Below are 72,089 nucleotides of genomic sequence, written 5' to 3' on the forward strand. Positions count from 1 at the left end.
GCGTGGAATCCTCTATAATTATGGGGTCCATCAAAATAGGTCAACTTTCAAGAGGCATAAATTTGCATCCAAACATTGGTTGATATCTTGTTTTAGACAATTGAAAATGTATTTCTATGTAGAATAGTTTTAGTTGAACATGCAACAATAAGTAGAAAATATTTTTTGTAAAAAAATCATTTAAGGCCTTAAAATGGCTTGAGAAGGTTTTAGATCCTTATTCTCCAAATTGGATCACATCATTAAAACTACTCATGTAAGATAATTTTCATATTTTTTCCACCCTAAAAGAACCAATATGGATAAAAATCTATATAATGATCCAATTTAGATCACATGGAAAAAATGGTGTTATCTCAAATGGGAAGATAGTCTAGGCCTCAAATATTCATATCATTTGAGGAAAGTCTTGGGAGATAAAACTTGGTGGGATTGGTTTTAAAACCCAAATGAGTTATAGGGGAAATTGTGCAAAAGAAATTATGCTCTCACTATAGACAAGAATAATATCATCAAAATGGATGATGAAATTGTGGGCTCACACATTTGGAATGCAACTTGATAAAACCACCATTTAATCTAAAACCACTACTTATGGAAAGTCAGGAATGGTAACATAGCTCCCTTGTGGGAAGAAACTTGATAGCAGCTTCAAATACTAAAAAACATACTCGTATTCTATATATTTAAGAATTAATGACCTCATACAGATAAGTATTGGTCTCTGATTACTAGATACCATCCTCTATCAACCCTTGATGCCAATCTTGGAAACTTAAGGACTTTTGGCATCCTCAACTAAAGCATCATGTCTGTGATGATACTTGGACTAACCTAAACAATACAAAAAACAAAAATAAAAGCAAAGAATATAAATATATATGGGGACATAAACTTGTTGGAGCCTTCAAATTAAATCAAGTTCATAGTATAATGGTGTGCTTTGAAGACCTCCCATCCTTTGAATATAGAGTAAAATCTAGAGGAAGAATTTATGGCCTAAATTTTTCAATTTGTTATGGCTTCTTGGTCACAATAAGACACTTACATGGGACAAACTACAAAATTATGGCTTTAACAAGTCCTCATTTGCTACCAATTTTCTCAAAACTTCTAAATTGTTGGGAATTTTCTAAATACTTTCACCTTTTCATCTAGTTCAATGGAACAAAGGGGTTGTTATCATAAACCAATACAACAAAAATAGGGATGGTATAATAGGAACTATGATAAATTGGAGAGAAATTTCCATTAGTTATCCTATAATTAATCATGAATGGAAACTATTTCTTGGATTCCTTTTATGGGAATCTTGGAATGAGAGAAACAAGTGCATATTCAAATGCTTCACAACCATGGAAGGTTTAGTATGTGAAAAAATAAAGAAATCCATGAAGGAAATTATTCTTCTCTATTTATGGAATTCTTAGGACTTGCAAAGTAATGACCTGGAATCAATGGCTCTCAAAGCCCTAGACTTAGTCTCCAACCTTTCCCCTCCCCCAATGGAATTCAGACAATCACTTCCTTGTATCCAAAATTCTTAGAGACCTCACCCAATTATCTTTGTTAAATTATTTTTTGATGGCGACTGCAAGAGAAATCCAAGCCTACCAAGTATTAGAAGTGTATTTTGAAATAATGCAGGTCATATCCTGCACATATATACATGCTCATTGGGACTGGAAAGAAATAACATAACTAGGTTGTATTCTTTGGTGTATGGAATCCAAGTGGCTATTGATGAAAGATATAACAATATTATTTTGGAAAGGGACTCACAACTCATAAATCAAATGGTAAAAAAACTTCAAAATAGTCCTCCATCCTCAAAGAAATTTGGTACTTAAAGGTTAGAAGTTGGTCTTGATTACACCTATACCTTTCTTTCTCAACTTCTAGTAGTCACCCCCTTACACTTTCGACATTTTGTGAACAACGTAGCAGAGAAATTAGTTAATGAAGGTATTAATCATGATCCCATTCACTTGGATCTAAGATGGAATTTAAATGTCTCAACTCCTCTGAGGGAGTATTTCATTCAAATTTCTCTCATAGAAAATTCTTCGACCTTGTGGCATGTGCACAACATGGCCACCCCACATGAAAAATTATTTCTTCATGCAAGTGCCACCTTTGATGACTATAAGGTTACGACAACTAGGTTGTTTGGATGATGAGCTTGTTTGCTAGATGATGAAGGTGGTTATCGCTAGTCACTTCAAACTTTACTTACAATTTTCGATTATCACTCTTATACATTACCATTATTGCAATGTCATTGCTGCACTTCATGACTAAGATGACAAAAACCTCAAAATCATGCCTTGAAGGTTTTAAAAGTTTGATGTTTTGGGAAGGACATCCTACTCTGCTCTTTACTTGGGTAGGTTACCTTGATTTTTCCTAGATTTTTTGTAGTTTTCTCAAGTCTAGTAGGGGTCCCTTGTGGAACTTAGTCTTAATGCACGTCCCTTCCTCTTCCATCCTGAATTTGGCCACTTCTTGTTTGACTCCTTGTCCTCTAGAATTTGGCCTCTTGATTTCTTATAAGCCTCAGCTTCACTCTGTCTATATACAATGTGTTACTAATAGGAGGTTTCTAGTAAACCATTTTACTTTGGATCTTTCTCTACCTACTCATATCCTTCAGATCCTTCTTGTCCCTAGCCCAAATTTCTTCATCCTTTACCATAACTCCTCTTGCACTCATCATGAAAGCCAAGGGAGGAGGGTGTTTCCATGCATAAGAACTCAAGATAATGTAAATGCCTTCCTTTCCCGATAATAGAAACATGCTTCTCCTGTGGCTAAAGAGGAGAACCTTGATATGGCTAAGTAGGAAGCAAGAGTTGAATGGAGGTTCCTTTATGTTAGAAGGGTTGAAGAGAATGTGAGCCAACGGATTCTAGATACGAGGAACACTCACTCCAAGAGACTCAATACATGGAGACAAATGAAATTTATCGGTAGATCATAACCATTATGGGTAAAGTTTTGTTGAATGCAATAAGACAATTGCAACTCACCAAACTAGAGAACAAAGTCTTTGTGCTTCCATAATAGTGATGAGGAGGAACATGACCCTACAACCATTGAGGTGGACTGCATAGATGTGGTACTAGTTCTAAGTTTTTTGCACTTAAATAGTCAATATTGTGGCCTAGCTACTAGTTTAAGTTATGTTTTAATTTATAGGTTTCCAGACTTGGTTACTTGTACAAACATATTCTGATAGTTTTGACAAAAAAACAATTCTTATGCTATTCATCTTGTTTCCCAAGTTATAGACCAATGTACAAAGTTGTTATAACTTACTAAAGCTAATATAAATTTGTGCCTATTTATATATATATATATAGATATAATTATATAATTTTTCATTATTCATATTACAATTTTCAATATATAATTTGATGTAATATTTTGAAATGTCAAAATATAACCTTCATACAATCTTAACGCATAATATCTATAAATTCATGAATTATATTAAATTTTTAATGAAATAGATGTAAAAATTATAAAGAAAATAAAAAAAATTTAAACTACTCATTCAAAAAAACAAAACATGGCAATTTATTTGGTAAACTGAAGTAACACAGCGACACAGCCACTATCAAGGAACTTTTTAATGAAGCGTTCAATCCAAACAAGAAGAAAAGTTACTCTTTTAGAAGAGGCAAAAAAAAAAAAAGTCAAAATCGAAATAGGGTGTTGGAAAATGTCAAAAAAGGTGTGGGAGGAAAAGTTATATATTTTTTGCTAGCTCTTGGGATAATCTATTTAACAAGGGGTTTATTAAGAAGCTATGAGTATTGATTGTGAGGCTTTACAAGAAAAAAAACTGAATAAATCAACCAAAATAAAAAAAAACAATAAACCTTAAAATAATTTTATTTCTTTCTTTCATCATCTTTAGTAAATCCAAACAATAATAATAAATTAGAATCTTTAAATAATCCATGAGACAATATATGTGCCCTCATTTTGTTGGGCCTTCAACAGGGCAGTGGCTAGCCATTGTTCTCGGGAAAATAAACCCTATTTATTAAACTGTCAGTGCCACAAAATCATCCCCACTTTAAGAAAACCAAACCGACTAGCCACGTGGCAAGATGTTGATCTAGTGTTAGCTGTAAAATTTGACCAAAGCAAAGTTTGGCAGGAGTAATGGACCTTAGAGCCTATCATCTGCAACCACATTGCGGCTTGTTTTCAAGTTCTCAGTAATATAATCAGGATTCATGTGCGCAATTCCGACGGCACAGTCAATCCGTACTTTATATCGTTGTCAATGCTATATTGGGCTTCTAAATCTAAATTGTATGTACTATGAAGGGCAAGAGCTATTTCCATCTCTATAGCTCCATTAACGCACCTTCTAAGTACATCGGTACATGGGAACTCTAACATCTATTTACCAGTCAATCTATATACTTAATTTCTGGCGAACACTTTTTGGTTAATAGTTATGGAGATGTTCATGATATGATCATCCATCCATCTGGTTGTCTGGCTGTTTGTATTGATGGTCATGAAACGCGGAAGCATGCGTTATGGAGATGTTCATGATATGATCATCCATCCATCTGGTTGTCTGGCTGTTTGTATTGATGGTCATGAAACGCGGAAGCATGCGTAAGATAGGCCCATCCATTCCTCTGATATTGATAGCCATGAAATGGCCTCATACGAAACACAAGACCCGCCCCGCCCAAATTCGAAATTTGAAATGGCCTCATACGAAACACAAGACCCGCCCCGCCCAAATTCGAAATTTGAACTTGTACCGATGTATTAATGGGGTCGGAAATATTGGTTGCCCTCTACTAGTGTTCTTCTGAAACTGAAACCTGTGTTTGTAGCCATAAATCAATCATGGGTGAATGCTTAATTATAGCCGGACCTCTCTCTGTTCTGCCAGCTGAATCTGGTTCCGAGAGTGACGATGATAGATCGATGTCACGGCAATCGCCACCGAGAATGGATCAGCGAGGAAGAATGGACTATCACTATTCAACAGAATTGCGATGTTGATTGCCTGCGATCGACAGTCCCGGCGTTTTAATTATGTAACCATTACCATATGAACCTTCATAATCCCAAAGGTACGCAAAAAGTTATTACACTCGAATGATACGTATAATCACTGGTTTATTATCTTGCCATGAACCTTATGAATTGGTGAAAATTTAATAATAGTAGTTAAAGTGGTGTTTTAAAGTATAATTTTTTTTACTGAGCGTAGATAGGTGTCGAGAGATGTGACAGAAAGCCTTGAACTCCTTTTAGTGCACTCAATTTTACACATCAATTGATACCCTCTCTAAAGAAGCTCCAAAACTTCAAGTGAACACTATGTCCATTATTTAAATTTAATTAGGGATAAAGTAAAACTCCATAGAATTATTTCAATATCACATAATTTTTTTATATAATAATTATATTTATAATATTAATATTTTAAAATAAATTAATCAATAAATATTCCAATCAACAAATTTGATCTATAACATTGGTCATTTAGTACAATGAAAAAAAGGATAAATCCCACTTGTGAGAAAAGGAAAACTGAAAATTAAAAATGAATTAGGCAAAGTAGCTCTAAAATCCGCGTTCACATTTAAAAGAACTATAAAAGTATTTGCATATATATGTTTTAAAATGTAATAGTAAGTTATTATTATAAATAATTAAAAAAATATTATAATAAATGAATAAATAAGAGAAAAATATCTGGTTTAAAGTGTTAAATTAAAATTAAATGTATAATTTTATTAAAGATAATTACAACTCTAAATAATATTTTTTTATATCTAAATTGAAAAGAAACGATTTTCTGAATTGATTATTTCAGATAAAAATAAAAATGATACAAGTTTTGTTAAATAATAATTATTTGAATAGTAATCATTTTTATTATATATAGTTATAATTAAAAAAATTAAAAGTAAACAAATATATAATCATGGTAAAATAAAGTCCCACAAAAAATTACATATTTCAAAGAAGTATGGAAAGAAAGTTTGCATTTTCCTAAAAAGTAAGAAAAAAAGTTTACTATGAAAGTAAAATAATTTGCATGTTGTCACATACCCCGATAACCTCGCAGGTAAAAGTAGGGAGTTAGAAGTTTTTATGCAATTACCACAAGTAATTAATCAATTCACAACTCCACAAATCATCATTAACTGTAGATATACTATTCATTATTACATCAAGTAAATTGCCATCAAAGACAGTGAGTTCCATAACCGTTGCATAACCTTTACCATCACTGTAATATCATAAACTGTCTTATGAATCCATGCATCCATTTCTTGAAATCCTTAACCATGTTAGATAATCATGCACTAAGACATTATGCTTGCCACAAAAAAATAAAGAACCATCATCATCAAGGACCCATCATTATCAACGGACACATAAGACAATCACATCAATCACACCATTGAACACGGATATACCCTGGAAACCCCGTAGGGTGAAAACCAGCAAACGTTTAATCTTCTTATTAAACGCTCGTGAGGGATTTCACCCCTCACTCAATGGCTTATAAGGGATTCCATCCCTTAACCATTGTTATAAAATCATTACAATAAGTTATCATTTAGTTATCACATAACTAGCTACAAGCTAATACAATTTACATGTAATATTTTATTTACATACCGCCACATGCAATAATCCTTGTGGCATAAATACTGCAATTTGGACTCAGCTGCATGGACAAATAATCCTTATCCTGCCAATGGTAAACGTCACTTTCCTCTGGCACCAACCGCCATCGTTTCCTGTCAATGTTGTTGACAACAAGCTTGGCAACAATATTAGATACATTATCAAAAATTCATTAAACAACCTTTAAAAAGGATCTTTTTCATCTACTCATCTGTATGAGCACGCATAACATACTAACTCACTAGTACGTCTATTCAAGTAAATTCTTGTTCTACTTTACACAAAGCTTATTCTTTGAGCCATTAGCTTATCCTAATATTCCTTCTTTAGTATATACAGTACACATAATCTTTTAATGATACAAGTATGGGTTCTCACTATAGTAAAAGCACTATTTATTTATTCTTCTAAAAGAAAGAATCTCTAATTTGTTTCCAAGAAAACCCCTCTTGGAATCCTTCATCTTCATACTTGACGTATGCGTTCTTTTCTAGAAAGAAACCATATTTACCATATTTATTATAAAATACACTTTCTTCAAGAAAGTTAGTAAGATTACTTATGCATCTAGAAGCACATCATTAGAAATTTTCTACCATGCATGCAATGCATATCTATCTCAAGAACTTCAACGTCAGCTAACAACACAAAGAATTTAAGCTTATTAGCAATTCTTCTATTATGCATGCATGCATATCTATATTTTCCAGAACTTTAAAATCAGCTAACACACTAGCTTTTAAGCTTATATCTGTTTTTACGAAAAACAACAAGTTACTGGCATTGAGCGCATGGTAATCTTTCAACCATACCCAATAAAACATGCTTATATTTTCCTTTCAAGGAAGCGAGTACGATACTTATCTTATTCATGGCAGGTTCATCCAGCCTTGACGTTGAAGGTTCCAGAAAAGACTAGCCGTCACCGCCGCTACAGCTAGGCAATGCTCCTGGAGCTCGAACCCCGTTGGCTGGGTACATATTCAACACCATTCCAAACTTCAACTAAGGTTTCAATTCAACCCTTTGTGGGGAGAGGCGCCAATTTACATGAAGTCTCGCATTTACTGCAATCGATCATGCATCCTTTAACCTTCTTGGCTTTTATGGGTTTGCGGACGGGGCATTGAGCAGGGCATGAGAGGACAATCCCATAGCGTCGACTGTATGCGCCTTCGCATATCGCTCTTTCCCGTCCCGTCACTCTCGAAGTCGGTAGCATTCTGTAATTCTGCACCTGATCACTGCTATACTGGTATTGCCCCTGACACAGCACCGCCATACTTGCCAAGCAAATAACCATTGCCGCAGAGTAATATATCATTGCCATTTGGAAGAAAGCCATCTTAAGCTAAAATTGCCACTAAAATCCCCGCTTGGCTGTATTTGCTGTGGAAGGAAGCCATGCAGCGTGAAGCCACCGGCGCAGCCTCGTGTTATTCCCGCATGGCATCGCTCCCCCCCTTACTTCATTCCCAATGCGGTTAAAACCAAATCCTCAAGAATCAGTTCCGGAGTTTCGTAATGGAGCCTTCCATATTCGATCTCATCCAGAAAACTGTTCCGCAGTTTAAGGATCAGTTCCGTAACTGACTAACCATTCAAAACTGTTAGTTATGACAAGTTACACGAGGGATATGACATACTCCCCCCCTTAACAAGAACACCGTCCTCGGTGTTCATCTTTTATTGGAACTTTAGACTTTACTCATGGTATTACCATCTAAACCACACAAAATGTGATCCTTTCTCTTTGAAATCAACGATTTCATTCCAAGAAAAGACGACAAACAAAATAGTAATGATATAGTCATAAGAAATATCATTAGTTATAAGCATCAATAGTCATAAGCATTCGGAATTGCAAAAATATGCAACTTCTAATCGCCACCACTTGGCCCTTATTCATTCATGATAACAATTCTCTGTGTCAACTTACCATTACTTACCATCTGTTCTTGAAAATCATGAATACCTTCATGTAAACATTTAATAGTGGTTGGACAACTCTTCAACCTTCCATGGTAAGTAACTCCTGTAATATATGACTAATAATTCAATCACATTAGTCACTATATTTTGAGTCAAATGAAATACTTTTGACTAGCAATCAATTGCAATGTTAGATGCTTTCTAAATCACAGTACTTTTATAAGTACTTAAAGAGCACTAATACTAATCATCAAATGATAAATCACCGTTCCACGTGCATACTGAACGAATTCTTACCAAAGACATCCGCAAAGTACCTCGAGAAGTACCAAAAGAGCACATAATTCTCTAATCATCAAAACAGTCAATCATTGCATCAAGCAAAAACTGTCTTAGCTCCCACTAAGATGTTCATAAAATTAATAATACAATAAAGGAATTAAAATTTCCAATTACTCCTTATTGAACATTAAACTCATTTCCTGTTAAAAGTGCATAACATATTTTACACAACCATATGTAAAATTCATTTTTAACGTAACATATAGCTGATTAGTTAATTCCTTTAGCCATGAAACCACAATGGACTAAAGAATTCCCAACACATGGGAACTGGTTTCCATAACCAAACTGAGTCATCTTCACATCCAGACAGTTTCTTCGATAGAGACCTTACCAGGTCTAACATAGAATCCCACTGGCCAACCAGCTCAAGAATTCTAGGGAGAGGAGATCTGGGCAGACAAGTACCATCAACCCTTCCAGGCAGGTAGCTGCCATCAACCCAACTCTGGGCAGACAAGTACCATCAACCCCTTCGGGCAGGTAATTGCCATCAACCCAACTCCGGGCAGACAAGTACCATCAACCCCTCCGGGCAGGTACTGCCATCAACCCAAGCACTTGCAGGTCCTACTCGACCGCAATCACACTGGTCTCGCCAGTAACGCTATCTGATCCTAACCAGACGTAGCGTGCACAGGAAATTCCTTCCTCTTATGCCATCTGATCCTAACCAGACATAGCATGAATATTTTTCCTTTTCTCTTTCTGCCATCTGATCCTCAAAGTAATTTACACAATGAACCATATGAACATTATCATTAGCACAACAAACATGCATGTATACCATGCATTTACACTTAACCCTCATCATGGGTCCACAACATCAAGATTGATGGGAAACATATCCATCATACACGTTGTATGCATGCAAATTTTCCAAATAACATAATTCATGCATATCATATAACATCATTCTTTCTCATTTATAATTGCATTTCATATTGCAGCAATTTATGTGATGAGTTTTCTTGTTTCCGTTAAGCTACCACTACTTAATCCCATCAGCAACGTTAGTTATAAATATGCATCAGTTAACACCTATTCCATTTCCAAGAATGTTCATGCATACAATATTTTCATGTATAAAAGCATATGCAAATACTCATTAATGTATAAATGTCAACAATAGTTGGGTTAATACTCTCAGCATTCCCAATTTTGCCATAGTTTGTTGTTCCAATTCAAATCATCATTAATGGAGTATTATCTTACGTTTACTATGGCTAACTTTAGTCATGCATTGTTAGTGTAATTAAACATAATTTCTCTAACATACAAGAACATAACTCTTACGTCACAATGACTAATATTTGTGCATACTATTGCTTATCCTATAAGCCCTTTTTTAATGTATGCAACACTTATTCCCTTCACTAGAAGACCACCATCATTTCATACGACAAACCACATGCCTCTTTCTTAAAGGAAGTCATTTTAATCCTCATTTCTCTATCTTCCGATGTGAGGATTTCTCAAGATTCCCTTTCAAGAAATTATTAAAGATATCTATCTTTAGGCATAAAAAAAAAATTCAAGATACAAAAACAAGGTTTACTTATCCTTTATGTATCAAAATCAAGCAATCAACACAGCTCATTCAACAAGACAATCTCTCCAAGAGATTATTATTTTCAAGGAAGCTAGCATGACCACTTCCTCTAAGTACACACAGACTCATAATTCCAAAATCAAAATAGCTACCAATATGCAAAATGTGTTCTCCTAACACAATTACTTTACTTTAATGCACATAGTTCTTTTCATGCAACAAGTAAGGATTTTGGTTCTTGTATGAACACTATTCTAATGTGTCTTTAAGGAAAGAACCTCTATTTTTATTTTCGAGAAAATTCTCATAAAATCATGCATCTTCATACATGAAGTATGCATACTCTTAGGAGGAGACGATATTTATGTATATATGTAATATATTCTTTCCTCAAGAATTTAGGGATGAATATCTATGTGCCTAGAAGCACATTCTTAGTTATCTTTTATCATGCATGTAATGCATAGTCATATCACTAGAGCTTAGAAACTAACTAGAATCATAATGCAATTAGCATATACATATATAAATATATATATTTTCCAAGAAGCTTTTATCAATTAAAGATACATACTTTAATTCAAGAAAACTTGGCCACCTTCCATGCTATGTCCTCAGGACATTTATATGCCTCATCCTCTTTCTCAAGAAGATTCTTTGGCTATATTTAGCAAGGATTTTATTCCAAGAAAGACAACAAGAGACAAACATTTCTCTCACAAGACTCACATGTAGTCCTACTAGGAGGAACTACCTATTCTCTTTACTAAGAAGCAATAACCAATTCTTTTACTGCAAGTATTATCATATTTTCTCTACCAAGAAAACATATAAACAATCAATCTTTAACTGCATGCCTTAACCCTTTTTCTTTACCACGAAAATCTATAAAAGAACCATTCTTTTATTGCATGCATTCAAATACTTTCTCTACTAAGAAATCATATAAAACATTCATACATGTTCTTCAAGTAAGTGAACAAGACACTTATCTTATCCTTGGGTCAACATGCATAACTAACAAGTTAAACCACCCTTACCGGAAGCAATTGCTCTACTTATGCAATTAGAAGCATAATCTCCTAAGTGTCACACACGCACCAAAGTTACCACTTGATGCTAGATGCAACAATTATCATAACAATACTATGTGTCCATTTCCGAATAATGACTTCAAGGAGACATTACGAAAATCATTAACAGAAACACACTATAGATATCATTTTCCAACTCCTTAAGCATGGTCAAGGGAATACTCACATGCACATCGAGCGCTATCTAGTCATTAGAGTTTTCTGCAAGATTCTGATACCCAAAGCTTGCGCTATCTGGTCACCACCAGACTTAGCAATTTCTTTTTCCCATCTCCGTCTGTCCCTACAGCACAGTCTTCTTCCTTCTCCTTGCTTCCATTTCCTTTGGAAGCATCTATAGCTGGGGAAGGTAGTTAGAGTTTACTGACAACTGTATTAACACAGGTAGTCTATTTATGAATAATTATCACATGTAGTTATACCATGAATGGGTCCTATAAATGTTACCCACTGAACATGCCTCTACAATTAACTTTACCCTGGAATGCAACATGCATAAGAAATCCATCATTCCCATAGTAGAGATAAATTCAACCATTATTAAATCGAGGCTCCAATGGTTTTTAACATAAGCTCATACCATGCTAATGGATTTCACTTAATTAGAGGGTAATCATCATTAAATCTATTAAGACATAAGCATATACTATTCATCATGCATTCTCATGGTGAATAAAATTAAGAACTCTTCTCATGCACAACTGGTCTATAGCACCGAGAGAGTAAAAATCTTCATACACACATTCCATGCATGCGACATCAATCAACCTTCACTTGGTTACGAACTGTAACAATCTTAGTCCAATCGAATTAATGCATATAAGTTCTATGGGTTAGTCATACAACACTAACCAATCTCAACTACCAATCGTCTTCATGCATCCATGACAAGACTGAATCAAAAGTTAGTTATGACAATCAAGTTTCGCTGCTTGACTCATTGCATGTTTTCAATATCTAAAGGGGTTCTTCTAATGTCCTTTTTAAAACAATTTTTCATCCTATTCAAGGATGTTCCCCCTGATTTATATTCATGCATTGGCTTATTAAGTTTCGTTCATTGTAATTTCAATCTAGTTCAATTTATGCATGGTTGTTATGGCCATATGTGCAAATCAAAAGTTGGTAGTTGGTGGTCACTTCCTCAATGAGTGTTCACTATTGTGCTTAAGTGTAATGAGTGTTCAATTTTGTTTGTAAGTGCGACAAAAGTTTCATTGTCTTTTATCCTCATCAGGAATCCAACGTTATGAACGTAGTTATGTAACAACTTATTACTTACTTCTCAAAGAAGTTATAAACATGAATCACACCTGTCATGCCAAAAGTAGTGTATGACATAAATGAATATGCGAATGATTAAACTCATACCTGAGTTAATGCCTACTGATGGCGTACCTCAATATCCTTTCCGCCTACCAATTCCCAAAGGCGCCAGTACTGCAACCTTTAGCTCTGATACCACTTGTCACATACCCCGATAACCTCGCAGGTAAAAGTAGGGAGTTAGAAGTTTTTATGCAATTACCACAAGTAATTAATCAATTCACAACTCCACAAATCATCATTAACTGTAGATATACTATTCATTATTACATCAAGTAAATTGCCATCAAAGACAGTGAGTTCCATAACCATTGCATAACCTTTACCATCACTGTAATATCATAAACTGTCTTATGAATCCATGCATCCATTTCTTGAAATCCTTAACCATGTTAGATAATCATGCACTAAGACATTATGCTTGCCACAAAAAAATAAAGAACCATCATCATCAAGGACCCATCATTATCAACGGACACATAAGACAATCACATCAATCACACCATTGAACACGGATATACCCTGGAAACCCCGTAGGGTGAAAACCAGCAAACGTTTAATCTTCTTATTAAATGCTCGTGAGGGATTTCACCCCTCACTCAATGGCTTATAAGGGATTCCATCCCTTAACCATTGTTATAAAATCATTACAATAAGTTATCATTTAGTTATCACATAACTAGCTACAAGCTAATACAATTTACATGTAATATTTTATTTACATACCGCCACATGCAATAATCCTTGTGGCATAAATACTGCAATTTGGACTCAGCTGCATGGACAAATAATCCTTATCCTGCCAATGGTAAACGTCACTTTCCTCTGGCACCAACCGCCATCGTTTCCTGTCAATGTTGTTGACAACAAGCTTGGCAACAATATTAGATACATTATCAAAAATTCATTAAACAACCTTTAAAAAGGATCTTTTTCATCTACTCATCTGCATGAGCACGCATAACATACTAACTCACTAGTACGTCTATTCAAGTAAATTCTTGTTCTACTTTACACAAAGCTTATTCTTTGAGCCATTAGCTTATCCTAATATTCCTTCTTTAGTATATACAGTACACATAATCTTTTAATGATACAAGTATGGGTTCTCACTATAGTAAAAGCACTATTTATTTATTCTTCTAAAAGAAAGAATCTCTAATTTGTTTCCAAGAAAACCCCTCTTGGAATCCTTCATCTTCATACTTGACGTATGCGTTCTTTTCTAGAAAGAAACCATATTTACCATATTTATTATAAAATACACTTTCTTCAAGAAAGTTAGTAAGATTACTTATGCATCTGGAAGCACATCATTAGAAATTTTCTACCATGCATGCAATGCATATCTATCTCAAGAACTTCAACGTCAGCTAACAACACAAAGAATTTAAGCTTATTAGCAATTCTTCTATTATGCATGCATGCATATCTATATTTTCCAGAACTTTAAAATCAGCTAACAAACTAGCTTTTAAGCTTATATCTGTTTTTACGAAAAACAACAAGTTACTGGCATTGAGCGCATGGTAATCTTTCAACCATACCCAATAAAACATGCTTATATTTTCCTTTCAAGGAAGCGAGTACGATACTTATCTTATTCATGGCAGGTTCATCCAGCCTTGACGTTGAAGGTTCCAGAAAAGACTAGCCGTCACCGCCGCTACAGCTAGGCAATGCTCCTGGAGCTCGAACCCCGTTGGCTGGGTACATATTCAACACCATTCCAAACTTCAACTAAGGTTTCAATTCAACCCTTTGTGGGGAGAGGCGCCAATTTACATGAAGTCTCGCATTTACTGCAATCGATCATGCATCCTTTAACCTTCTTGGCTTTTATGGGTTTGCGGACGGGGCATTGAGCAGGGCATGAGAGGACAATCCCATAGCGTCGACTGTATGCGCCTTCGCATATCACTCTTTCCCGTCCCGTCACTCTCGAAGTCGGTAGCATTCTGTAATTCTGCACCTGATCACTGTTATACTGGTATTGCCCCTGACACAGCACCGCCATACTTGCCAAGCAAATAACCATTGCCGCAGAGTAATATATCATTGCCATTTGGAAGAAAGCCATCTTAAGCTAAAATTGCCACTAAAATCCCCGCTTGGTTGTATTTGCTGTGGAAGGAAGCCATGCAGCGTGAAGCCACCGGCGCAGCCTCGTGTTATTCCCGCATGGCATCGCTCCCCCCCTTACTTCATTCCCAATGCGGTTAAAACCAAATCCTCAAGAATCAGTTCCGGAGTTTCGTAATAGAGCCTTCCATATTCCATCTCATCCAGAAAACTGTTCCGCAGTTTAAGGATCAGTTTCGTAACTGACTAACCATTCAAAACTGTTAGTTATGACAAGTTACACGATGGATATGACACATGTGTAGAAAAGTCAAAAGTAAAATAATTTTCTTATCTTAAAAAGTGAAAGAAAGTAATACAGTGGAAGCAAAATAGAATTCTATGTTTGAAAATTTTCAAATGGCAAAGAAATATATGTTCAAAGTAAAAGAAAATGTTATAGGATATTTGCATATTCCAAACGATTTAAAAAAATAGATATGGTCAAACTAAAATAGATTCTGATATGATGGAAAAGCATCAAATAAAACATTATATGGAAAAAAATTGCATAGTGGAGAGCAGAATATGGTCGAGGACAGCAAGGCTGTTTGGAACAAAGATAAGGAACATACAAGATGGAAAAAACCAGCTTCTATCACAACACATTTGACAAGTTTATCACAACTTAAAAAATTACAACCACAAAATAATGGGGAATTATTAGGGACGGTACACTGAGAAAGATGACACCAATGAACTCCTCCACATTGTCACTCAAAAGATGGAAATTCTACCCAACAACATAAAAAACATGTGAAAATCCAAAAGACTAGTATTATTAGAATGCTTTCTCTTAGTTAAAATGAATTATAACTCTTATGACTCAAATATTTGGGCTATTTTAAATTCGTTGGTTGTTATTTTCTTGGAAGAATTTCTATATCTACCTAAACTCAAGAGTTTGAAGTAATTAAAGATTATTTACTATTCTAAAGTAAGTTTCTAATAAAATTTAGTTACAAAAGAGTATTTTCTTTCTTGGAAACAATTTCTCTTGTTTAGCTACCTACCTCAAATGAGTTTCTTATGATCTAAGAAGGTGTTATGGCTTCACTTAGAATATTTACTATAATGGCATGTACAATATTAAATAATTACCAAAGAGTTATGGGTGTGAAGACACTTCAAAAATTAAGTGTTTATGGTTGTCCAATAACAAATATAGAAAGTAGAGAAAACATTGTTGTTAAAATGGTGGCAATGTTTATTGTAGGAAGAAATTACAAAGATATATTCTCAATTGTGGGATAAAAAGGAAAATTGGCTTTATTGTGAATTTTTGAGTAACTAGCTCTTTCTTTTCTTAAGAAAATTTAATACCATTATATAATTTATGTTTGGCAATTACCATTATTTATTATCAAATTTTTGAAAAAAAAAAAATTGACATCGGTGAGATAATGTTAATAACTATTTCACAATTTTTTAGATTTTTATAACAACTTCAATTTCTTTATCTCTAATCTTAAAAAAAATTATGAAAAAAACGGTTCAGTTATATATTTTGGATCGTCCCAAATTACTTTCATGAAATATGTGAATAATAAATTGTTATAATGATCTGAGTTGTATATTAACTTACCATGAAATATATTAAGTGTTCTAAAACAAATAAATATATATACAACCTTAATATATATGGATCGCGTAATGATATTATATAAATTTTGGTGAAACACGTTTTCTTTTTCAAGAAAATTTACTAAGTTAACATATAATTTAATGTTTTTGGTGGTTATATATTATATTTATAAAAGTAATTTAAGTGTTCTAAAACAAGTAAATATATATACAACTTTAAGATATATGGATCAAGTAATGATATTATATAAATTTTGGTGAAACACGTTTTCTTTTTCAAGAAAATTTACTAAGTTTACATATAATTTAATGTTTTTGATGGTTATATATTATAAGATTTATAAAAGTAATTTAAATATTACTAATATTTAATAAAAGTTAATAAGAATCTTTTAATTAATTTATAGTTTAGTAAATATTTTTAAATTATTTTTTTTCTTATAATTTTGTTTTCATTAATAAATTATAAATAATATTTTAGATAAAAGAAATTATACTATACATAGTACATTAAAATATATAGCATATAACTAGTAATCAAATATTTACATTCATTTTACCATATGACTTAAAATACATATTCCATAACATAATTTTAATTAATAAGCACATAAAAAATTAATATTTACAATATAACAAAATTCTTAACCTTGAATATTCATCCTCATTTTACTTTATTTTACCATGGACATTATTAACTTCTAAATAAACTTTCTTACAATATAACTAGTAATCATACATTTACATCCATTTTACCATATGACTTAAAATACAGATTCCATAACATAATTTTAATTAATAAGCACATAAAAAAATAATATTTACAATATAACAAAATTCTTAACCTTGAATATTCACCCTCATTTGACCTTATTTTACCATGGACATTATTAACTTCTAAATAGGCTTTCTTACAATAGCATGGGCCAATACCATGGCTTATCATTACCACATACCCAAAAACCATAACTCATTTAAAAGCAACTATAATATTTTATTTTTATTTTATTTTAAATTAAATCTTAGTACTTTTAATAAACATACAATATGACAAGATTCTTAACCATGCATATTCACTGCATTTTACTATGAATATTATTAACTTGTAAATAGGATTTGTTACAATACTATGGGTCAATACCATGATTTATCAATACCACTTTCCCAAAAACCATAACCCACTTCAAATCAAAATATTAAAAAAAAAATATTTTATGACATTTTTTAAATTATTGTAGTGGTGTAAATGTTTTTAAACATTTACATGTGGGCTCAATTAAAAAATAATAAGAGGTTCAAATTTAATTGACTAGAAAGTCACCCTCCAACCAAGTATGTAGTGATGTTGTAATGTCTTGTAATCATTTTGATTTGGTCAAAATAAAATAAAAATTAAATTAAATTAAAAAATAAAATAAGCCTAGATCTGTTTTAACACCGAATATGCTAAGCGCCAATATGTTGAGATGAAAACCTCTTTTTAAAGTGAAAAGAGATTTGATGGATCAAATATGTTGAAACCTCTTTTTAAAGTGAAAAGAAATTTGATCCAAAATTAAAATAAATCTAGACGGTTTATATGATTTCCATAATCTAACAAAATTTTGTAAAATACAAAAATTATACTTCTTTTTTTTTGTAAACTGAGGCGGTATTCTATTACTGAAAATACAAGATACTACATACATAGGCAGGTCTCAACCCGCCCTTAAGGGAAACCGGGTGACCATCGAAGGTTTTTAACAGCCATCCACAAAAAGTATATAACCAGTCTATCTAACCATGCAAAAAACCCAGCTATTGTTTCTACAATCAAACTGTTTTTTCTTTGAAACATTACCATCCAAGATTACAAAAAACAAAAAGAAACAGATAAAAACCTCCTTGCAGCAATTCCATATCCTACTGATTCATTGTATCTGGCTTGGGTCCGCTCTCTGCCTTGATCTCCATTCCACTTGCTTTAAACATCTGCAGAATCTTGTCCATCTTTCTGTCTTGCATAAGAAGAGTCACCTGGATATTCTTCAGCTCCCTTTTGAGGGTGGGGAATCCTTGAGCCAATTCCACCATCTCCATGGCCACCTGTTCCATAGCTTTGGCCAATAATCTCTTCATTCCCCAATAAACATGTAATGACTGCTTATACAAAGACATTCTTCCTCTTGTGTGCCCCGGGTCAGGGATAAACCGCTCCCAATCCTCCATTTCAGGGTCTGAAATTTCCTGCATGGCCTCTTCCTCCAAATGGTCAATAATTCTTCTGATGTTTGGGTTTGTTTCTTGAAGATATGCTTCCTCTGCCTCTTTCAATTTTTTCCTCATATCTCTCTTTCCTCTTTTTCTGCCTCTGACCTCACTAGCTGATCCTTCCTCAAATTCAGCTCTTTGGGCCCTGCTCCCTCTACCTCTGCATCCTCCATTCCTACCTCTACCCCTCTGTTTCCCACGTCCTCGCATTCCTCTGCTTCTTCCGCGTCTTCCACCCGCTCCCTCTTCATCATCTTCCTGACCCTCATTCTTATCTTCCCTTTCTTCCGTTTCATTGCTACTCTGCTTCCACTTACCTACTTTCCCACCTGTTGCCCGACGCGGCTCCTCATCTGCAAAGTAGTCTCGTATATCAAACTCCTCCTCCGACTCGTCCGGGATGTCAAGATAAATCCTCTGTAAGGATTCCTCTGCAAGACTCTTTCCTTTCTTGTCTAAATTCGCCCCCTTGCTTCGCGTCCACCGGCCTTCTCCCTGATCTTGGTTCACGGCCATTCTGCCTGTCTTCATCTGCTGCAAACTCGTCACTATCCTCCTCTCTTTGCTGCAATTCACTTCTGGCTTATTCCTTTTCTCCGCTCGATCGCATGCAAACAGTAATGACTCCCTGCTCGGCCACCTTTTCTTCTTGAAACTTCGTTTCCGCCTGTCCTCTTCATTAATACGCGTCTCATTTACTGGGTCATGATGTGAGACGTACGCTGGCTCTCTGACGCAGCCACCTCTCGTCCTCGAAACCTTACCCACTTTCCTCCTTGGGATGATCATTCCTCCCATGTTTTGATTAAACTCGCCGCCCCTAAGTTTAATTCCATACACTCGCTTCTTCATACGCTCTTGCCCAACATTAATTATCCTGTCTTTTCCCCTCCTATCCATAATCAGGAGGCGACTAATCATTCCTTTCTGATGCAGTCGCTTCATAATGATCCTGTCGTAGTATAGTTTGTAATGCGTTCCACCTTGGATCATTCTGAAATGATAGCCAACAACCATCAATTACCCTGTTCGGCGCTTCACTTCCCCAGTTGGCTAATAAATCGGCTGCTCGATTACCATTCCTCAAAACATGATTTATCATTGTATACTCAATCGTTCTCAGCAACCCTTCTATGTCTTGTATAATCGCTGCTGTCCGCCAACTCGTTGCCACATGATCCCATCTTTTGCCATTTCGTAATTTCCTTAACATATCTATCGTGATCTGGGAATCTCCTTCAATTTCAAGATTCCTATATCCATTTCGAACTGCAATTCGAAGACCATTATATACTGCCCATAATTCCGCTTCATTGTTTGTCATTTCCCCTCCCCATTCAGCATACACCCACCGTGTAATACCTCTATTATCTCTAAAAATGCCCCCCCAACCTGCTTGTCCAGGGTTACCCTTCGATGCCCCATCGAAATTCAATTTGATCCGCCTATCCCCTGGAATTCTAAAATGATTTGGACTTTGCATACGATATCTATTTCTCCTGTCTACATTGGGGTAGATCATCGTAAAGTCAATATTCAATTTTGAAACTATTCGTTGTTCCTCCGGATTTAGCTTCCAATCATCTTCATCCCAGGCTTCAGACAAAACCGTTTCTTTTATCAACCTACATATTTCATCCCAAATTCTTGATTCTTGGCAGCTTTTGTCTCTAAAGAGTCTTCGATTTCGCTCTTTCCAAACCTCCCAGATTACAAAACCAACCGCCAAATTCCATAGCCTCCTTACAAGTTTACTTTGAAAATTCCCCTTTCCCCATTGAAGTAGGGTATTCCTAAGGCTAGCTGGATCCCTATTTGATTTACCAAAGAGTACCCTAAGTTCTTCCCATAGACTCTGAGTATATATACATCGATTCAATAGGTGCTCCTGATTCTCTATCTCTTTACTACACAAGTAACATCTTGATGGTCCATTCATTCCTCGTTTCTGAATATTTTCCCAAGTCAGGATCCGTCCTCTGCATACCAACCATGCAAAATATGTTACTTTTGGCCACCATTTTCCTTCCCAAATCTTTTTCCAGTCCATTGGTTCATCTTCCCTTTCCTCTTTCGTTTCCCAGTAATATGCTTCTTTGACTGTAAACATCCCCTTCATCGTTTTACCCCATCTAAGGATATCTTTACCTTCTCTGATCTTAATTTTCCTCGATTCTATTTCCCTGATATACACTTGCCCTGTCTCCGGACTGATACTATCTTCCCATTCCTGCGGCCTTTTCCAAACTCTCCATATATCATTTAATGCTTCTCTTCTCCAATAATCCCTCACATATTCCATTCCTGCTCTTTGCGCTGTTGCTTGGACCTCATGAAGATGTTGGTTCCTATTCAGCTTATCACGCTGCTGCCATCCTTCCTCCCAAAATCTTGCTGAACTACCTTCGCGGATTTCCCAGAATGCTAGGTTCCTAACTATATCCTTATTATTTCTTGCTAAATCCCATATTTGTGATCCTCGAGGAGTTTCTTCAATTCTTAAACGCCCTTCAATTGTACCTAGCATATCATATTTTTGGTTCCATATTCTTTTCCACACATCAGTGCCCCCCTGTACCCATCGCCACCATAATTTCACCGCTAAAACCTTATTTATGATTTCCGGATCTCTTACTCCCAGACCTCCTTCCTCTTTCCTCTTGATTACCTGCTTCTTAAAAATATTAGGTAAAACTAAAAAATATCTTAGACATTATAAATACAAATTATGAATTTTTTCAAATAAAAAAATATTATTACGACGTAATTCCTATTAAACTAAAATAAAAAATAAAGATATACTTATAATTAACCTATCTTTTTAAGTATGACATTAAAAAAATAAAATGTATTTAATAAAAATGTTAGTTTTGTTTCCCATTGCGAATAGACGTGGTTTCACTGCAGGTTGAATCTAAATGTATTATTTGTTTGAAAATTTTGTAAAATTATATCGTTATTATTTTAATATTTAAAAAAAATATATTAAATATAAAATTGTTTTCTAAATTTTAATAAAAAATAAAAATGTGTTTAATAAAAATATCCTTTACCTATATCAATATTTCAAAAAATTAACATGATATTATTAGGAAATGTTCTCGTTTTTATTCTATATTATCACATATTTCTCTTTATATATACTTTTAAAAAATATTGAAAAAATTTCTCAAATTTTGAGTTTTTTTACTACTAAATTTAAAGATGGGTAGTCTAAAGAGGTTACAATTTTGCCTTGAAAATAATGGAAATTTTTGAAGGATTTTGAAAAAATTAGCAAAAGTTGTAAGAAATCCTTGTTACACCTGTCAAGCTAGATTTTCTGATGTCCTAGGGGTTTTTGATGGTGCTAAATTCATTTTCACCATAAAAAACAATTCAAACACTCTCATAATTGAATTTCTTGAAAAAAAAAATCACTAGATTCCGATGAAAATTTAGCGGTCCAGGAAAAATTGTAGCCTTTGTAGACAAGGCCTTTAAAAACACATCAAATTGCTTTTTCCACTTATTTCTATAACCCTATATGAAATCTCTATATGAAATTATTGTGAGGTTTTAAGGGAAAAAGGTCGAATACAAGAACCAAATGGAGAAGCAATTTGTCCCATTGTGAAGTTTTATGGGAAAAAGGTAATTGAGAAGCAATTTGTCCCATAGGCTATCCTTAGCCTCGTGGATGTTAGAGTAATTTCTTCTTCTTCTTCTTTAAAAATGGAGAAGCAATTTGTCCCATAGGCTATCTTTAGCCTAGTGGATGTTAAATTAATTTCTTCTTCTTTTTTAAATATGTGTCGTCATTCAAGTAATTTCTTCTTCTTCTTCTTTAAATATGTGTCATCATTAAGAAGGTGTTAGCCAAACATTTCTTAAAAATATTCTTAGATATAAGTCTTCGAGTAATTTCTTCTTCTTCTTATTTAAAAATGGAGAAGCAATTTGTCCCATAGGCTATCTTTATCCTGGTGGATGTTAAAGTAATTTCTTCTTCTTCTTCTTTAAATATGTGTCATCATTAAGAAGGTGTTAGCCAAACATTTCTTAAAAATATTCTTAGATATAAGTCTTCGAGTGGTTTTATTTTAAGTTGAAACAGTAGGTGAATAATCCTATCCCGTGCCATAAGTAGGCTTTCAGAGAAATCGTGAATCCTTTTAGAGAAATTGTGAATTGATATATGAAATAGAAAAAATAATTGTTGATTATGGGACAAGGACTTGCATTAAATTTGGTGGTTAGTAACCATTAGTAATTGGAGTGGTTTTATTTTACGTTGAAATAGTGGGTGAATAAGGGTATTATGTGCCATAAGTAGGCTTTTAGAGAAATTGTGAAGTGATTGTAACACCTTCCAGATAGCAGTCAAAACTATTTTATTTTGTTGGTAAATGAGACTCTGAAAGTCTAATGACATTTTGGATGGATAATTAAAATGGTAATAATATTGTTTTTCTTTATATATATATTATGAAATTTCAGAATTCAAGAAGGGAGACCGGAAACGAATTCCAACCTCCATGCATTTGGGAACAATTAAAATAGTTATACCTTTCTTTCCTCGAGATAAAAGGAGATCTCGCTGGAAAGAAAGGGGTCCAGTCTATTTTGGAAAAGAAGTGGAAGTGAAGTAACAGAAGGAGAGTCCAAAGCTCGACTTGATCCAGTTGATCACCTCATTACGAAAAGGAATCAAAGGCTGGAGGAATGGATTGTAGTCTTGAGGTCTGTAGCTTGATTCAAGAATAACTAGAACTGTTGCCTATTGTTCTGGAGTGGAAGCTCGGGGGTAGAAGAGGACGTTATTTCCCTTCTTACAGTTGGGTGGAGAAGGTCTCACCTTGTTCAATTCGACGAAATTTCAAAGAATAGATAAGTATCTAGGATTGGTCTTTAACCTATACTTTTGCATGGATGAGTACTTACTAAAGTTAAGGTTGAAACTGTGTCAATAAATTCTAAAATTTATATCTTGCTAGTGTTTATAAGCTGAAAGTGATTGGTAAAGGTTTTAAGTTTTTTTTTACATTCTGTAGTTGCAGACTGGTAGGAAAATGGAGTAATATTTAGTGTTGGTGTAAACTTCCTTAGGAAGTAAAGCAGATAAATGAAGGAATGGAAATTAATTGATCTGAATCTCTTCAACTACGAGAATTATCCAGGATCTTTAACTTTTGTGATGTTGTTAGAATTACATTTAAAAGGGCATAAAAGAACCACATGTGCATGCTTAAACAAGAGGAAACATGACGACAATCAACAATTCAAAACACGAGACATTTGATAACGGAGTTCACCCAGTGTGGGCTATGTCTCCGAGCTCGGTGTCAAGATGGTGGAGGTCACTTCATATAATGATGGAAATGATGATGATGTACATGGAAGACTCTTTGTCACAACAAGGTCATATGCCCTCAAACAAGAGTGGCTTGTCTCTCCATGAGACGTTCCGCTTCCAGGAATTCTCACTCAAGAAGGCTTCCTCTTAGCATGACAAACTAACAAGATCTCACAAAATGTGGCAATGAGTATCCCTTCAACATAGTTACACAGGGACCTTAACAACAATGCATAGCATGAAAATCTAATGACATCTCACATAATGTGGCAATAATGATCCCTTTACATAGTATCATATAGGGATCTCAAGAATAATACATCATCTCAACAATAATGAAAGGAAACATAACATGACTGCTTCATGTACCTTCACTTCTAAAGATGGCCAAAAAAAATGAAAAGGTTCAGTTGCAAAAACTGACTACACCACTAAATTTATGGCATTCAGTAGTGTAAAACTGATTACCAATTCGTCCAATTCTAACACTGTCAAATTCTGGGCCTTCGGGAATCTTTTAGATTCCCCATGATTCTCCAAAGATTCTGCTGCATGGGCTGACTGGAGATCTACTACTCAGATCACAAATCTGATCATGTCATCATGATCCTTGTTAAATTCTAAGACTTTTGAGTATACAGTTGGCTGCATTCTGACTATGGCGAATTCCAGCCTCAAGGGAATCTAAAGATTCCTGAAGATTATTCAAAGATTATATTGTGCTAAGTGCCTGCAATTATGCTGCTCAGATGACGAATCCAACTTCACCATCGTGTTCCCTATGAAAATCTGAGAAAAATGACTGTAAACATGATAACATTTTGACAATCTAAAGTTTTACCTCCCAAGGAATATCCAAGATTCCTTAAAAAATCTGCATGAGAATATTCTTGGAACTCGCCTCAATTTTCATGCCTAGGGCGAACCCCTCTACATTGCGACATGTTGCTCGCGTGCCCCACCGGTCTGCTCCGTTTGTCATTCGGATGCTTCCCTCCTTTCCGTGCTAAGGATTGGCAAGGGGTTAAATACTTAGGCGCCGACGAACTTAACAAAGCCATGGCCATTGGCCTAGCGGCCAAGTCTAGAATATGGGTAACAAGGGGTCGGAGGATCAGATCCCGCCTCTTCAAAAATCAGCCTGTATATCTTTTGGTTTTGGCGTTAAAATAATTTTAGAGTTTGGTTAACATATCTTTTAACCAACCTTATATTAATAACCTTCGACAGTTTGTAATATGATGGTGATTTTTAATACCATACCTTATAAAAATATACCCCATTCATTCGTTTTGTCCTTTATGGTGTTATAACCATAGAGGAATCTACCATAGAAACAGGTTTTAAAAATATGGTCATTTAGTCCTCCAAAAACCGACAGTCCCAATTCCACGGATGAGATTTATGATTCTCCACCAATTGTTAACCAAAGATTCCTCCCACATTTTCTTAGTTCACTTGCATTTGATGGATATGGTGCATAACATACATGAATTACATTATTTTCTCACCTCATATTGAGTTTTAATGCCTTATGTACTTGTCATTAAGTGTTGATGATTCTTTGAGTTAGATAATGGATTGTGATGCTCTAAATTTGTGCCTTTTGCCTTGTTTTACCTTGGTGATGATCAACATCTTCTAGATAAGTGTTGTCACTATTAGTTTGAGTTATACTATTAAGGGGATTTCAAAGGGGTAGCATGCCCATATCACAATCCATACTTAACACTTTCCATATTTCCCATTTCCCATTGTCGCTTTCATGGTTGTTGTCACCTGTCACAAAAAGGTTCAGGCATCATAATCCCATGAGAAGGAATTATAAGGTGAAGGTCAATTTAACTAAATAAAAAAAAAGAGGGAGGAAGAGAAAGATGCAAAGTAAAACGAAAATAAAATAAAATAAAAAATAAAAAGCCAAGGCAAAGCTTGAGTAATTGCCCCCTCATAATGAGGCCATTACCCTAAGTCCAATGCGAGGAAATGCATCACTTATAAAAGGACTAAATGAAATTATTTGAAGTTTTATCTCATGAAACTCATATGGATAAAAAAGGACTTAATGAAATGAAGTTTGAAAAAAAGGCCAAATAAAGTGGTCGTAAGAAATAATGCCAAGGAAAGGGTATATCAAAGCATATGTGCTCCTCCATTTTCAAACGTGCTCATGTTAATGAATATCTTAAATAACCTCGCTTGATTGTATAATGCAACTTATGAAGTCACATGCTAAACCATACTATATATCACTACACCTACTCTTTAATGGCCTTTTTTGATAACCACTTCTCTTCTTAGGCATTGACACATGTAATATGTACTAATAATGACCCTCCCATACCTAAAGGTGGCAAATAGCATGAATTATATGAGTTATTTTGAAGTTTGAAGATGATGTAAGTAGTGGCTTCTACATATGACATGACCCATTTTTTTATGTTGCATTGGACTTGTGTGCATGCTTCCAAATAAATGACTATGTTGGGTCACTTCACCTCACATTAGAGAAATTTTGAGGTCTAAAATGAGCCTCCTAATGAATATTATAATATAATAGTGGAAATAATAAAATAAAATTAGATTACATCATCAAATTTTAGAGGGAAAAAAGAAAAACTATTTTTTCAACTCGTATTTTCAACTTATTTCCATATGTTTTTGCTCAAATTTCAAGTGGGGGCACTCTTTGTATGCGGAATTTAATTCCTCATCCAAGAAGTACCCTTGTTGCGTACTTTCAATGCACTCTGCTACACGAACAATGAGAAGTACATGAAAAAATGTTATTGCAGTCACATTTTTCCATGTATTTCTCATTTTTCGTGTAGCAGGGTCCCTAACTTTCTTATATGTGCATATCTTCTATGCGCATATACGGAAATTGTGCATATATGGAAGATATGCACATATCTTCTATATATCCCTAACTTTCTTATATGTGCATATCTTCTGTATATGTATGACGTTTATGTATCTGCATCGTATATATGCAAATTACATATACAAAAATTGCGCATATACGGAAGATATGCGCATATTATCTTCCGTATATGCACAATTTCCGTATATGCGCAATTTTTGTATATGAAATTTGGGCATATACGAATACATAATCGAGGTGCATATACGAAAGATATGCACATATAAGAAAGTTAGGGATATATGCACATATACGAAAGATATGCGCATATCTTCCGTATATTCCTAACTTTCTTATATGTGCATGTCTTCTATGTGCATATACGGAAATTGTACATATACGGAAGATATGCACATATCTTCCATATATCCCTAACTTTCTTATATGTGCATATCTTCTATGCGCATATACGAAAATTGTGCATATACGGAAGATATGCGCATATACGGAAATTGTGCATATATAGAAGATATGCGCATATCTTCCGTATACCCCTAACTTTCTTATATGTACATATCTTTCGTATATGCACGTCGTTTATGTATCTGCATCGTATATGCGCAAATTTCATATACAGAAGTTGCGCATATACAGAAATTGTACATATATGGAAGATATGCGCATATTCCATATACAGAAATTACTCATATACGGAAATTGTACATATACGGAAGATATGCGCATATCTTCCGTATATACACAATATATCTTCCGTATATGTACAATTTCCCTATATGTGCATATCTTCCATATATGTACAATTTCTGTATATGCGCATAGAAGATATGCACATATAAGAAAGTTAGGGATATACGGAAGATATGCGCATATCTTCCGTGTATGCACAATTTCCATTTATGCGCATATACAGAAATTGTACATATAAGGAAAATATCCGCATATCTTCCGTATATGCATAATTTTTTTATATGTGCATATCTTCCCTGTATATATATACAGAAGATATGTGCATATCTTCCGTATATCTCTAACCTTCTTATATGTGCATATCTTCTATGCGCATATACGGAAATTGTGCATATACAAAAGATATGCGCATATCTTACATATATCCCTAACTTTATTATATGTGCATATCTTCCGTATATGCATGTCGTTTATGTATCTGCATCGTATATGTGCAAATTCCATATACAGAAATTGTGCATATACGGAAATTGTGCATATACGGAAGATATGCGCATATCTTCTGTATATGCACAATTTCCGTATATGCGCAATTTCTGTATATGGAATTTGCGCATATATGATGAAGATACATAAACGATGTGCATATACAAAAGATATGCACATATAAGAAAGTTAGGGATATACGGAAGATATGCGCATATCTTCCGTATATACGCATAGAAGATATGCACATATAAGAAAGTTAGAGATATACAAAAAATATGCACATATCTTCCGTATATACATACATGGAAGATATGCACATATAAGAAATTTACGCATATCTTTCGTATATGCACAATTTCCGTATAAGTGCATAGAAGATATGCACATATAAGAAAGTTAGCGATATATGGTAGATGTGTGCATACCTTCTGTATATGCATACATAGAAGATATGCACATATAAAAAATTTACGCGTATACAAAGATATGCGAATATACGGAAGTTGCGCATATACGGAAGATATGTGCATATACGGAAGTTGCGCATATACGATAGATACACATATACAATATACGGAAGTTGCACATATATGAATGATATGTGCATATATTGTGTATATGCACAGTTTCCATATATGCATAATTTCTGTATATAGAATTTGCACATATACGAAAGTTATGTAGATATGGAAGATATGCGTGAATATCTTCTGCATATCCCTAAATTTCTTATATATGCATATCTTCCGTATATGCACATCTTTTATGTCTATGCATTATATATGTGCAAATTCCATATACAGAAATTGCGCATATACGAAACTTGTGCGCATACGGAAGATATGTGTATATCTTTCGTATATCCCTAACTTTATTATATGTGCATATCTTCTGTATATGCACGTCGTATATATATCTGCATCGTATATGCACAAATTCCATATACAAAAATTGTGCATATACGAAAGATATGCGTAAATTCCATATACCGAAATTGTGCATATATGCACAATTTCTGTATATGGACAATTTCTGTATATGGAATTTGCACATATACGATGCAAATACATAAACGACATGTATATACCGAGGATATAGACATATAATAAAGTTAGGTATATACAGAAGATATGCGCATATATTCCGTATGCGCACAATTTCCGTATATGCGTATATCTTCCGTATATGCACAATTTCGTATACACACAATTTCCGTATATGCGCATATCTTCCGTATATGCACAATTTTTGTATATGCGCATAGAAGATATGCACACATAAAAAGGTTAGAGATGTGTGAAAGATATGTACATACCTTCCGTATATACATACACGGAAGATATGCGGATATCTTCTGTATATGCATAATTTCTGTATATGCGGAAAAATGGAAATTGTGCATATACGGAAGATATGCGTATATATTCCGTATATCCCGAACTTTTTTATATGTGCATATCTTCTATGCGCATATACGGAAATTGCGCATATACGAAAGATATGCACATATCTTTCGTATATCCCTAACTTTCTTATATGTGCATATTTTTCGTATATACACGTCGCTTATGTATCTACGTCATATATGCGCAAGTTCCATATATAAAAATTGCGCATATACGGAAATTGTGCATATACGAAAGATATGCGCATATCTTCTCTATAGGCACAATTTTCGTATATGCACAATTTTTGTATATGGAATTTGCATATATACGATGCAGATACATAAGCGACGTGCATATACAGAAGATATATATATATATATAAGAAAGTTAGAGATATACGGAAGATATGCACATATATTCTGTATATGCGAATATCTTCCGTATATGCGCATATATATATATGTGCATATCTTCCATATATGCACAATTTCCGTATATGCGCATAGAATATATGCACATATAAGAAAGTTAGGGATATACAGAAGATATGTGCATATATTTCGTATATGCATACACGGAAGATATGCACATCAAAAATTTATGCATATACGGAAATATCTTTCATATATGCACAATTTTCGTATATGCGCAATTTCTATATATGGAATTTGCACATATACGATGCAGATACAAAAACGGTGTGCATATACGGAATATATGCACATATAAGAAAGTTAGAGATATACGGAAGATATGTGCATATCTTCCGTATGCGCACAATTCCGTATATGCACAATTTCTGTATCTGCGCATAGAAGATATGCATACATAATAAGGTTAGAGATATGTGGAAGATATGCACATATCTTCTGTATATACATACATGGAAGATATGCACATATAAGAAATTTACACATATACGGCAGATATACGGATATCTTCTGTATATGCACAATTTCTGTATATGCGCATATACGGAAGATATGCACATATATGGAAATTGTACAAATATGGAATATATGCGCATATCTTTCGTATATCCCCAATTTTCTTATATGTGCATATCTTCTATGTGCATATACAGAAATTGTGCATATACGGAAGATATGTGCATATCTTCTGTATATCCTTAACTTTATTATATGTGCATATTTTCCGTATATGCATGTCGTTTATGTATCTACATCGTATATGCGCAAATTTCATATATATAAATTGGGCATATATGCATGTCATTTACGTATCTGCATCGTATATGTGCAAATTCCATATACAGTATATGCACAATTTCTGTATATGGAATTTGCACATATATGATGCAGATACATAAACAACGTGCATATCTTCCGTATATGCACAACTCCCATATATTCGCATATCTTCCGTATATACGTAAATTTCTTATATATGCATATCTTCCATGTATGCATACACAAAAGATATGCGCATATCATCCGTATATCCCTAACTTTCTTATATGTGCATATCTTCTATACGCATATACGAAAATTGTGCATATACGGAGGATATACACATATCTTCTGTACATCCCTAACTTTCTTATATGTGCATATATTTCGTATATGCACGTCGCTTATGTATCTGCATTATATATGTGCAAATTCTATATACAGAAATTGTGCATATATAGAAATTGTGCACATACGGAAGATATGTACATATTTCGATATGTGCATATCCTCTGTATGTGTACAATTTCTGTATATGCACAATTTCTGTATATGCACAATTTCTGTATATGAAATTTTCCCATATACGATGTAGATACATGAATGAAGATATGTGCATATATGGAAGATATGCATATATACGGAAATTGTGCATATACAGAAGATATATGCGATATCTTCCGTATATCCCTAACTTTCTTATATGTGATTATCTTCCGTATATAAACATCGTTTATATATCTGCATCGTATATGCGCAAATTCCATATACAGAAATTACGCATATATGAAAATTGTGCATATATGAAAGATATGTGCATATCTTCTGTATATGCATAATTTCTGTATAATGCGAATATACAAAAGATATGATATGCACATATATTCTGTATATGCACAATTTCCGAATAGTGTGCATATCCTCTGTATATGCGTAATTTCTGTATATGGAATTTGCGCATATATGATGCAGATACATAAAGGACGTGCATATATCGAAGATATGCACATATAATAAAGTTAGGAATATACGGAAGATATGCGCATATATTCTGTATATGCACAATTTATTTATATGCGCATGGAAGATATGCACATATAAGAAAGTCAGGGATATAGGGAAGATATGCGCATATCTTTCGTATATGCATACACAAAAGATATACGCATATAAGAAATTTACTCATATATGGAATATATGTGCATATACGAAAGTTATGCTTATATACAGAAGTTATGTGTATAGACTGAATTTTATATACACTAAAGTTCTGTATATACACATAACTTACGTATGTGCAGTATATGTGCATATATTACACATACGAAAGTTATGTGTATATACGGAAGCTATGTGTAGATTCACATATATAAAAGACATGCATATACAGAAGATATACACATATAAGAAAGTTATACATATATGGAAGATATGTGTATATACGAAAGTTATGTGTATATGCAGTAGATACGGAAGTTATGTGTATATAAAATGCAGTCTATGCATATAAAGAAGTTACGCCTATATATGTGCATAGACTGAATTTTATATACGCATAACTTCCGTATATATACATATCTTCTGTATATACACATAACTTTCATATATGCACATATCTTCCATATATGCGTAACTTTCTTATATGTGTATATCTTCCGTATATACATGTCTTTTATATATGTGAATCTACAGTATATGCGCAACTTCCATATATAAAAATTGCATGTATACAGAAATGTGTATATATAAGAAAGTTGTGTATATACAGAAGATATGCAGATATCTTTTGTATATGCACAATTTCTGTATATGCGCAATTTTCATATACAGAAATTGCGCATATGCAAAAATTGTGCATATACAAAAGATATGCGCATATCTTTGGTATATCCCTAACTTTCTTATATGTGCATATCTTCCATATATGCACATCATTTATGTATCTTCATCGTATATGCATAAATTCCATATACATAAATTGCACATATACGGAAATTGTGCATATACGAAAGATATGTGCATATCTTTGCTACTGCAAGCCTTTATATGAGGCCGTGGATCATGAACTTTGTTCCAAAAGGTGAAATGTTCACCTTAGTCCCGGTCTGGGTAAGACTCTACTCTCTACTCCTTGATTACTGACAAACAGAATTTCTTTCAGCCATAGGAAACAAGTTAGGTCGTTTTGTCAAAGTTTCTGAGGCCACTAAAAGGGGAAAGTATACTTCCTTCGCTAGAATATGTGTGGAGATGGATCTTTCTGGAGAATCGCCGGATAAGGTTATTCTGGAAGTGTTTGATGAGGAATGGACACAAACAGTAGATTACAAACACATTCCTTTCAGATGTCGCAAATGTCACGAGCATGGACATCTGGTCAGAGACTGCCCTCTCAATAAGATAGAGGATAAAAGTAAAGCTAATATAACGAAGGATCCAGAAAGCTTCTTCAAGGTGGTACACAAAGGAAAAGGGAGAAAAAGAGGACTAAGAACAAGCAAAGCCAAAGAGCAGCATGTTAACTAGAATAGGTTCTAAACCCTTGAAGCAGACGCAGATCCTACAGATACTGATAAAGCAGAAGAAGGAAACACAGTGGAGGAGGAGAAAGAAAAAGAAAAGGAGAAAATACAAGAGAATGACAGTATGAAAGAACTAATGATGAGTAACACGGAACAAGCGATGGATCATGACATGACCCAAAGTGAGATAGATATGGAGGACCATGATCTCCAAGAAATTCTTGAGAAAGAAAACCTCGATTTAGAAAGTTTTTTTAATCAAGGAACCAAAGAAGGGTTAGACTCATTACCTACAGAGGAATTCAATAGGGTTCAATAGCTGCTTTTATGGAGGACCCAACCTAAAGGATTGGATAGACTCAATAAAAAAGAAAGACAAGGCAACGCAGGAGTGAAGACGATGAAAAATAAGGCAAGACTAGCACCCAAAATCCCAGGAAAGAAGAGGGGTAGAAAAAAGCAGAATGAGTTGTTGATGGAATGCAGAAAACTAATGATAGATTCAGGTAAGATGAAAGACCTATCCAGTTACTCCTTTACTAATCTTTAATTATGAAGTTCACTTCTTGGAATATCAGAGGTCTAGGTAGTAAAAGAAAACAAAGGTTACTGAGTAATAGAATGAAACAAGCATCTCCGGATGTGATTTTCATATAGGAGACCAAGTGTTCCATTCAGAAGATAAGAGATATTCATAGTAAATGGCTCAATAAATTTGAGTTTCTGGAAGTCAAGGCAGAGAATACAGTAGGAGGTATTCTCACTCTGTGGAATCCACAAAAGATTGACTTAATAGATGCGGAGGCATCTAGAGATTATTTATCTGCAGTTTTTCAACCAGTAGGAGATAAGGAAACCTATCTGGTTACAAATGTCTATGGCCCACAGAGAATGGAGGCTAAACTAAGGCTTCTAAATTCTTTGGAGACTCTCAGAAACAGACATGCAGGAATACCCTGGATCTTAGGGGGTGATTTCAACATGATTAAGTCACTCATGGAAAAAAGGGGGAACCAGAGTTCTAGGCAAAGACTCTGTGGCTTTTCAAACCTTTATTGATGAAATGAAGCTAGTGGACATTGAAATGCACAATGGCATCTTCACATGGAACAATAAAAGAGGAGGAGAGTCTCAAGTAGCTTCCAAATTAGACAAATTCATAATCTCAGAGGATCTTATGCTCAATGACAAGGAAATGGTAGCTGGAGTGCTACCCTTTGGGGGTTCGGATCACTGGCCGATACAACTAGAGGTGTAGGGCATTGGTAAACCCAGGAACAGACCTTTTAGATTTGAAAATATCTAGCTCTCCCACCCAGATTTCATCAGCAATGTAACCAAGTGGTGGGCAGAGGATTTAAATATTCAAGGTTCCAAAATGTTTATCCTTCAGAAAAAATTAAAACATATCAAGCTACGGCTCAAGGACTGGAACAAGACTGAATTTGGCAATATCTTTGAAGAGAAAAAGATGATTGAAAGCAAACTACAGAATTTTAACCAAGGCCTTATTAAAGAAGGCCATGACAAAGCTTGATATGATCAAGCCACCAGATATCAGCAGCAATGGGAGAATTTATGCAGTCAAGAGGAAATTTTTTGGAAACAAAAATCTAGAATCCAATGGTTAAAAGAAGGTGAACACAATACCAGATTTTTTCACAAATCCACCATGGAAAATAGAGAACATTCCCATGATAGTCTCTAGAGAGGACAATGTTAACCTTTACAGGCATGTGACAGAAGAGGAGGTTAGTGGGGTTCTCAAAGTAATGCAGAATGGTAAGGCGCCAGGCCTGAATGGTTTCAATGTCAATTTCTTTAAAGCTTGCTAGAATATAGTCAAACAAGACATTCTGCAGGTAGTGGAAGACTCCAGGAAGCATAGAACCATTTTGAAAGCTCTGAATTCCTCCTTCATAGCCCTGATCCCTAAACAGGAGCAGGCTCAAACCCCTGATAGATTCAGGCCTATAGCTCTATGCAATGTGGTTTACAAGATAATATCAAAGGTGGTTGCAAACAGGCTCAAACCCCTCTTACCTGCATTAGTCTCGGGGGAACAATCAAGATATGTGGAGGGAAGGAAAATTCTTGATAATATCATCCAGGCACATGAAGTGGTGCACTCTATAACTAGTAAGAAAAAAGTTGGTATGATCATGAAACTTGATATAGCCAAAGCATATGATAAACTGAATTGGAACTATATCAGGAAGGTTCTTATTGCTTTTGGGTTTGATCACAATTGGGTAAGATGGATCCTGGCTTTGATCACTTCTTCTAGTTTTTTGATTCTTGTCAATGGCTCTCCCTCGGAGACTTTTACCTCGTCCAGGGGCCTCAGGTAGGGTGATCCTCTTTCTCCCTTTCTCTTCATTCTCATGATGGAAGGTCTAGGCAGAGCTATTAAGGATGCTAATGTTGCTGGTAAGGTTAGGGGTATACAACTCTCTGACAATGGACAAGCCTTAACCCATCAACAATTTGTTGATGATACCATGTTGCAAGGAACACCCACAGTCAAAGAAGCTCTTGCCTACAAACAAATCCTTAAGGACTTTGCCAAGGCCTCTGGCTTGGAAGTTAATCTTTCCAAATCTAAGGTCTTTTTCTTTAATACTCATATTGCGATTCAGAGGAACATATCCAGAATTCTGGGATTCCAAAGAGACTCTTTCCCCTCGAAATACCTGGGGGTGCCTTTAACTACAAAACCACTTCACAAAAGTATTTGGGAGCCGATTATCAGTAAGTTGCAAGACAAAACCAGGAAATGGACTATAAGTTCTTTAAATTTGGCTGGTAGGTTGGTCCTCACAAAGGCTGTGCTTCAATCAATCCCAATCTTTATGCTTTCGGCCATCCCTGCTCCCATAGGTATTCTGCATCAAATAAGAAACATACAAAGAGACTTCCTTTGGGGCAAGGGGGAAGAAAAGAAGAAATGGGCCTTAGTGGCCTGGGATAAAATTTGCAAACCCAAAAACTACGGGGGTCTTGGATTAGATGATCCTGAGATTCTTTGTAAGGTTCTAGGGGCTAAACTTTGGTGGCGATGGATAAAGGAACCAGAAGCACAATGGGCCATTACTTGGAAAGAAAAATATGCAAGCACTTGGACTGATAATGAACGCATACGAATGGATGGGAATATAAGAGGATCTCACATTTGGAACAAAGCCTGGGATAACAGAAGATTGATTCAAAACCATAGCTTCTGGGAAATTAGAGAGGGAGACTTGGCCCTATTCTGGGAGGATAGATGGCAACAAGAACCTATTCTCTTACAAGAGGACTTGAAGGACCTCAAAGTAGAGACTGATACTAAGGAGCTCACCCAAGTCAGGGATTTTTGGGATCAAACCAACAGTGCAGGGAAGTGGAGAAATTGGCGAAAATTAGACCTCCGAGAGGACAGTCATCTTTTAACCAAAGCTAAAAGATTGATGAAAATGTTGGAGCAAAGGAAAATTTTGGTTTCTAGGGGCCATGACCAACTGAGATGGGGCAGCAACAATGAAGGGAACTTCAATCTCAAAGAGGCTAAACTCATTCTCCTCGAACTTGATCCCCATGCTCCTAATAGGCTCTGGCAAAACCTTTGGAAGCATCCAGGTTGGATGAAAATTAAACTCTTTCTGTGGCTGGTTCTTCAAAGGAAAATCCTGACCTAGGATAATATAAGGAAAAGGGGATTCCTAGGGCCTTCTAGATGCCAACTCTGTGAGGCCCAAGAGGAGACCATTGAGCATCTTCTCAACAATTTCTCTTTCACTTCCAGATTATGGGATTCTTTTGCAGTTATCTTCCAACAATCTGACAGAGATATGGGAAGCCTTTTCAACACTCTCACCAAATGGAGAAAGAACTTTTCGGATAATGAAGTTCTTGGTTCCGCTTGGGCTCTTACTCCAAGTTTCATAATCTGGAATGTTTGGAAAGAAAGGAACAACAGGATATTCAAGAATGTTAAAAACTCTTCCCAGAATATCTTTGATAGAATCCTAAAACAGATTAAGGAAACAGTTAGTACTACCATCAGAAATCTTCCCTCAAACCCACCTTCGGCCATAGACTGGAGGATTCTCTGCAGGCTAGATTTGCAGGGACTAGTTCCTCAGGGCTCTGTTAGGAATGGTTCCATGGGGGACCTGGAACTTGACTTCTGGCATCCTCCCCCTAAGGGCTTTCTCAAATTCAACATCGATGGGGCCTCCAAAGGCAATCCGGGTAAGGCAGGCCATGGAGGGGTGTTAAGAGACGACAGGGGAGATATTCTTTTCATCTTTTATGGCAATTTTGGTAAAACCACCAACAACATGGTGGAGTTAATGGCCATGGAGCAAAGTCTTGAGTTCCTGGTTTAGGAAAATCGGCAAAATACAATCATTAAAGCGGACTCCAAGATCGTCATCATCTCTGTCAGAAGAATAAGCTGGGGAACAAGACCGGAAAAAGCCTCTTCAAATTGGAGGCTTATTCAAGTCTGTCAAAGGAGTCATAAGCATCTATAGAGCCTGAGAACAGTCAGATTTGCACATGTGAGAAGAAAGGCCAACAAGCTAGTGGATTTGCTAGCCAATCAAGGAGTTGTTTGCACAGATAACAAGGCAGTGATGAATTGGCGCGATTCCCCTAACAATAGACTAAAAACGGACTGTCAAAACCAAGCTATTGAAGATAATATAACATTCCTTAAGAGAGCAATGGAGACGGGTATGGCCAACTAGCAGGGGTCGGCTCAAAGGCATGCTCGCAATGGGGTTTTTCGATAATCGTTCGGAAAAGATAACCGGTGCTTCCCGGATCAAGGGATGCATGGAGTTTTACAGATGTTTTGACAAGGATAAAGGAGCTTCAAGGGAAGCCGAAAGGAAGGAGCTGAGAGCTTAGCGCTTCAGGTCAAGAAGGGTCTTCGTTGTGAACGTCGGGGAGCAGATGAACCTTGATGACCGTGAAACCACTATTTCTCTTTTCCGGTCTTTCTTACCACAACCTGGGTGGTTTTCTGTTGATCACGGCCCGCTCAAGTGGAAAGTGGTTTCTGCTTTTTGGGAGCGATCCCACTTAGGAAGTGCCACGTGGCGGTGGGGTCGGGAGGATAACCACCTTTATCGCACGCTAACTTCCGAGTTAGTTGGCAGGTGCGATATCCTTCTCCAACATCAGATCTCTTAAGGGCGTTTCTACGGTGCAGATTGATCGGCTTTGGGTGGGCAGTTTCTTCCTGCGACTGGTATCTATAACCGTCCAATTGTTTGGACAAGTCCTATGGTCGTGATTCAATGAGGCCGGACTAGTCACTCGGAGATAGTGGTCGTCGGGGGTCATGAGTTTCTCCTCCCGGGCTTTAGAACCCTTTTCTAGGCTTTTGGGTGGGTTTAAGACTGTTACTGGTGCTTTTTTAGGGGTTATTCTCGGTCCAACTCCATTTTCTTATTTTCAACTTTGGAGGATCGTTAAGTGTAAAGTTAGGGGCAGAGTAAAGTTGTTTTGCAGTTTCCCTTCTTTCTCAAAGTCTGAGAATTTTGTACTACCCTCTGTACTTTATTTTGTGATTAATGAATAGAAGGTCCGACTCTTGCATTAGCAAAAAAAACAAATCTTCCATTTTGAGCTTCTATGGCTCAAATCTTTGGCCATTGAATATCTTGTGTTTTCATTTGCAACCTAAGTTTAATAATTGGTAATTGGCATCTTAATTATTTAAATCTATCCTCATTGAGTTAGAAACCACCACCTAGAGAACTTATGTTGATTTCTTGACATGGACCAAACCATTATGTTTTCATTTGCAACCTAATTTTAATAATTGGTAATTGGCATCTTAATTATTTAAATCCATCCTCATTAAGTTGGAAACCACCACCTAGAGAACTTATGTTGATTTCTTGACATGGACCAAACCAACCCTACTCTATTTGTTATTGTCTCCTTAAGATAGATTGTTATGTGCATTCTTAACTTTGTCTTCACTTATGCTTATTGCTCTTCATCAAGTCATGTCACATTGGATAAAAGTATGGGATATGATTAAATCATGTCAAGGTAATTACTTGCTCTTATATATTGATCTTAGTTATCACATCTCATCTTTCCTTTTCATCATCCAACACATTATGTGAGTTCCTCTTCTTCTTTGTCCATGCTTAAATTATCTTGCACCATTACATGGTTGCACTTTGGTTCAGCTACCACAATGCCCATGTGTCTTCTTGATTTTTACTCTCCACGTCACAATCATTGTACATTGTATATAGGCCTCCTATCCCATCAATTTGATGGTACACCTTAATTGTTTGTTTCATAAATATCCACTTTAGCGATTTAATCATGTCCCTCTCTAACATTAATGTTCCCAAACCAAAATTGCTGTGTAATCTCACTTTATCCTACATGTCTTGATAATGGCTTAACACATCTTTGTGTATCCTTTGTTCATCCTTAATAACTCACTCTTGCTCTTTGCAAAATAATTTGGTATATTAATAATATTCTGGTATTTTATGTGGGAATTTTATGATTCAATCCTTATAGTTATGTTTTTAACTCAATTATGTTGCTCCTATCTCTCTATGTGTAAATTTAATTAAATTAATGATGTTATGAATTTGTTAATATTTTTTAATTAAAATTGATGAATTTCTCTTTAATATTATAAATGTCATTATAACATATATATAATAGTATTTTCCCAAAAAATAAATTGTCATTTGTCTTCAAAAATAGAAGGCAAATTGCATTTATTATCTGCATATTATTTTTACTAAGAAAAATGACCATTTGTATTTAAATATTAAATGTAAATTACACTTATTACCTACATGTTACACTTATTAAATATTGTAAATAATAATAGAGCATTTGTAAAACCATACAACACATTTTCCTCATAAATTAAAAAAATACCATTAATATTATACACGTTCTTGTGAGTTTGGTAGGACTACATCTTCATCGTGTCCAACTTTACACAATGTAAAAAGATTTATTTATTTATTTTCTTTTTATTTAAATTTGGATTCGTGAGACTTTATTTCCAAGATTTGAGCCCGATTTGAACCCAAGACTTCCGATTGGTGAGACTTTATTTCCACCACCATTACCAATTAAACTATCCAAAACAAACATTTATTTATTAAATTACAGTATAATTTCTAATTTTATAATAAAATTTATATAGTTTATTTATTTATTTTATAAATATTTTTTTAAAAACAACTTCTAAATTCAATCAAATTTAAAGATAAATATACAAACATTATTACATAATAATGCATTTTCTAATAAATAAAACAAAATAACCTTATTAAAAATATTAATCATATACACGCTTCAGAGTGTTATAGATTCAAAATGTCATCTTATATCACAGCCAAAACTAAATAATTGTCATGCATTTAAAAATAATTTTTTTACAACTATAAAGATGTCTTTTTAAAAAATGCTTATACATTCCCAAAATTTTCTTATATAACAACAAATATATGCTATAAAGAACGGCTATATATAGCCAAAACTAAATAATTGTTATGCATTTAAAAATATTTTTGGTGTCCCTTTAAATAATTATTATACATTCCCGAACTTTTCTTATTTATAAGAACAAATATATGCTTTAAAGAATGGCTATATATATATATATTCAAAACCTTTTGTTAGGGAAGAATAATTTAATCACCAACTTAATTTTTAATACAAATCCATGTTGTTGGCACTTTAATTGCAGAGGATCCAATGCCTTGAAGATAAATAAATAAATTATTTTATATGACGACAAAGTAATTCTTTTAGTTGAGGACAAAGTAACTCATATAAAAGAAAATATTATTGGCTTTCAGCACAGAGTACCGCATATCAAAGACCATGTTATCTGAATAATAACATTCCGGGTAAAATATGGTGAACATTCCAAAAGACAAGATACATGAACACTCTCCTCTCTACGCCTCAAAACAAACAAAACAAAGCATCACGTAACACATTGGAATTGGCAGCTTGAATGTCCTCTCCCCAACAGAGCGTCCAGTGAAATCGCTCCACTGATCACCAGAGTTCCCTCGGATTCTGAACCCATGTTGCTCAATCTTCAATCTCTTCTCACACTTATAAACCGTAGCGCTCTTCCCATAATCTTCCGGGTCCCTGCACCACAAATTGTCCATTGACCTCATTCACACAATGCTTTTCCATGCATTATTGAGACCTTTTTATTTAAATCACAGATTTTAAAAATATCTAAAAATTTCAGTATACAAAATGTATGTTAATCAAATTAATCTAATTATTATATGTTTGATTTCAAAATATTCTCAAAATTTATAATCAAAATAATTTCAACAACATTACTCAGTTCAACTAAAAGTAAAAATTTCAGATTTCAAAATATTCCTAAATCTATAATCAAAATACTTTGAACAACATTACTCGGCACAACAAAAATAAGACTCAAAACTTCCCAAAAAAGACATGGATGGTCGTAGTGATCACCTCAATAAAAGCGCCTTCCATGAATGATAACCAGCTCGGGCAAGATTCTTCTCAGTTGCATTCCTCTCGTAGTCATACCTGCCTGTCAATAGGAAGATCTTAAACCCTAATCCAAGCAGATGGGTGTACAATCTATAACTGGCAGGCAATGGAGGGGCCACTGCCAGAGCCGCCCACACTGTAAAAGAAGCATCGTCGATCCCCTTTCCTCTGCAAACCAAAGGTGAAGAGGAAGTAAAAATCATAAAAAGTAGGTTGAATTTGTAATTTGTTAGAATAATTTGGGCAAGGCTAAGATTAAATCGAGGGATTAAAATTGTAATATTAAAGGTATATTTAATTATCTTAAATTTAACCAGAAAATATATCCAACAGAGTATGTCTAACTAGTCTAAAGCTAAATATATCGATAATATATCGAACCATTAGTAAACCAAATATACCTATTTCATTTTAACTGATAAACTATAAAAATCAAACCTACCAATAATATATCCCACCATCCATAAATCAAATATATCAGATTCATCTTACCCAATTGATGGGCTGCGAAATAAGCCAATCTTACCCAAATTGATGGGCTGCGATATAAGCGAGATTCGAAATGAGTGTCTCGTCCACGTCGAAAACCCAGGCGATTAGCGTAGGCTATGGATTCGTGGGCTACCATGTGCGAGTCTTTCAAATATTGGCTTCCACTTCCGACCATATATTTTTTCACGTATTCCACGCCACTTCCGACCATATATTTTTTCACGTATTCCACGTATTGAGCAGGCACCACGGTCCAGGAGCGCAGAGTGTTTGTTTCTACACCGAACCTCCAGGCTTCGAAGTCCTATTGCAGGGTCTCTTGCTTCACCTCCCACGTCTCCTCATGGCCCGTGGATTTCTCTGATATTACCTCGCCATAACTCTTGGCTGTGGGGGAGTAGATATTACTAGGATATCGGTTGCCCAAGAGCGAGGGCGAGTCATTGAAGACCTGGGTGCCAGTGGTGTTGGGTTGCAGAGCGCACATGAGATTCACATGGTTGTGGTGGTGGATGACCGGAAGAGAAGCCATGGAAGATGAGGATCAGATCCTGGCAACGCTAAAATGGCAACCCAGAATCCCAATATCCCAATGGCAACGCTAAAATGAGTTTTCTCACCAGCAGAGGCAACGATAGCCAGAACCACTGCAATCGCGATCAGCACCGAACTCGTCCGGAAGCTCATGCTGAGCAAAGAAACTCTAACCGACCAAAACTTCTTTCAAGTTTAACAAAATATGGCACCACGGCTTCTGAGATTCAAAATACCAATCTGGAACGCCATTATACAATTCAAAATTTGGTGGCAATTAATATCAGATGGTATGAGGAATGGATAACATATGATACACGACATGCCATGATACATATGCCGCTCGTTTCAATGGGCATCAATACAAACAACGAGATGGATGATGGCATCATGCATATCTCCATCACTATGCAATTGGAATCTGTTAGCCGGAGAACGGAGCCGATGTCAGAACCCGTCTCCCAAGGCTGTCCTTAGAGTCTCTTAAAAGAGCATTCATGGAGGTGGAAATGCCTTTTTGCAACAGAGAATGCCGCTTGTGGAAAGTCGTTTAAATGGGGCTGGAAAGGGTAATTCCACGTGCATTTATGTTTCTTTATGTCTTTGCAATGGAACCAGAAATAATGTAGTTTAAGTGGGGCTTCAAATGGTAGTTCCACGTGCATTCAGGTTTCTTAATGGAACCAAAAATAGTCCTTCAAAGTCCATGAAGTATTCTTAAAAATGCTATTTTTAACTTTGGTCCATGGAAGATGCTTTCATTTCCGGACATTTTCCATCTATTTTTAGCTTCGGTCCAAGGAAGACACTTTCATCTCGCAGTAGTCTTACTTTTACATAGTATTACGATCAAATGTTTTTTCATTTTGGTTGAAATTCAGGTGCAGCTTTCTGGTAAGATTGGTGAATTTAAGTTTTCTAAATACATTTAAAAATGTATAAATAGATTAGGATTTCTCCACTTCTACAAACTCAAACTTAAATTCCTACAAAATTTCAACCAGAACAAAACCTGAAAAGGGATTAGACTACCTGAAAAGGGGTTAGACGCCTGCTTTCTTCTCCCTTACTGTCCGTCTGAGACGGAATGCTGTCTATGTCCAATTTTCAAATCCGAATCCCTAAAATTCGGTTTGGGCATTTTGTGCAGATGGGTATAGATGGCGTGAAGACGCTTAAGTCGACAATCTAAAGCCCGGTTACTTTAAGCGGCGCATTCATTTTTAGCTAAAAACATACATTCGTTGTCTCCAGACCCATAATCATTGTGCACCATAGTTGAGCTCTTGAAGGACGATAGCTTATAAGGAGCATTGTGAATAGACTTGATGAACCTGTGAACTTGTGAGCGGATTCAATGGAGGACGGAACATGGCGGTTAACTTCCGCGGGCGAATATCAGGAGGAAACTCAGACTAGGAAAGGTCCTTGGACAGTTCAAGAGGATATGGAGCTGATTAGGTATATAAGATTATACGGTGAAGGGTGCTGGAGCTTTCTCGCAGCGGGTATGTATTGATTGATTGATTTTAATGACATCCCTGAGGGTTGAATAGTCTAAAGGGATTAAGAGAATAACAACTTTAGATTATATATATATATTTTTTATAGGTTGGATTTTCTGTTATGAACTTTGATCAGAAGGTTAGCAATTTAGTTGATTTGATATTCTTGAAACATGGTATATGTTATCAATTTTTAATTTGAAAAAATGGTGTATATTATCAATCTTTAATTTGAAAAAATGTTGTATATTTTAAATCTATTTTCATATTAAAAATACGGTATATTTTAAATCTATTTTTATACTAAATGAAAATATCCTAATTAATTATAAATTTCATGAAAAAATGTCATTCTATATGCACCACATCATTTATCCTAGTTAACTATACATTTCATGAAAAAGTGTCATTCTATCTCCACCTTATCTTTATCTTTATCTCTTCTCAACCTTCCTTAGACACCCTCCACCTAAAAGTTTCACATAATCTGGTCCTGTGTAGCTAACGACCTTACTGATCGCTTAATAACTACCCAAAATATATTTTCTCACCATAATCACAAATTAGGTTAACCTCTTTACGTAATATGATCACAAGTCACAAGTTAGGTTAAACTCTTTATGTAATATGGTTTTTATCTAGGATTATTTAACGTCTATACCAATATCGCTTGTGAAGGGACAATTTTGAGTTTTTTGCTCGTAGTGGCACATGGCAATTTGTTGATGAAGGCTTTCCTGAAATGATTTTACTTAATATAATGACCACTTACAGTAAGCACATACATTAATTCGTTCCGTAGATTTGTTATCAAGGGTTCAGGAATACCTGAAATGAAATGTATATATTTTTCTGCAGGTCTTAACAGAACAGGCAAGAGCTGCGGGCTAAGGTGGGTTAACTATATCCGACCTGATCTCAAACGCAGCAAGATCACTCCTGAAGAAGAGCGTTTGATCATCCAACTCCATGCTCGTTTAGGGAACAGGTATATATTCAAATGGAATAGAGTAGTGTTTCTGATATTTTGTACTCATGGCTTTTAAAATTTATGCAAATGCGAATTGTCAAGTGGTCTCGCATTGCACAGAATTTACCCGGAAGGACGGACAACGAAATAAAAAATTACTGGAGAACGCGTATCATGAAAAAAAATTAATGTACAAATAGGAATCGCCGCAGAAGCATAGGGTAGTAGCAGCGGTACCGATGCAGACCACCTACTACATTTTGAACGTTCACTGCCTCACAACATCGTTTCAAAGAGCGTACGGCCTAGAGAATGTAGAGCCTTCGTCCGGCTTCCCAGAACAAATTACTAATGAAACAAACACGACCCCATACTTACAAGACAATTTCTCGTCACAGGCGATTCCACTTAGTGAAGGAAATTATGATTATGGATGGGAGAGAGAAATTCCTGATCTTTCTCAAATCAATGATGATGGGCAATGGAGAACAGCTTTGCAGCAACATTTGGAAGGATCGCACAACAACGAATTACCGTATAATTTATCAATGGGTTCTCTTGCAGTTCTGCGATCTTCTGATTTCCTTTTAGATGGCGCCACTCAAGATGGAAAAATATCGCCCTTTCCCTTATGTAGGGTATCTCTCCCAGAAGACTCCTATGGTAATGACACTAGAATTGTTATTCGGATTTACTATGGAACATAGATGAAGATGGCGACAGTTTCAATTGCAGTCCACATTCCAGGCGTGTGGAGGACACGTGATCATATAATTAAATAACAATAAAGAAGCCCATGAAATCGAATCTCTTGTTTTATCTATTTTCATTGGATACAGCCACATCACTAGAATTCTGTAGAATTATTATTCTTTTCCCCAAATCTTAATATTTCAATACCATTTCTAATTTTTTTGGACATAGTTTGTGGGATTTCTTAGCTTCAAAGGGTAAATGTTTTATGAATTGCCGTCCGATGAATGTTGAACAGTAAAGGATGATTAATATAACTGCCAAAAATTTAATTAGTAGCCCCTATTTTATCATATCGATATTAATTTCAAAGGATTATAAAGGAAATCCATTGCATCTGCGAATCAACCTCGACGGAAATGACAGGAAATCCAGAAAATAATATATTCATATGGTATAGAAGTAACTTCACATAGGTGGATCAATTTTCTCAAGAATAGGCTGGTTAATCATGAGTGCACTTTCGATTGAAAATCCATTGTATTAGAGTGTTGGTAATGTGTCTAATGTGTTTGCATGATCCAGGGTTATATACATCATGTGTATTTGTATTGTTATGTGATGTAAATTTAGTTGATAGAGTTATATAACTTAATTTCGGTGAGTAAATGGATTAGAATTTTAGATGATATATAATTTTATATAGTATTGTAAATCATGAATTTAATGGATTAGAATTTTCGATGATATATAATTTTATATAGTATTGTAAATTATGAATTTAATGGATTAGAATTTTCGATGATATATAATTTTATATAGTATTGTAAATTATGAACTTAATATGGTTATATATGATTATATAGGGATTTTCAAAAATATGTGCTGATAATGTTTTTTTGTGCATTGTTTTATTGTGATGATTTAGAATTTACATTTGCTATCAAAGCGATTATTGATTTAATTAGAACATTTTTATTAGAAAGGTTTAGGTTATGTTGGATTGGTTATGATAAACTTAGTTTTAATATTTTAATGTGAGCTTTATAGTGATGATTCTATTGTTGAAAAGAACAATGGATAGTTCTAAAATTGAGATGAGAAATTATGGGAAAAGATTTAAGGAAATTCGAGGAGGATTCTTTATTAGACATAAAATGGTGGGTTGTTATGGATAATAGTATTGCATCTATGGGCCTTGACATAATATTTCAAGTACTTGGATAGGGTAGTAACAAGTATAATTTTATTGAGTTTATTGAGTTTCAATTTTACTTAATGTCTCAAAAGAATCAAATCTACACTCAAGTTGTTATGTGATAAGTTAGTCTAAGTTTTTGGTGAATAAGTTTTTCCTTAATAAGAAAGTGTGTTTCCTAAGGATGAATGATGGAGACTTAGTGACAAAGCATAGAAAGGGTTTCAATATTGTGATAAGTTAGTTTTTTTTTATTATAATTATAATTTTAGATGAAGACAATTACATTAGTTCTCTTTGTTTTTTTCCCTATTGATGCCATAATCTACTTGTAGCTATTAGAACTAATAAAACCATTTTAAAGTTTCACTGTGTGGTCTCATCATTTTTATAAGAGGAAATGGAATAGAAAACCATGGATTGTGAGAGCATGGATGCCATATTAGTAAGAAGGAATTCCCTAAATAGAAACAAAAGTAAGTATCAAGTGGAAGATATAAACATAGAGGTAGTTCTAAATATTTAGGAAAATACTTAAAGAAATGATGAAAATGTGGTAAAATTGGTCATTATAAGACTTGAGGTCTAAGGGTATCAATAAAGGGAAGGGACCTAATAATGTTCCCTCTATAGAAGGGAAGATCTTCACAAAGGGAGGAGGAGATGTATACATAGCTTCTTCAACCACACATGTAGATCATAATATATTATTCACCAATTAAGGAATTTATTTCATGTGACTCACAATAGGGAGAGGTTTTGTAAATATGAAAGATATAATGGAGGTGACATTTCCCTAGGAGATAATAGCTAGAATCATAAGATATTGAAAAATCAAGTTGTTATTCTAGGATGGAATGATTATAACACTCACCAAGGTCCTAAACATTCCTGAGCTACCTATAAACTTGATATCTATAAGGAATATGAGTGACACAGGTTTACATACAGTGTTTGAAAGGGAAATTTGCAAACTCGTTTGAGGAGAAATGGTGTTATTGAAGAAAATTCGAACTAGAACTCTATACAAGCTATTTGGAAGCACTATCATTGATTGATGCAATAACTCTATTTTTAATAAGGTTGGAAACAAAGAAAAAAAAACCCGTATTATCATTAGAGAAAGGACAACATTATAGCATCAAAGACTAGGACATATCTAAAAGAAGAGCCTCCAAACATTGTATTGAAAAGGTAGAGGTATGTTTGACCACACTCCGAATTTAAATTCTATGAACATTTCGTTTATGTTAAACATAATCAGACAAGTTTTTGTTTAGATGACGTAAAAGAAATAAAACTTTCAAAGTTGACATACAATGATGTTTCTAGACTTGTTACTATTTCATTACTAGGTAAATCTATGCATTATGTTTTAGTGCTCGAGGATTTTTCAAGGTACGCATAAACTTATAAAAAATATGATGTCTTTGGTAAATTTAAAAAGTTTGTGACTCTTGGGGAGAATAACAGATACAATAAAATTAAGGTGTTGAGAACAAACAACGATGGAGAATTTTGTGGGAATGAATTTGAGGAATTTTGTAAAGAACACGTATAATAAGGCAAGAAACTACTACATACACACCTAAATAGAATAAGACAACAAAAAGGATGATCAAGACATTTCTTAAAAAAAAAGAAAGGAGCATGCTCACTGGTACTAGGTTAGGACATGAATTATGGAAAAAGCTAGTGGTCAATGTATGTTACCTGGTAAATTATTCACACTCATTAGCATTGGTTGGAAATACTTTGTATGAGACATGGATTGGTGAGAAGCTCTCTTAGACATCTCATAATTTTTTGTTGTGATTCTTGTATACATATTTTCAAGGAAAATAAAAGTAATCTAGACAATAAATCTAAAAGAAGAATCTTTATTGGTTATAAAGATGGTTTAACAGTTTATAATTTTTGGAACCCAACAATTGAGGAGTTTGTTTATAGTCAAGATACTACCATTGGAGAGGTCAAATATTTGCATAATGTACTATGTGAGAATAATGTGTGAATAATGTTTTCTATGGGAATTATTCTATTATGAAGGTTTACAACCTACATTTGGTATCAAAGTGATTATTGATTTAAATGGAACAATTTTATTGGTGAGGTTTAGATTATATTGGATTTATATAAATCTAGTTTTAATGTTTCAATGTGAACATTATAGTGATGATGTTATTGCTGGAAAAGAATGACAAATACTTCTAAAATTGAGATGAGAAATTAATGGGGAAAGATTTGAGTTATGGAAATTCAAGAAGGAATATTCTCCATTAGGGAAAAAATGATGGGTCGTTATGGATACTAGTGTGCACCTACGAGTATGTTGACATAATATTTCAAGAACTTGGATAGGGATGCCACATGTACAATTTATTTGAGCCTTTGAGATTCAATTTTACATCTCTCAAAAGAACCGAAGCTACACTCAAGTTGTTATGGGATAAGTTATTCTAAGTCCACGGTAAATAAGTTTTTCCTTAATAAGAAAGTGTGTTTCCTAAGGTTGAATGATGGAAACTTGGTGAAAAATCATATAAATGGCTTCAATATTGTGATAAGTCAATTATTTTTTATTGATATTAAAATTTTATGTGAATTCGATTAATTAATTCACTTTGGTTTTTTTCATATTGATGGGACAATCTAATTCTAGCTATTGGAACTACTATAACCATTCTAAATTTTGACGATGTGGTCTCATCCTTGTTATAAGATGAAATGGCATAGGAAACCATGGAGAGTGAGAGCATGGATGCCATATTAGTAAGAAGGCATTCCCTGGATAGAAACAAAAAGAAATATTGAGTGGAATATATAAACATAGATGTAGTTCTAAATCTTTATAGGACAATCCTTAATGAAATGATGAAAATGTGGTAAAATCAGTTATCATAAGAAGGACTTGAGGTCTAAAGGTATTGACAAAGGGAAGGGGTATAATGATGTTCCTTTGATAGAAAGGAAGATCTTAACAAAGGGAGGAGGATAGGCATACTTAGCTTCTTCAACAACACCTGTAGATCATGATATATAACTGATCAATTAAGGAGATTATTCTCATGTGACTCACAATAGGGAGTGGTTTTGTAAATATGAAAGGTATAATGGAGGTGGCATTTTCCTAAGAGATAATAGCTATATGGAAAAATCAAGTTTTTACTCTAGGATGGAATGATTAAAACACTCGCCAAGGTCCTAAACATTCCTGAGCTACTTAGAAACTTGATATCTATAATCAAGATGAGTGATGCAGGTTTACATACCATGTTTGAAAGGGAAACATGCAAACTTATTTGAGGAGAAATGGCATTAAAGAAGTGAATTCAAACTAGAACTTTATATAAGCTATTTGGAAGCATTATCATTGATGGGGGCAATATCTCTATTGTTCATAAGGTTGGAAACAAAGAACACAAAACCCATATTATCCTTGGAGAAAGGACAATGTTCTAGCATCAAATACTAGGACATATATTTAAGAAGAGCCTTCAAACCTTATATGGAAATGGTTTAGTTATGTTTGAAAAAACTCTGAATTTTAATTTCTATGAACATTACATTTATGCTAAACACAATCACGCAAGTTGTTCTTTAGGTAATACAAGAGAAATGAAAGTTGCAGAGTTGACATACAATGATGTGTTTAGAACTATTACTATTCCATTACTAGGTAAATCTATGCATTACGTGTTATTCATAGAGGATTTCTCAAGGTACACATAAACTTATTCCTCTTGAAAAAATATGACGTCTTTGTTATATTTAAAGAGTTTAAGACTCTTGTGGAGAATCACTTATAGAAGAAAATAAAGGTGTTGAGAAGAAACAATGGTGGAGAATTTTATGGGAATGAATTTGAGGAATTTTCTAAGGAATGCATATAACAAGGCAAAAAACTACTACATACACACCTAAATAGGATAGGACAATAGAAAGGATGATGATGACATTGATGAAAAAAGCATGGAGCATGCTCACTACTTCTAAGTTAGGACAAGAATTATGGAAAACGCTAGTAGTCAATGTAATTTACCTAGTAAATCATTCACACTCATTAGCATTGGTTAGAATGACTTTGTATGAGACATGGATTGGTAATAAACTCTCTTATACATCGTAGAGTTTTTGTTTGTGATGCTTGTGTACATATTTTAAAGGAAAATAGGAGTAATCTACAAAATAAATTTGAAAGGAGAATCTTTATTGGTTATAAATATGTTTTAAAAGGTTATAATTTTTGGAACCCAACAATTTAGGAGGTTATTTATAGATGAGATGCTACAATTGGAGAGGTCAATGATTTGCAAACATGAAATCCTACCAAGGAAAAAAGAACAAGAGATAATGCAATTTCAATTGTAGAATGGAGAAGTTGAAGCAATAGAAGAACATAAACCAAGTGAAAAATGTTAAGCCCTATATAAGCACCATGTTGACCCTGAAACCCATTATTAAACCCTAAGTATTGAGTTAATATTATTTTATTGTTATATTGTTATGTGAGCAAGAACATCTCATTATACCATTTTATTATAATTATATCATTTCTCTCCTATATATAGTAAGGAGACCTAATCTTAGGATCATAAAATCTTATCTTATACATTATATCTATTGTAAAATTGGTCTACAACTGTTGGTTTCTTATCATTTTTAAGGAAGATTATATTTTACATTTGGTGTCAAAGCTATGATCCTAGGTTTTTTCTACTTTGAACGTGTCATCTTGGCATTTATAATTTTTTGGGACACTTCCAACTATGAAATTTTGAGTAGATTAAGGTGGCATCACAAGGTACATATAATTAAAAATTTGTATCCTTTCTCACTATAATATCATACATATACTCTAACAAAGTTAAGATTGTCAATTGTTTTGAAATTAGCTCCAAACAAGCGATTTTTTAATTTTTAGTATAATTTTTTTTCTCGGAAGATCTATATTGTAAAAATTTTGGCAAATTGAGAATCATGTCACTATATGTATAATAAAAAATTTAAATTCTAATTCTCTATAATTTTGGAGATATACCCTATGGATGTTAGGGTTTGTGAATAATCGTAAAATTAGTTTCAAGAAAGCGATCTTGAAATGTTTTCTATACAGTTTTTTGGGCACTTTAGACTATCAAAGATTGAGATATCTAAGGAGACACACGAGGTACGTTAGGTAAACATTTAATTTTTATATTTGAATAAATAGCTCCATGAAAAACCTTACAAGTTTCCATTTGAGAAGAAGTAAAGCATAAACACATTTTTGGAAGGTTAACATAACACTCACTTGACACATCAAATGTTGGTTAGAACTATAGAACTAGAAGAAGATGTATTAATGTATTACATGAAAATATTTCAAATAGAGAAGGGATGAAATATGAAAGAGATATCCACACAAAGTTCAATCATCTATAAAGTCTCCAAATTAAGGTTTTAAAGTTACATAACTTACAACTGACATTTTAATTAGAAGATCCTTTTTTTTTGTGACTAAAAGTTGTGATAAAGAGGATCACTATTATGGCTCCAAACAAAGATCGAAAAACTACTACACAAATTATGCATCTTTAAGGTTCATATGTGATTCAGAAAGAAATAAAATACTTTAGGTACCAATTATCCACTTTGGAAAGTCAACTTAAGAAAATAAGTGAGATTATGAGGGTTCAATTGTCCCAAGTGAAATGATTAGGTGGAAATATGGAACAAAGGATGTTGGATGAAATTAAAAAAGAAGCTGAATGGAAATGAAGAAGTAATAAAAAATTCCATGATTGAGAATAAGGAAGAAATAAAAAACATTCTATTCCAAAATCTCCAAGGAAATCATGAATGTAAGGAGAATAATACTATGACATCAATTGGGGTTATTTTAATACATGTGTGATGGGAAGTGTTACATCATTATTCTTCCAAAGGAAGCCAATTTATCCATTGATTTCTCCAAAGAGGACCTCAATTAGGGTCCTTTCAATATATGTGATATAGGTAGTATTACATCATGATTCTACCAAAGGAAGCCACTTTATGAGATGATGTTTCTTGTTTGGAGAATAAAATTTTAATATATAGCCTTAAAAACATTTGCTAACTATTCCTGTTTGACCATGTCTTTGTGGATGACATGTTGAACTCATTACTAGTGTTGTTCCATCCATCTTCCATAGTTCTTTCCAAATATTACCTATGCATTTTGGATTTGTTTCACTTATTATTACTTTAAGAAAAGCATGACGTCTAGTAATTTCCTTCATGAACACTTCTTCCACTTGGGATGTTGCTATATTAATGTTCATATTTTTCGGTCCACAACAGCCATAAAAATGACATCCTTACGTTTAAATTTTGGTAACTCTATAATGATGTCCATTGATATCTCTTTCCATCTTTAATTATGTGCATGTAATGGATGAAATAATCTTAGATATTTTAATATACCTCCTTTATTTCCTTAGAAAACTTGACATTCCCTTTTATGAATATCTTTCTTCGGCCATTGCCCCCAAAAAATGTTTTATGGTCCTTGGATATGTTTTAGGGAACCTTGCATGTCCTACCATTGGAAAGTCATTTCACCTCAATATTTATTGCTTCAAATTTGATTGAGGGAATGAAAAATATTCTACCCTTGTACCAACATATATCTCCTTTCTACCCCAAATGTTCCATAGAGTTCATCCCTTCCTTTATACATTATATTTTTGTTTAGTATTGTTTTCACTTTTCATTTCATGGTGAAAATTTTCCATCCATGCTAAAATAGAAGATATAATTGAATATAAACTTGAGGCTTCTTCTATTCTAGAAATAGAATCATCTACTACATTTTACTTCCCATTTTTGTAGATTATTTCAAACTAAATTCCTTTCATTCTTATAACCCATTTTTGTTGTAATTTTGATGCCAATATTGTCTCCAAAAAGTACTTTAGGATATCGTGGTTTGTCTTGACTTTGAATTTCCTCCAAATGAGATACTATCGCCATTTTTTGATTGCATATAAGTTTCCTTGATTCATATTCCATATGTTGATTCATCAGATCATTTCCCTTCAATTGTTTGATTTCAAAAGACAATGGTATCCATTCTTGTGAAAATACCATGCCAATTCATTGCTTTGGTGCATCACATCCTACCATCAATTTTTTATGAAATTTAGGTGTTTCCAATACTACTCTAGAATACATGACATCATCTGAGATATAATGCAAAAGTAGTATCATCATTCTATACAAATGGATTTTTATTCAAGAGAGATGTGAGTGGGTCTACAATGTGTGCATAACTCTTGGAAAAAAATTCAATAATATCCTGTAAGTCCAAAAAATCTCTGATACTCTTAATTTTCTTAGAGCTAGGCCATTTCCTAATAGCTTTCATATTTGAGGGCTCACCTTAACTCCTTCCTTTGAGGCAATATGATCCAAATACACTTCTAGTTTCCCAAAATCATGTTTTGGTCATTTTACATACAATTGATTGTTCCCAATAATGTTGGAACTTTATCCACATGTTTAATTTTCTCTCCTCATGACTTTGTATCGATAAGTATATCATCAAGCAAAACCAACACAAATTTTCTAAGATGAGGTTAAAAAAATTTGTTGATAAGGCTTTGAAAAGTACAATGAGTATTAGTCAATTCAGGAGGCATGTAAAAACCCTAGTGAAAATTCCATGTAATAAAAGTTAATAAAGGAAAAATATGACCACAGTTAAGGGACACTTATTCCAAGTTGAATGTTGGGAAAAGATATCTTAGTGGGCATCACTGGATGTGTTTATGGCTAAAGGAAAATGGAAAAGGCAATGGCAAACACATTAAAAAGGAAAAAAGGCATTTTTGGTACATTTATTTATGAAAAATGGAAATTAGAAGAAAAGGAAGGTGAAAGGTCACAAGTTGCATGTGAGGAGGAAATTGAAGGAAATAGTGGAAATTGAAGAAAATAGAGGCCTTATTTATAAAAATGCTTATGAGGATCAATTGGTAGGATTGGTCAGTGTAACCTTTTGTCAATTTAGTTTTGGAACTCTCTCATTATTCTCTCTTCGTCACTCTTGGACACTTCGATTTTTCTTCAATCACTCTAGCTTTGGAGCATGTAAGGAATCTTGGAAATAATACTGAGAGGGGGGGGGGGGTGAATCAGTATTATCAAGTCAATTATTCTCTTTTTTAAATCTAGATCATATACGCTACTTCAGTTAGTTAAAACCGCGTATATACGCAACTACATATAAGGAAACCTGCGTGTACCGTGCAAACTTATAATTTACTTTATCTTGCAGATGTTGATTATTAATCTATGTATCTGAATCAAATAAACAGTAACCAGAAACAATGAAACAGAGCAGAAGACAATCACACACAAGAACACAAGATATAAGGTGGAAACCTAATGTGGGTGAAAACCACCCGCTGCAATTCGTCTCTATCTTCCTTTTAATTAGAAACTTCTTTTTACAATGATTCTGTACTGGTGCAGTCCTTTACCAGTACATAGGATGCAAGCTGCAAAGAGCTACAACCCTCTCTCGTTCTCCAGCTTCTCCTGGAAGGGAGCTACAACCCCCTTAGCTCTTGCACTAGCCATGATACTAGTACATAGGTGCTGGCCTACAGAAGGCGACAACCTTTTATTTCTTCCAGGGACCACGTTTCATAAATTTTCAGACTGGATCCATGAACATCAATCAATCATCAAGAATCAAACAATCTCCTTTTCACCAATTAGAACTGAATCAAGTAGACACTTCTCTGACAGCTGTACCCAGAGCATAGTAACAATAACCACACACCCAATTCTGAACCCAGAACACTGCAGCAATAAACAGAAGCAGCTAGAACACAACTCAAAAGATGTAGGCTACTTCAATAACCAAAAACCTGCGTGCATACGCTTCTGTGTTTGGACCAACCTACGTATATGTTGTTTTTACTCACAAAACCAGCGTGTATACACGCCTTCGCTTCACTGAACCTGCGAACAGATAAAGATACTATTATTCAAGCCTTAATATTATGACCCATCAATAGAACTTATCCTTCTTTTGCGCTAAGGTTCCTCCTTTATTCAGATCCAGATCTGCACCATAACCCAATAAATATTTTAGATCTAGCACTTTATCAGATATTCAATAATTCAGATCATCCTTTGCCAAATGATCTCCTTCCTCTTTTATAGTCTTAGGCCTTTCACAATACCATGGTCCAAAACCATAACAAAACAGTACCATGGACCCAATACTTGGGATGAACACTTCTGACGAGATACCATGGCCGAAAACCATAGGTTCAATTACCAAGGACTAAATACCATGGACCAAAAGTAAGTTCTCCAACATGTACACGCTTTTCCTTGCGTGAAAGTGCGTGTATATGCATACACACCTTTGAAACGTCTAACCCGCGTATATACGCGTCTTCGTCTAGATGAACCTGCGTATATATCTTTTCCTTCATTCTGAGAGCCTGAACTGAGATCTGTCACCAGAGTGAGTTGCCATCAAGGACAACACCTGTGCCATAGCTCCAAACCTGTGCCATAATGCCAACAATCTCCCCCTTTGGACTTGATGGCAACCCCAAGATCCTCAAAGTCATTCTCCCCCTTTGTCATCAAGGGCAAAGGGTTGTGCTCCCCTTGAGTACATGCTGAAATCTCTGCTCTGCTGTGCTGACCATGCTCCCCCTGACTGTAGGCAAGATCTGCAAAAAGATGTTCTTCAAGAAGAACCATGACTTATACATCATAAAAGACCTTCCTATCACCAAAAGACTCTATACATACATCCATCACCCAACCAAGTGGGGATCATCCACCCAACCAAGTGGGGATACATCAGAAATTTACATATGACAACCAAGTACATTACATCATTCATCCCAGGCATAGTGGGGAAACCAAAATAGGCCGTTACATGACCTTCACACCATAAAAGAGATACATGACATAGAGATGAAATATCAGCAGCATCTGTTAATCACTATTCAGATCAGCAACCATGTTTTCCTTCTGTTCTCCCTCTGCATTTGTTCCACCTAAGATCAACAACTGTGAACCTGAACCAAGAGCTTCTAATGTAATGCCAACAATGCATTATTAGAAGTTTACCTGCTCCCCCTGAACCTGTGCCAGATGGTCTCTGTCAGACCCGTATCAGCCTTTCTTCAACCAGAGTTTGTCCCCACTGATTTCTTTCAAACTGCTATATACGCGACTGTATCTACATAAACCGACATATGTACGCGGATCCTCCTCATGCAACTCGCGTACACCCATTTTTCTCTGAAACAGACAAGTTTCAACAGCAAGATGATGCATCAACTACTCTCAGCTTCTGCTTGAGGTATTCAAAAGTTTCCTTGGGCAGTGGTTTGGTGAGAATATCAGCAACTTGTTCCTTAGAGGGAACATACTCCAATTTGACCTTTTGTTCCAATACTTGTTCTCGGAGAAAATGATACTTGATCAGTATGTGCTTAGTCTTTGAATGCATGACAGGATTCTTTGAGATACTGATAGCACTTGTATTATCACATAAGATGGAGATAGGAGGAGTACAAGTGATTTGAAAATCCTGCAAAGTTTGCATCATCCAAAGGAGTTGTGTGCAACAAGATGCGGCAGCCACATATTCTGCTTCAGCTGTAGATAAGGCAATCGAACTCTATTTCTTGCTGAACCAAGATACTAATCTGGAACCCATAAAGAATGCACCACCACTTGTGCTTTTTCTGTCATCCACGCTTCCAACCCAATCTACATCTGTATAAGCATGAAGAGTGAGATCTGTATCTCTATGATACCACAGGCCATAGTTTTGAGTCCCTTGAAGATACTTGAAAATTCTCTTTACTGCTTGAAGATGGGTTTCCTTAGGATTTGCCAGAAATCTTCCAACCATTGCCACTGCATGCATGATGTCTGGTCGGGTACCTGTCAAATAGAGAAGACTTCCAATCATGGATCTATAAGTTTGTTGATGCACTGCTGCTGATTCATCATTTGTACTGAGGCTGCATCCTGTAACCATATGGGGTACATACTGGTTTTGAATCTTCCATACCATACTTCTTCAAAATCTGCTTGAGGTACTTGGTTTGAGATAAAAAGATACCGCCTTCATTTTGTTGGATTTGTAATCCAAGAAAATATGTCTGTTCTCCAAGCAAGGACATTTCGAATTCTTTTTGGATCACTAAGGCAAAGTTTTGACTCATAGCTTCTTCATTGCTGCCAAAGATGATATCATCAACATATACAACAAGTATTAGCAATTTGTTATTTTCAATTTTTATGTAAAGATTGCTATCTGCTGATCCTTTTGAGAAACCTTGTTGATGAAGATATTTATCCAGATGATAATACCAAGCCCTTGGAGCTTGTTTAAGACCATAGAGGGCCTTCTTAAGTCTACATACAAGTTTTGGATCATTTATAAGGATGAATCCATCTGGTTGCTCAATATACACTTCTTCTTCCAAGTCTCCATTCAGAAAAGCTGATTTCACGTCCATTTGAAATACTTTGAACCTCTGAAAGCTTGAGAGAGCAAGGAACATTCGGATGGCCTCAAGTCTACCAATGGGAGCAAAAGTTTCTTCAAAGTCTATTCCTTCTCGTTGATCATACCCTTTACAAACAAGTCTGGCCTTGTTTCTAATAACTTCCCCATTTTCATTCAACTTGTTTTTAAAGATCCATTTTTTCCCTATGACATTCTTATCTTTTGGTCTAGGAACCAACTCCCAAGTGTTATTCTTTTCGATCTGTTCAAGTTCTTCATCCATTGCCTTGACCCAACATTCATCTTTGCATGCCTCTTTTACATTTTTTGGTTTAGTGGAGGAGAGCAATGCCAAATAGCTTGAAGCTTCTGCAATTGTTCTTCTTGTTTGTATACCTGCCTCTTTCTGCCCCAAAATTTGAGATTCTGGATGATTTTTCTGAACATACCTGGATGGCGTCTTGTCTTCTATCCTTATTTGTTCTTCTGGTGCCTCTTGAGCTTCTTCTTCATCATAAGTCTAATTTGATGTTGAAGGATAGTCTTCATCATCTTCGAAATCTTCGGAATTCACTTGCCTAGGAATGTTTCCTTCTTCATCGACCACTACATCAATGCTTTCAACAATTTTTCCAAGCCTTTTATTGTAACACTTGTAAGCTTTGTTGTGGGGAGAGTAACCAAGGAGAATGCCTTCATCTGCTCTAGGTTCAAACTTGCCAAGATTTTCATCAGTATTTTTGATATAGCATTTGCTTCCAAAAATTTTGAAATATTTTACCGAAGGAGTCTCACCATACCAGAGCTCATGAGGAGTTTGAGTGCTGTTCACCTGGACATTTGTCTTGTTGAGAATAACAATTGCAGCAAATGCGGCTTCACCCCAGAAGGTTGCGAGAGTTCCAGACTCATCAAGCATAGCACGATCCATTTGTTGAACCATTCTGTTCATCCTTTCCACTACTCCATTTTGCTGAGGAGTCTTAGCTGTAGAAAATTCCCTTCTTATTCCATGTTCTTCACAAAAATCGAAAAATTTATTCGAGGTAAATTCTCCTCCTCGATCAGACCTGAGACATTTGATTCTATGATCTGATTCGTTCTCCACCAAGGCTTTGAATGATTTTAATTTTTCAAAGGCTCCGTCTTTGTGCTTCATAAGTCCTATCCAACACATCCTGGAAAAATCATCAATGAATAATATAAAGTATTCTTCTCCTCGGGGTGACCTTTTCCTAGATGGACCACATACATCAGTATGGACAAGTTCAAGCGGCCTGCTGGTTGATCCTTCCTTCTCAGGGAAGTTAGTTCTGGTTTGCTTACCAAACTGACATGATTTTCATATTGTATTGTCTGGAATTTTGATGCCTGGAAGACCACAAACTTGCTTGGTATTTGCATGCTTTCGTTATCTGTGAGAAGCTAAGATGCCCCAATCTTCTGTGCCATAGCTAGTGTTCATCATTCTTTCTTAGATAGCATTGATGTTGTCCTTCTTTGAATATGTATAAATTATTTGGAGTTCTTACGCCTTTGATCACTGTTTTTCCTGTATCAAGGCACGAACACTACATCCATTTGATCAAAATATTACCTCAGTTCCTTGATCACATATCTGACTGACACTTAATAGATTATGCTTTAAGCCATCAACATACATGACATTTCTAGCTTTGACCCTTTCTTTCAACTGAACAGAACCTTTACCTTTTATGAACTCACGGGTGTCATTTCCAAATGATACCTTCTTCTCCTTCTATAAGGCACAATATGACTGAAGTTTTTCTTTATCACCCGTCATATGTTTTGAACATCCACTATCGATGTACCATTGATTTTCCTGTCCTTCCGCATATAAAGCTATACCACATCTCTCTTGTTGTGGTTCCTTCATTCTCCATGTTTTGGCACTTGAGGCTTGCTCCTTCTGAGTTGTTTGTCGAAACCTGCTCCTGCATTCATAATCTTCATGACCGAAATTGTTACAAATAGAACATTCTATCTCATTTTCAAGAGCATAAAAGTTATTGTAGGTTCTTTTCATGATCCCAGTCATACTCCTCTGTTTTTGAGCTTCTCTAGTCATGATTGTCTTATAGGAAACACATTGAGCTGCTTTGTGACCAAAGTTATGACAAGAGAAACATTGGCCATTGAAAAAACTCTTGTGATTATCAAATCTACCAGCCAAATGATTGTAGTTTCTATTGACATCCATTCTTGAGGCAAATTGAGAAGGTTTTACCTGTGGCTGGTTGTAGCTTCTGTTTGTCCTTAAATTAGATTGGCCCTGATTTACCTGGTAGTCTTTGTTCATTCTTGAGGTAGATTGTCCCTGATTTACGTGGTGATTTCCATTGGGTCTTTGTTCACTTCTCCTTGCTGCATCAAGATAACTTTTCGAGGTAGATGGTTTATGTGCTTGAGTTGTTCCTTCATTATATCTCAGACCTGTCTTGATTAGTGGAGAACGCTGCACTTTGATAATCTTATCTAAAGTGTCAGATCCTTTAATAAATCTAAGATTAAGAGCTTTTGTTTTCTCCATCTCTTTTCTAAGTCCCACTATTTCACATTCTAACTTTTCATGATGTTTTTCCTTTTTAGCAAGTTGGAATTGAAGGGTATCTATGATCACATTCTTCTCTTCTAAGCAAATTTTGAGTCTAGAAATCTCTTCATAAAGACCTTCTTCATCTATAGCATCCAAAAAATCATCATCTTCAAAAGCCATTAAAAGTTTATAATTACAACCTTGTTCATCTTCATCATTATTTGAAAGTCCATCACTATCTTCATGAGTGTAATAGCTTTTCTTATTTATATTCTGTTTCTTGTTCCATCTAACAGGTTCCTTACCCTTGTCAAGCTTATCTTTATGAGGACATTTGGTAGCATAGTGACCGACTCTTCCACAAGCAAAGAATTTGAAAGGTAACTTACCTCTTAATCTTCCAGCACCTCGTTGAAGGTTCTTGACAAAATTTGATTCTTCCTCTTCTTCTCACTCATAGTAATCTCCTTTTCTTGAAGCCTTGAAATCATCTTCTCTCCTGTCTGATGGTCCTCCTTTCCTCATTTCATAAGCAGTCTGAATTCCGTGGAGCTGTGACATGGTAAGGTTCCGTAGATTCTCCTTTTCTTCTATTGCAGAAACTTTAGATTCAAACTTAGAGGACAAAGATCTTAGAACCTTTTCAACTATAACAGCCTCTTTTATTTCTTCACCCAAGTTTTTCATACAATTAACAATCTCATCTACACGAAGGAAATAGTTAGCCACACTTTCATCATTGTGCATTCTGAGATTTTCATACTGAATTCTGAGGGTTTGAAGTTTTGCTCGTTTTACCTGTTCATCTCCTTCATAGCTCAGAACAATCTTGTCCCATATTTCTTTTGCAGATTTATACTGCATTACCTTGACGAATTCTGATTGAGATAGACATCCTAATAGAATATTGACAGCCTTTACATTTGTTTCGTATTGCTTCTTACTAGCCGAATCTGTAGGAGTTGTGGATGGAAAAGTATACCCTGTATCTATGATATCCCATACTTCTATACCAAGAGATTGAAGATAGGTTGTAACTCTTACCTTCCAATAGATGAAGTTGGTCCCATCAAAAATTGGTGGCCTGATAGATGCTTCTATCTCGTAATTGCTCATGATGATGGATCTTCCTTCAAGCTCTCAAGCTTCTTCAGAAGGACCTGCTCTAATACCAATTGTTGGAATTAATACTGAGAGGGAGGGTGAATCAGTATTATCAAGTCAATTATTCCCTTTTTCAAATCCAAATCATATACGCTACTTCAGTTAGTTAAAACCATGTATATACGCAACTACGTATAAGGAAACCCGCGTATACCATGCAAACTTATAATTTACTTTATCTTACAGATGTTGATTATTAATCTATGTATCTGAATCAAATAAACAGTAACCAGAAACAGTGAAATAGAGTAGAAGACAATCACAGACAAGAACACAAGATATAAGGTGGAAACCCAATGTGGGTGAAAACCACCTGCTGCAATTCGTCTCTATCTTCCTTTTAATTAGAAACTTCTTTTTACAATGATTTTGTACTGGTGCAGTCCTTTACCAGTACGTAGGTTGCAACCTCGAGAGAGCTACAACCCTCTCTCGTTCTCCAGCTTCTCCTGGAAGGGAGATACAACCCCCTTAGCTCTTGCACTAGCCAAGATACTAGTACGTAGGTGCTGGCCTACAAAAGGCTATAGCCTTCTCTTTCATCTAGGGACCACGTTTCATAAATTTTCAGACTGGATCCATGAACATCAATCAATCATCAAGAATCAGACAATCTCCTTTTCACCAATTAGAACTGAATCAAGTAGACACTTCTCTGACAGTTGTACCCAGAGCACAGTAACAGTAACCACACACCCAATTCTGAACCCAAAACACTGCAGCAATAAACAGAAGCAGCTAGAACACAACTCAAAAGATGTACACTACTTCAATAACCAAAAACCTGCATGCATACGCTTCTGTGTTTGGACCAACCTGCGTATACGCTGTTTTTACTCACAGAACCAGCGTGTATATGCGCCTTCGCTTCACTGAACCTACAAACAGATAAAGATACTATTATTCAAGCCTTAAGATTATGACCCATCAATAGAACTCATCCTTCTTTTGTGCTAAGGTTCCTCCTTTATTCAAATCCAGATCTGCACCATAACCCAATCAATATTTCAGATCTAGCACTTTATCAGATATTCAATAATTCAAATCATCATTTGCCAAATGATCTCCTTCCTCTTTTATAGTCTTAGGCCTTTCACAATACCATGGTCCAAAACCATAACAAAAAAATACCATGGACCCAATACTTGGGATCAACACTTTTGACGAGATACCATGGCCCAAAACCATAGGTTCAATTACCAAGGACTAAATACCATAGACCAAAAGTAAGTTCTCCAATATGTACGTGCTTTTCCATATTATCCTTGGAGAAAGGACGATGTTCTAGCATCAAATACTAGGACATATATGAAAGAAGAGCCTTCAAACCTTATATGGAAATGGTTTAGTTATGTTTGACAAAACTATGAATTTTAATTTCTATGAACATTACATTTATGCTAAACACAATCACGTAAGTTGTTCTTTAGGTAATACAAGAGAAATGAAAGTTGCAGAGTTGACATACAATGATGTGTTTAGAACTATTACTATTCCATTACTAGGTAAATCTATGCATTACGTGTTATTCATAGAGGATTTCTCAAGGTACATATAAACTTATTCCTCTTGAAAAAATATGACGTCTTTGGTAAATTTAAAGAGTTTAAGACTCTTGTGGAGAATCACTTATAGAAGAAAATAAAGGTGTTGAGACGAAAAAATGGTGGAGAATTTTATGGGAATGAATTTGAGGAATTTTGTAAAGAATGCATATAACAATTAAAAAAACTACTACATACACACCTAAATAGGATAGGACAATAGAAAGGATGATGATGACATTGATGAAAAAAGCATGGAGCATGCTCACTACTTCTAAGTTAGGACAAGAATTATGGAAAACACTAGTAGTCAATGTAAGTTACCTAGTAAATCATTTACACTCATTAGCATTGGTTAGAATGACTTTTTATGAGACATGGTTTGGTAATAAACTCTCTTATACATCTTAGAGTTTTTGTTTGTGATGCTTGTGTACATATTTTAAAGGAAAATAAGAGTAATCTACAAAATAAATCTGAAAGGAGAATCTTTATTGGTTATAAATATGTTTTAAAAGGTTATAATTTTTGGAACCCAACAATTTAGGAGGTTATTTATAGATGAGATGCTACCATTGGAGAGGTCAATGATTTGCAAACATGAAATCCTACCAAGGAAAAAAGAACGAGAGATAATGCAATTTCAATTGTAGAATGGAGAAGTTGAAGCAATATAAGAACATAAACCAAGTGAAAAATGTTAAGCCCTATATAAGCACCATGTTGACCCTGAAACCCATTATTAAGCCCTAAGTATTGAGTTAATATATTTTTATTGTTATATTGTTATGTGAGCAAGAACATCTCATTATACCATTTTATTATAATTATATCCTTTCTCTCCTATATATAGTAAGGAGACCTAATCTTAGGATCATAAAATCTTATCTTATACATTAAATCTATTGTAAAATTGGTCTACAACTGTTGGTTCCTTATCATTTTTAAGGAAGATTATATTTTACATTTGGTGTCAAAGCTATGATCCTAGGTTTTCTACTTTGAACGTGTCATCTTGGCATTTATAATTTTTTGGGACACTTCAAACTATGAAATTTTGAGTAGATTAAGGTGACATCACAAGGTACATTTAATTAAAAATTTATATCCTTTCTCACTATAATCTCATACATATACTCTAATGAAGTTAAGATTGTCAATTGTTTTGAAATTAGCTCCAAACAAGCGATTTTTTAATTTTTAGTATAATTTTTTTTCTGGGAAGATTTATATTGTAAAAATTTTAGCAAATTGAGAATCATGTCACTATATGTATAATAAAAAATTTAAATTCTAATTCCCTATAATTTTGGAGATATACCCTATGCATGTTAGGGTTTGTGAATAATCGTAAAATTAGTTTCAAGAAAGTGATCTTGAAATTTTTTCTATACAGTTTTTTGGGCACTTTAGACTATCAAAGATTGAGATATCTAAGGAGACACACGAGGTACCTTAGGTAAACATTTAATTTTTATATTTGAATAAATAGCTCCATGAAAAACCTTACAAGTTTCCATTTGAGAAGAAGTAAAGCATAAACACATTTTTGGAAGGTTAAAATAACACTCACTTGACACATCAAATGTTGGTTAGAACTTTAGAACTAGAAGAAGAGGTATAAAGTCATTACATGAAAATATTTCAAATAGGGAAGGGATGAAATATGAAAGAGATATCCACACAAAGTTCAATAATCTATAAAGTCTCCAAATTAAGGTTTTAAAGTTACATAACTTACAACTGACATTTTAATTAGAAGATCCCTTTTTTTTTTGGTGACTAAAAGTTGTGATAAAGACGATCACTATTATGGCTCCAAACAAAGATAAAAAAACTACCACACAAATTATGCATATTTAAGGTTCATATGTGACTCAGAAAGAAATAAAATACTTTAGGTACCAATTATCCACCTTGGAATGTCAACTTAAGAAAATAAGTGAGATTATGAGGGTTCAGTTGTCCCAAGTGAAATGATTAGGTGGAAATATGGAACAAAGGATGTTGGATCAAATTAAAAAAGAAGCTGAATGGAAATGAAGAAGTAATAAAAAATTCCATGATTGAGAATAAGGAAGAAATAAAAAACATTCTATTCCAAAATCTCCAAGGAAATCATGAATGTAAGGAGAATAATACTATGACATCAATTGGGGTTATTTTAATACATGTGTGATGGGAAGTGTTACATCATTATTCTTCCGAAGGAAGCCAATTTATCCATTGATTTCTCCAAAGAGGACCTCAATTAGGGTCCTTTCAATATATGTGATATAGGTAGTATTACATCATGATTCTACCAAAGGAAGCCACTTTATCCGATGATGTTTCTTGTCTGGAGAATAAAATTTTAATATATAGCCTTAAAAACATTTGCTAACTATTCCTATTTGACCATAGTTATTTCCAAATATTACCTATGAATTTTGGATTTGTTTCACTTATTATTACTTTAAGAAAAGAATGAAGTCTAGTAATTTCCTTCATGACCACTTCTTCCACTTGGGATGTTGCTATATTAATGTTCATATTTTTCGGTCCACAACAACCATAAAAATGACATCCTTACGTTTAAATTTTGGTAACTCTATAATGATGTCCATTGTTATCTCTTTCCATCTTTAATTATGTGCATGTAATGGATGAAATAATCATAGATATTTTAATATACCTCTTTTATTTCCTTAGAAAACTTGACATTCCCTTTTATGAATATCTTTCTTCGGCCATTGCCCCAAAAAAATGTTTTATGGTCCTTGGATATGTTTTAGGGAACCTTGCATGTCCTACCATTGGAAATTCATTTCACCTAAATATTTATTGCTTCAAATTTGATTGAGAGAATGAAAAATATTCTACCCTTGTACCAACATATATCTCCTTTCTACTCCAAATGTTCCATAGAGTTCATCCCTTCCTTTATACATTATATTTTTCTTTAGTATTGTTTTCACTTTCATTTCATGGTGAAATTTTTCCATCCATGCTAAAATAGAAGATATAATTGAATATAAACTTGAGGCTTCTTCTATTCTAGAAATAGAATCATATACTACATTTTACTTCCCATTTCTGTAGATTATTTCAAACTAAATTCCTCTCATTCTTATAACCTATTTTTGTTGTAATTTTGATGCCAATATTGTCTCCAAAAAGTACTTTAGGATATCGTGGTTTGTCTTGACTTTGAATTTCCTCCAAATGAGATACTATCACCATTTTTTGATTGCATTTAAATTTCCTTGATTCATATTCCATATGTTGATTTGATTAGATCATTTCCCTTAAATTGTTTGATTTCAAAAGACAATGGTATCCATTCTTGTGAAAATACTATGCCAATTCATTGCTTCGGTGCATCACATCCTACCATCAATTTTTTTACCAAATTTAGGTGTTTCCAATACTACTCTAGAATACATGACATCATCTAAGATATAATGCAAAAGTAGTATCATTATTCTATACAAATGGATCTTTATTCAAGATAGATGTGAGTGGGTCTGCAATGTGTGCATAACTCTTGGAAAAAAATTTAATAATATCCTATAAGTCCAAAAAATCTTCGATACTCTTAATTTTCTGAGAGCTAGGCCATTTTCTAATAGCTTTCATATTTGAGGGCTCACCTTAACTCCTTCCTTTGAGGCAGTATGATCCAAATACACTTCTAGTTTCCCAAAATCATGTTTTGGTCATTTTACATACAATTGATTGTTCCCAATATTGTGTGAACTTTATCCACATGTTTAATTTTCTCTCCTCATGACTTTGTATAGATAAGTATATCATCAAGAAAAACCAACACAAATTTTCTAAGATGAGGTTAAAAAAATTTGTTGATAAGGCTTTCAAAAGTACAATGAGTATTAGTCAATGCAGGAGGCATGTAACAACCCTAGTGAAAATTCCCTGTAATAAAAGTTAATAAAGGAAAAATATGACCACAGTTAAGGGACACTTATTCCAAGTTGAATGCTGGGAAAAGATATCCTAGTGGGCATCACTGGATGTGTTTATGGCTAAAGGAAAATGGAAAAGGCAAAGGCAAAGGCTTTAAAAAGGCAAAAAGGAATTTTTGGTACATTTATTTATGAAAAATGGAAATTAGAAGAAAAGGAAGGTGAAAGGTCACAAGTTGCATGTGAGGAGGAAATTGAAGGAAATAGTGGAAATTGAAGAAAATAGAGGCCTTATTTATAAAAATGATTCTGAGGATCAGTTGGTAGGATTGGTCAGTGTAACCTTTTGTCAATTTAGTTTTGGAACTCTCTCATTATTCTCCCTCTGTCACTCTTGGACACTTAGATTGTTCCTGAACCACTCTAGCTTTGGAGCATGTAAGGAATGTTGGAAATAATACTGAGGGGGGGGGTGAATCAATATTATCAAGTCAATTATTCCCTTTTTCAAATCCAGATCATATACGCTACTTCAGTTAGTTAAAACCGCGTATATACGCAACTATGTATAAGGAAACCTGCGTATACCATGCAAACTTATAATTTACTTTATCTTACAGATGTTGATTATTAATCTGTGTATCTGAATCAAATAAACAGTATCGAGAAACAATGAAATAGAGCAGAAGACAATCACACACAAGAACACAAGATATAAGGTGGAAACCCAATGTGGGTGAAAACCACCTGCTGCAATTCGTCTCTATCTTCCTTTTAATTAGAAACTTCTTTTTACAATGATTCTATACTGGTGCAGTCCTTTACCAGTACGCAAGCTGCAACCTGCAGAGAGCTACAACCCTCTCTCGTTCTCTAGCTTCTCTTGGAAGGGAGCTACAACCCCCTTAGCTCTTGCACTAGCCAATATACTATTACGTAGGTGCTGGCCTACAGAAGGCTACAACCTTCTCTTTCTTCCAGGGACCACGTTTCATAAATTTTCAGACTGGATCCATGAACATCAATCAATCATCAAGAATAAGTAAATCTCCTTTCCACCAATTAGAACTGAATCAAGTAGACACTTCTCTGATAGTTGTACCCAAAGCACAGTAACAGTAACCACACACCCAATTCTGAACCCAGAACACTGCAGCAATAAACAGAAGTAGCTAGGACACAACTCAAAAGATGTACGCTATTTCAATAACAAAAAACCTGCGTGCATACGCTTCTGTGTTTGGACCAACCTGCGTATACGCTGTTTTTACTCACAGAACCAGCGTGTATACACCCCTTCGCTTCACTGAACCTGCGAACATATAAAGATACTATTATTCAAGCCTTAAGATTATGACCCATCAATAGAACTTATCCTTCTTTTGCGCTAAGGTTCCTCCTTTATTCAGATCCAAATCTGCACCATAACCCAATCAATATTTCAGATCTAGCACTTTATCAGATATTCAATAATTCAGATCATCCTTTGCCAAATGATCTCCTTCCTCTTTTATAGTCCTAGGTCTTTCACAATACCATGGTCCAAAAACATAACAAAACAATAACATGGACCAAATACTTGGGATCAACACTTCTGACGAGATACCATGGCCCAAAACCATAGGTTCAATTACCAAGGACTAAATACCATGGACCAAAAGTAAGTTCTCCAACATGTATGCGCTTTTCCTTGCATGAAAGTGCGTGTATACACATACGCGCCTTTGAAACGTCTAACATGCGTATATACACGTCTTCGTCTAGATGAACTTACATATATATCTTTTCCTTCATTCTGAGAGCCTGAACTGAGATCTGTCACCAGAGTGAGTAGCCATCAAGGACAACACCTATGCCATAGCTCCAAACCTGTGCCATAATGACAACAAGGAAAAGAAAGAAAAGGAGACAAAGGAAAGAAAAGATTAAATAAGGAAGAGTAGGATCAAGTAGCTTAAGAAAGAATACTTGTAGGTAACATATTGCATGTGTGATTTCCCAGCTTGTTTTGAAATGCGTGGCTTTTCATGTTGGTGTATGGTTCTCTTGTTGTCAGTGGCATGGTTTTGTCGGGTTATGACAATGGTTTTCAGCCTAGCGTTTCCTTTTTCAGGTGCCATGGTGTGTTGGGATGTTTATATCAGTTTTGAGGTTTGGAATTACCGAATGGATTTCAGAATTTGGGGCGGAGGTGGTATCAAGGTTAATTGCCAAAGGCCTAGGAATTCCTTAACTGATTTTGGTGGGATACATAGTAAAGCTTGAGGGAGGACTCTTGGTTTAGGGCCTAGTGATTCAGTGTGGATTGCAGTAAAGCCTCAGAGGTTCTTGTCCCAGTTTAGGGCTTAGTGATCTGGGATTGAATTGTGGTAAAGCTCGAGAAACAAGGAGACAAAAAATTCCTCAAGGATAGTGATGGATTCTAGATGGAATTCCATGTTCGGTTCGGTTCTTTGATTGAAGCACCGGTTTTGGTGTGATCACAGTTTGGTGAGGGTGGAGGTATTTTAAGCTCTGGATTCCCTTAGTTATTTTTAGATTTGTTTATCCATGAGATCTCGCATTCAAGCTTGGAATATGGTACGAGGGTGACTGGCTGAAAGAAGGATTTGGTTCAGCCATGTCTACAGTTAGGTAGTACGTGGAAGTCCCGAAACTAGTTGGATTTTCCTATGATTAATGAAAGCTAAGTTCTGTTGCTTTTGTACTTTTTTATATGTGGATTTAATGGTTTTTATATCTCTGTTATTTTCATGGTTTAATGCTAGTTATAAGCATGGTTAATTTACTGGTTCATGTTCTGGTTATTTCATGTATTTACTTATAATTGTTAAAATAATGGATGAAATACCTAATTGGTGTTATAAAAGTTCAAGGGAGAAGGTGGTGATCCTTCTTGTCATCTATCATAAGAGTTTTTAACCATTCATGTACTGTTTTGTATCCTAGATGTGTAGATTACATTGATGCCAAGCATTTAACAAAATGTCAGTCCCTGTTGGGGATGGCCAAGCTTAGTCTTGAAGTTGACTTTTGGTTTCTTAGTCTTTTCATCACATGTTTATTGGATTATGGAAGTTAAGAAAGTTCTGGGCAGTGGTCGAAATTCTGGGCTAGAAAAGTGACTTAAATTCTGTGGACGTTGGCACAGGTCTACTGGGAAAACTCCCTAGATGTAGGCATGCAGACTTGAGGGAGCATCTAGAGTTCCCTAGAAACTGGAATGCCCATACCATGAGAGCGTCTAGAGGTCAAGAGGTCAAAAATTCAGTGGGACTCAGGGTCAAGCTGCCTGAGTGGCTGGATTGCCTCCTAGGAGTTTTTTTGTTGACATGGAACGTATGGTTGATGTGTTTCCCTTGATTCCATTTCCTTAAGGTTATAAAGGAGGTTGAATCCTATCATAGTATCCTCTCGTCACATGTTTACCCTATTTGGTCAGCTACTTGGGTAGATATGGGATGAAGGTGGTTACAAAGTGGTATTGGAGCATGGTTCACCCCTTGGACTCGATGACCAGTGTGTTGGTCATGCATTTATGTCAGTTTCATATGTGTTTCTTATGCTTGTATTTCATGTGCATGTTGCATTTAAATGGTGTTTTTCATGGTTGTAATTATGTCGTCATGTGAAGGTTGAGGGCGTTGTTGTGGGATGTGTCGTCATGAGTGTATGGTTGTATATGCATTTGTTATTCATGTATGGTAGGTCAGACATACATTGTGAAGTCATTCTATGCAATTAGGTCATCATGATGATATTGGTATGTTATGATGCTAATGTGTTGGGTTAGATAGAGTGGGAGATGTAGATCATCAAGGTGAAGTTGTTACATTGGACCTCGAGGCAAGAGGATATCGTATTACATGTTTGGATGTTGGGCATGCAGGTATGTTAGTTAATGGATGATTATATTCATTAGGGTTATATACATTAGGTTTATGTACATGTCTATTGATGTTATGGTTACATAAATGATAGATTCTAGTTGCTTAGTGTAGTCATATGCACATGCGTCAGATAGTCATGAGTGGTAATAACCTGTGGTTGTATGCATTGCTCTTGTTGTTTTACGTTAGATAACTTGG

At 34.8% G+C, this 72,089-nt stretch overlaps 1 protein-coding gene and 1 pseudogene across 2 annotated transcripts; one reads left to right on the top strand and one right to left on the bottom strand.

Moving 5' to 3' along the window:
* Nucleotides 1–41,326: 41,326 nt before the first annotated feature.
* On the bottom strand, nt 41,327–42,939 carry LOC149189682 (acid phosphatase 1-like; annotated as a pseudogene). The gene is made up of 3 exons (XR_016255605.1): nt 42,442–42,939; nt 41,874–42,083; nt 41,327–41,528 (listed from the first exon to the last, which is right to left on the bottom strand). The product of XR_016255605.1 is annotated as an acid phosphatase 1-like (transcript).
* A 1,359-nt stretch (nt 42,940–44,298) lies between these two features.
* LOC149189683 (MYB-like transcription factor EOBII) lies at nt 44,299–45,605 on the top strand. Its single transcript, XM_089410308.1, has 3 exons — nt 44,299–44,449; nt 45,305–45,431; nt 45,515–45,605. Exons 1-3 carry the CDS (start codon nt 44,299–44,301, stop codon nt 45,603–45,605), a joined length of 369 nt encoding a protein of 122 aa, XP_089266434.1.
* Nucleotides 45,606–72,089: the final 26,484 nt, after the last annotated feature.

Source organism: Pinus tabuliformis, chromosome 3_1 (assembly GCF_031772625.1).
Source record: "Pinus tabuliformis cultivar Carrire ecotype Pingquan chromosome 3_1, CPIR1, whole genome shotgun sequence".
Lineage (NCBI taxonomy): Eukaryota > Viridiplantae > Streptophyta > Pinopsida > Pinales > Pinaceae > Pinus > Pinus tabuliformis.

Coding starts and splice junctions, on each gene's coding strand:
- LOC149189683 (XM_089410308.1), top strand. CDS start 44,299: ATGGAGGACGGAACATGGCGGTTAACTTCCGCGGGCGAATATCAGGAG. Junction 44,450..45,304: donor CTGGAGCTTTCTCGCAGCGG/GTATGTATTGAT, acceptor ATTTTTCTGCAG/GTCTTAACAGAACAGGCAAG. Junction 45,432..45,514: donor CTCCATGCTCGTTTAGGGAA/CAGGTATATATT, acceptor AATGCGAATTGT/CAAGTGGTCTCGCATTGCAC.